Here is a 72,089-nt window from a genome sequence, read left to right on the forward strand (position 1 = left end):
ACACCAGACACTGATGCAGAGCGCAGGGGATTGCGTAACAACAGTCACTGATGCAGAGCGCAGGGGATTGCGTAACACAAGACACTGATGCAAAGCGCAGGGGATTGCGTAACACCAGACACTGATGCAGAGCGCAGGGGATTGCGTAACACCAGACACTGATGCAGAGCAGAGTGTGTGCAGTGCACTTTGCTTATCTGCTTATTGTGGTGACGGTGGTGGGTCAGAAATGGGGAGAATAATTGTTTTATACTCAAAAGGCAGAATTGCCGTCACACACAGATATATTTTATACTTTAATTAAAAGATTATCCAGACGTCACTCAGTTCAAGGTTTTTTTTTAAATTCCTAATCTAACATATGTGAGGACCTGTAGCTCTCAGTGCAGTCAGTAGCTGGCTGCGCTCAGGAGCAGGGTGGAAGATGTGTCGCATGCCCGCTTGCATACATATCAGCCAGTTGAGGTAGCCGCAACATAAGAGGTTTTCTCCCTAAGGTAAGTACTTACTAACCTAACCAACCCCCCTAACCCTCCTTAGGGGTGCCTAACCCTAACCTCCCCTCCAAGTGCCTAACCCTACCCTTCCCCGCTGCCTAAACCTAAGTCCCCAGGGTGCCTAACCCTAAATCCCCCCCGGGGGTGCCTAACCCTCCCTCCCCCTAGCCTAACCCTCCCGGCGCCGGGAAAATGACAGGCGTCTAGATTTTAGACGCCGATCTCACTCTGCAACAAAATTAACCTACGCTTCAGAGAACGTCAGGCTGAAAAGCACAGAACTGACCGGCAAAGGTCATTTACGCCTCCCTTGCCTACCCGTCCACCCCGTCCTCCTATAGATGAGGAGCCCATGCAGGTGAACCAAACCCATCTCTCCAAAAAGGAACGTCAGAGAAGGATGCTAAAAAACCTCTGTCTGTACTGCGGAGATTCGGGTCACCTGGTGGCCTCCTGCTCCCGCCAGTCGGGAAACGCCCGTTCCTAACTGACCTTGGGGACATCAAGTTAGGAGTTATCTGGCCATCCCCAAATACTAACGATTTCAAGATTTCCTTAGCTTTGGATCTCAAGCCCAATCCTGTCTTCGTCTCTGCTCTATTAGACTCTGGAGCAGCCGGAAACTTCATGACTTCCAGCCTAGTTGATAAACTACAGATTCCTTGTTCATCCCAAAATACGACCTGTAAGAAAGACAGCTTTGTTAAACTCTCCTGATATTCCCAAGGAGTACCAGATCTTCTCTGATGTTTTTTCTGAGCAACAGGTGAATGTCTTACCTCCCCACAGAGAATGGGACTCTCCTATCGAGCTGCTATCTGACAAGATGCCACCTCATGGTCGCACCTATCCTCTATCCATGCCTGAGACTCAAGCCATTTCAGAGTACATTCAGGACAACCTGGCAAAGGGGTTTATTCATCCTTCCACCTCTCCCACTGGAGCCGGTTTCTTTTTCGATGGCAAGAAAGACGGAGGCCTAAGACCTTGTATAGATTATCGGGGCCTTAATGATATAACGATTAAGAATCGATATCCTCTTCCCCTGATCACAGAATTGTTTGACAGAGTTAAAAGGTCCATCATATTCTCAAAGCTGGATCTGAGAGGGGCTTATAATCACATCCGCATTCGTGCTGGTGATGAATGGAAGACCGCCTTTAATACTAGAGATGGACAATTTGAATACCTTGTGATTCCCTTTGAGTTGTGCTATACCCCTGCCGTGTTTCAGGGCTTTGTTAATGAGATTTTCCGGGACCTGTTGTACGTCTCGGTTGTAGTTTACCTGGACGATGTATTGATTTTATCGTCTTCTGTAACAAAACATCATGAACATGTGAAGGAAGTATTGTCCCGCCTGAGAAAGAACCACCTTTACTGCAAACTGGAGAAATGTGTCTTTGGGGTTCCCAGTGTGCCATTCCTTGGTTACGCCACCTCTGGCTCCAGTTTAGAAATGGATCCCAAGAAGGTGCAGGCGATTTTGGATTGGTCCCGTCCTCAAACTTTGAAAGCCATCCAGAGATTGCTTGGGTTCGCGAACTACTATAGACATTTTTTTAAAGGATTTTCATCATTACTGGCTCCCATTACCACGTTGACTCGAAATGACGCTAACCCTGCCCTATGGCAACCTGCGGCAGAGACTGCCTTCCAACTATTAAAACAGGTGTTTATTTCAGCTCCAGTCTTACCACAACCAGATCTGGATAGGCCGTTTCTAGTGGAAGTGGATGCGTCATCAGAGGCCGTGGGTGCAGTTCTTTCCCAGCGTTATGATGATAATCGAGTTCATCCCTGTGGGTTCTTCTCCAAGAAGTTTTCTCCTGCCGAGAGAAATGATGCCATTGGTGAACAAGAACTTTTAGCAGTAAAGTTAGCATTAAAAGAATGGAGATACCTGCTGGAAGGGGCCAAGTTTCCCTTCACGGACCATAGAAATCTTCTCTTCCTCAAGAATCTTCAGTGCGAGTCCTCGTTTGGCCCGATGGGAGATATTTTTTGCTCGGTTCCAGTTAACCCTGATCTTCTGGTCTGGAGCCCTTAATCAAAAGGCAGATGCCCTGTCCAGATCTTTCCGCTGTGATGACAAATCAGAGAATCAACAAAATACCCCTGTTTTGGAGTCAAGAGTCTTTGCCACCTTACAGTTACAATCCCCTACAGGGAAGTCCTTTGTGGCCCCGGAGTTAAGGAAGCAGCTCCTCACCTGGGCTCATTCCTCTCACTTTGCAGGTCACTCAGGTACCCGGAAGACCTTGGAGTTTTTAAAGAGAGGCTATTGGTGGACATCCATGAAAGCAGATGTGTCGGAATTTATTTCTTCTTGTTCTTCGTGTGCCCAGCATAAATCTTCACGACAGGCACCGGCTGGCGAGTTGTTGCCACTACCTGTTCCATCACATCCATGGACGCATCTCTCCATGGACTTCGTCACAGATCTGCCGAATTCTCAAGGGTTCACTACCATCTGTGTCGTAGTAGACCGATTCTCTAAAATGGTCCATTACATACCACTAAAGAAATTGCCTTCTGCTCCTGACTTGGCTCACTTGTTCGTTCAACATATTTTCCGTCTCCATGCTGAGATAGTCTCTGACCGTGGTGTTCAGTTCACAGCGAAATTTTGGAGAGCCTTATGTTCTGTATTGCAAGTAAAGCTAAATTTTTCTACGACTTATCACCCACAAAGCAACGGTTCCACTGAGAGGGTTAATCAAGACCTTGAGACCTTCCTGAGGATTTTTATGACATCTTCCCAAGACAATTGGTCTGTATTGCTGCCATGGGCTGAATTTGCTCATAACGCCTCCTACCACTCTTCCACGAACCAAACACCATTCCAAGTGGTCTACGGCCTTCATCCTCGGGTCCCTGAATTTCAAAGCCTGCCCGTCTTTGATGTCCCAGCTGTAGAAGACACTGTACGGAAATTTGCTTCAATCTGGTCTCAAGTTTGTACTGACCTGGAGAAGGTGTCCTCCCGTTACAAATTTCAATCTGATAAGAAGCGTAGGAAAGTGCCACGTATGCAAGTTGGAGACCAGGTCTGGTTGTCCACCCGGAATCTACGACTTAGAGTACCATCTATGAAATTTGCTCCACGCTTCATCGAGCTCTTCTCCATCATAGAAGTCATTAACCCCGTGGCTTATCGCCTTCAGCTACTCCCCTATCTGAAAATTCCCAATTCCTTTCATGTCTACCTGTTGAAAACCCTGGTGCTAAACAAATTCCACAGAGTCCTGCCTGCTTCTCCCCGAGTCCAGACTGAAAGGGGTGTAGCGTTTGTGGTCTCCCAGGTCTTGGATTCCCGTGCTCCCACTGCCCCCCTCCACACTCTGTGTGTTCACTCTGCTCCCACTGCCCCCCCCTCTCCACTGTGTGTGTTCACCCTGCTCCCACTGCCTCCCCCTCTCCACTGTGTGTGTTCACTCTGCTCCCACTGCCCCCCCCTCTCCACTGTGTGTGTTCACCGTGCTCCCACTGCACCCCTCCCCACTGTGTGTGTTCACCCTGCTCCCACTAACCTCCCGCTCCCTACTGTGTGTGTTCACCCTGCTCCCACTGCCCCCCCCCCACTCTGTGTGTTCACCGTGCTCCCACTGCCTCCCCCTCTCCACTGGGTGTGTTCACTCTGCTCCCACTGCCCCCCCCAATCTGTTCACCCTGCTCCCACTGCCCCCCTCTCTATTGTGTGTGTTCACCCTGCTCCTACTGCCTCCCCCTCCCCACTGTGTGTTTTCACCCTGCTCCCACTGCCTCCCCCTCTCCATTGTGAGTGTTCACCCTGCTCCCACTGCCTCCCCCTCCCCACTGTGTGTTTTCACCCTGCTTCCACTGCCTCCCCCTCTCCATTGTGAGTGTTCACCCTGCTCCCACTGCCTCCCCCTCCCCACTGTGTGTGCTCACCCTGCTCCCACTGCCCCCCTCCCTACTGTGTGTTTTCACCGTGCTCCCACTGCCCCCCTCTCCATTGTGAGTGTTCACCCTGCTCCCACTGCCTCCCCCTCTCCATTGTGAGTGTTCACCCTGCTCCCACTGCCTCCCCCTCCCCACTGTGTGTGCTCACCCTGCTCCCACTGCCTCCCCCTCTCCACTGTGTGTGTTCACCCTGCTCCCACTGCCTCCCCCTCCCCACTGTGTGTTCACCCTGCTCCCACTGCCTCCCCCTCCCCACTGTGTGTTCACCCTGCTCCCACTGCCTCCCCCTCCCCACTGTGTGTTCACCCTGCACCCACTGCCTTTCCCCCCCCACTGTGTGTTCACCCTGCTCCCACTGCCTCGCTATACTGTGTGCTTTCACCCTGCTCACACTGCCCCCCTCCCCACCCCACTGTGTGTTCACCCTGCTCCCACTGCCCCCCCCCTCCCCACCCCACTGTGTGTTCACCCTGCTCCCAGATGGGCAGGAAGGGGCTTGGCTAGGGGTGTGGCATCTGCTACAGGAAGAGGGGTTGCTGGGAGTTTTGCACCCATGGTGGTGGTGGGGGGGTTAGGGTGTATAGGGGGGTGAGTTCCACCACCTCTCTAGGACCACTTTAAGCACTGCTTTTAACCATTATAGTTGGCCACACCCCCTCCAGTGACTGACCACGCATCGTTGTGGGCCTCTATTATTGCGTCCCCCTGCGGGCTCTTCATGCTCCAGTCCGCCACTCGCTGCATCATACCACACAGGCACTGGCTAACAAGGCCGTACCTCAGCACTCAGCATCAGAGCAGGAAGGAGACTTGTTAGGGAGTCACAGAGAGGCCAGCTATAGCTTTGCAGGAGCTACAGAGCTCAGTGGCTGAGATTAGGATGAAGGTGCACCAGTCACCCACATGAGGAGCCCTGCATACTACTGGCCTGTATGGGAGGGTAGCTAGAGAGAAGCCACCACTGAAAGAAAACCACATCAAAGCATGTCTGGAATTTGGGAGAAGTCACCAGTGACCCAGATAAAATGTGGGATAAGGTTTTATGGTCAAATGAGACAAAAATAAAATAGCTATTTGGCCCCTATTCAAAGCGCTATGTGTGGTGCAAACTTAACACTGACCATTCTTTGGCAAACTCCATCTCAACAGTGGAGTATGGGTGTGGTGGTGTTATATTGTGGGGATGCTTTTCCTCAGCAGGGACTGGGCATCTTGCTAAAATTGAAGGACCAATCAATGGTGCTAAATACAGGAAGATACTGTGAGACTTCCTGCTTCAGCTTGTTAGGAAGCTCAGGACCTGATACAGACCCGCTCGCAAGTTGTGGCCGCTCGCTGTCAAAAAGGGGCCGGATATTTAAATTAAGCGATTGCACTGCGTCTTGTAAGGATGCCCTCTATGTCTTAGCGAGCCCCGGCAATGAGCGCTCACAAATGGATAAAGACACCCCTTTGCCACTCGCAACACACGTCATCTCCGGTATTTGAAGGATTAATCGGTAATATCGAGAGCCATCGGAGCTGCTCGCAGCGCTTGAGGTTGCCTTTCCCCACCGCAAGCACTGCGAACAGTTCAGGGTAAAAAACAACCAAGTGACGTGTTCAATGACGCTACTTTGCTAATTATGCACTCCCATTAAACTCCGTTCTGATGGTCAGACACGCCTGGGGTCACACATCCACTCCCCCGTTCACATGTACCTTCCCCTGTTACCACCCACAAACGGCCTCTCCTGTCACTTATTCCACTGGGCAGTCTTTTCAGGGCGAGCGAACAAAATCCGATCGCTCGTACTGTGGACTACACGCATGCGCATATTAGCGAACATCGGCCCTGATTCAGAGCCAGATGCTCTGACAGAGCGCTCGCTCTGAATCAGGGCCGGCCTTCTGATTTTTTAGAGCGGCCTCCTGGCCGCTCGTATAGCTGTGGGTGACCACCCACAGCTATAGCGAGCGGTCAAGAAGATGGTCTCGTTGCCGCAAGCCCCAGAGTGCTTTCGGCTCTAACAGAGCCGAAAGCACTCCCACTGACATCACTTGTGATGTCAGTGGGGCCGGCCCCAGACGGTAGGCGTTCCCATGGGCCACGCCCACGGCCCACCCACCAAAGGGGGTGTGCTGTCACTCAACATCGACAGCACGCCCCCTTTGTTGCGAGACCCGGAGCAACAGTTTGCCCGTTGCTATCCGGGTCTCACGCATGCACACTGGGCCACCACACTGGGCATAGCGCTCGCGAGCGGGTCTGAATCAGGCCCATCATCTGTAACGAGCGGCCACTTGCTAGCGAGCGGGTCTGAATCAGGCCCTCAGTCTTTGGAGAAAGTTTCCCTTTCAGCAGGACAACGATCCCAGTCACAGGGTTGAAGCAACATCAGCGTGTTTGAACAACAAAAAGTTGAATGAGCTACAATGACCAAGTCAATGTCCAGATCTCAATCCAAATGAGAATCTGTGGCGATATTTGAAAATTGCTGTCCACAAGCGTCATCCATCCAACCCAGATTATATCTAAAGGGAAGATGGGCAAAAATCATTCCCAAACAGTGTAGAATCTTAGTAAAGACTTATCCCGGCAGATGTAAAGACGTTATTACATAATAAAGGTGGTGGTTTATTTATTTTATTTTCTTTAAACCGCAGACATGAAAATGTATGAGTTTGAAAATTTATGATAATGGTGCGTACACACTAGACGATATGCTCCCTGAGCGATATCGTGTAGTGTGTCCCCGGAAGGCTGTGCTCAATGTCGTTCAAGACACTGAGCACAGCCGCTGAACGATATCATTAACGATATCGTTCAGCGCCGGGATCTCTCCCCAATTCCCCAACATGCAGCAACCTGACGACGTCGTCAGATTAGCCTGCATGTTAACCCGATGAACGATAATGACGAATGACCCGCGGGAACGCGCGTCGTCGTTATCGTTCATCGTTTTGGTGTAAAAAATGGACGATAAAGTGGACGACTGAACAATAACGATATCATTCAGTCATCCACTTTAATCGCCCAGTGTGTACGCACCTTATGAGCCTCTTGGTTTACAATAGAAATACTGTCTGGAACAATCTGAAAGCCAGGTACACACCAGGCAGGTGGTTCCCAAACTAGGGAGCCGCAGCAGCCGATGGCCTGAAGTCCAGCCAGTGTAATTTTCAGTTTTTTAGTGTAAAATATATATATTTTTGGTAGGAGTGGGGGAGGGCTGGCAGCGCAGAGTAGAGCGTGGCGGAGCAGCAGATGGGGGGTTGCGATGAGTGGGGGAATAGCTATCACTGTAAAGCAACAGGCCGTGAATCCTGAGTCTGGCTGTTGCTGAATGTAGTCCGGTAATGTAGTGCATTGTGGGAGATCAGACCTGAAGCGTCTGAGGGATGCTGCAGAACAGCTCTGACTTTCGGGTTCCGGACTGTAGATAGACAGTAATTAGATAGACACCAGATGTTAGACAGTCAAAAGGTTGACAGGTACAAAAGGTCGTGATGTAAGAAGGTCGACAGGTACAAATGGTCGACATGGTCAAAATGTCGACAAAAATGGTCGACACGTGATTTTTATTTTTTTTGTTAGTATTAGGTTTAGGGTTAGGCACTAGAAGGGATGGTTAGGGTCAGACACCTACCCCGACGGTTAGGCTTAGGCACCAGGAGGGAGGGTTAGGGTGAAGATTAGGGCTAAAAAAAGAAATGTGTCGACTTTTTGATCATGTCAACCTTCTTATATGTCGACCTTTATGTGTGTCGACCTTTTGTCCCTGTTGACCTATTGTCTGTATAACATCTGGTGTCTACCTAGACATTGTCTATCTACTTACTGTCCATCACTTATACCACACCCCTGGCAATCACAACTAAAGGTAAGTAGGGGGGATATGGAAAGGGGCAAATGGAGTGACATGGAGGGGACACAAGGAGAGACATTGCAGGGGCATAGGAAGTGACATGGAGGGGACACAAGGAGAGGCATTGCAGGGGCATAGGAAGTAAAATGGATGGGACACAAGGAGAGGCATTGCAGGGGCATAGGAAGTGACATGGAGGGAACACAAGGAGAGGCATTGCAGGGGCATAGGAAGTGACATGGAGGGGACACAAGGAGAGGTATTGCAGGGGCAAATGGGGTGACATGGAGGGGACACAAGGAGAGGCATTGTAGGGGCATAGGAAGTGACATGGAGAGGACATAAGGAGAGGCATTGCAGGGGCATAGGAAGTGACATGGAGGGGACACAAGGAGAGGCATTGCAGGGGCATAGGAAGTGACATGGAGGGGACACAAGGAGAGGCATTGCAGGGGCATAGGAAGTGACATGGAGGGGACACAAGGAGAGGTATTGCAGGGGCATAGGAAGTGACATGGAGGGGACACAAGGAGAGGCATTGCAGGGGCATAGGAAGTGACATGGAGGGGACACAAGGAGAGGTATTGCAGGGGCAAATGGAGTGACATGGAGGGGACGCAAGGAGAGGCATTGCAGGGGCATAGGAAGTGACATGGAGGGGGGCAATTGACCCAACTACTTAAAAAAACAGGAGTGCTCGGTAATTATTTTGGTTTAGGGCTGCCTTGAAAAAATGATGAAGGCCCTAAGAGTGCATCAAACTGAGAAAGTTTGGGAACCACTGCACTATGTGCAACATGTTTTTTGCTGCTTGGCCTAATTACTGCACACAGCACTAAGGACCAATTATTGTATTAAAACCATTGAAGTCTGTTCAACTAATCTGCCCGGCTGCACATTTGTTGGACCCAATGAGTAATAGACAAATATTTATATGGATATACAGTAACTTGTATAAGTATTACACCTCCTAGAAAATAACAGATTTGTCTGTATTACAAAAACACTAGTGTAGTGCACACTATAAAACACAAATATTGTCACTCAAAGGGGTGTATTTACTAAAGTGGAGTTGTTGCCCATACAACCAGATTCTAGCTATTATCTTCTCGCAGGTGTTAGATAAATGATATGTAGAATCTGACTGGTTGCTATGGGCATCAACTTCACTTCTAAAAACCCGCACTTTAGTAAATATACCCCTAATTACCAGCTCCATGAAGGCAGAATATTAAGAATCTTAAATAGGACTTTTGCAGTATGAAAATGTTAGTTTCATCATGTGCGCTATAAATATATTATTATTTATTATTAACAGTTTCTTATATAGCGCAGCATATTCCGTTACGCTTTATAATTGTAAACATTAATAGAACAAAACTGGGTAATAACAGACAGATATATAGGTAGGAAGGCCCTGCTCGTAAGCTTACAATCTATAGGGAAATAGGCATTGATACACAAGGATAGGTGCTATATATATTGCATTTTGGTCCGGCCAGAATGCACAGTTTCTTGGTTGGCTGCATGATCCAGTCACACAGGAATGTCGACCAAATGCATGAGGATGTGAGAGAAAGACAATGTGTGAGATTGTGTGTGGACTGTAAAAAGGGGATGTAATTAGATATGGAAGCTATGAAGGTTATGTGGGAGGTTCTGGAATTTGATAAGTTTGCCTGAAGAGGTGAGTTTTCAGGGATCGCTTGAAGGATTGGAGACTAGATGAAAGTCTTATCGTGCGAGGTTGTTCATTCCATAGAGTGGGTGCAGCGCGAAGAAAGTCCTGTAACCGTGAATGGGAGCAAGTAATGAATGGGGATGAGACGCAGATCTTGTGCTGAGCGGAGAGGTCAGGTTGGGAGATATTTTGAGATGAGTGAAGAGATGTATGTTGGTGTGGTTTTGTTAATAGCCTTATGTGTAAGTGAAAGTATTTTGTATTGAATACGGTAGAAAACCGACAACCAATGGAGGGACTGACAGAGCGGGGCAGCAGAAGAAGAACGTTTTGCAAGGAAGATAAGTCTCGCAGCTGCATTCATAATGGATTGTAATGGTGATAGCCTGTTTTTGGGAAGACCAGTAAGGAGGCTATTGCAATAGTCAATGCGGGAAATAATATATATGTATTTGCTTTTATATGGCACCTACTGATAAAGATGTTCAGCACTGAAACAGCTGCCAGATTTGTCACCAGGCTTGTCCCCGCTTAGATGAGTGTATATATATATATTCAGTGCTGTGCAGTTAATTTCTATCAATTAACAAAATGCAAAGTGAATGAACAGAAGAGAAGGAACTCGGCAGGGAGGTTGTTCCAAACATCTTGGAGAACTAATCACAGATCTGTGGATGTAGCTGGCTCATATATCCTTCTGTCTCTTCATGTAATCCCAGACAGACTCCATGATGTTGAGATCAGGGCTCTGTGGGGGCCATATCATCACTTCCAGGACTCCTTGTTCTTCTGTAGTCGGTATGTAATGCCGCCAATCTATTTCCAGTGGTCCAAATACCGACACTGGAAGCCCGAACAGTGAAGATTCATACTAGAGCTGATAGGTACCCTAACCTTCCTCTGTTCCCCCTCCCCCAAGTTCTAGACAATAAATGCTGACTCACTTAAAAAAAGAAAAATTGTCATCAATAACAACAACCTTATTGTTGGTTGACAATAACTAAAGCTGGGTACACATTTAACGATGTGTACCCAGCCAAACTGTTGCGCGAAAGGGCCGGCCAGTGTTCCCGGCATCGGCAAGTGTATACATTTCTGCTACTAACATCTCATGCTTAAACTGCAGCTAGTGGGCCTGATTCAGCAACGAACGCAATGGAGAGAACGCACGCACTTGGCCGATGTTTGCGCACTGCGCATGTGCGAACTAGCCAGTGCGAACGGGATAGGGCACGCAGACTACACGCAGTGTGTATGCAGGCCCCCTCCGATATTGGATGACAGGAAGCGCCGTTTGTGGGTGGTGACAGGGGGGTGGCAGGCGAATGCAGGCATGCCTGTGCGTTGGGACGCCGTTATAGGGGCATGCATAAATAAGGCAGCACGGCGGCATACGCAGCCATACCGTAAGCTGTACACAGGAAGCGGCCAAAATTCTGAGGCAGGTCAGGTCAACCTCTATTGTGCGTATGGGTCTGATGGTTCCGATGTTTACGCTATCTTGCGTACTGATCAGGTTGTTTCAGTAAATGGAGATGGGCGGCTTAATATGGAGCTGACCATCTGCATCTTATGCTGTGGTCTCCGTGCGTATGCATTGATTAACATAATCTCGCAGTGGCCGGGTGCGTGCGACTGCTAGCGTGCGTTCCTTGCTGAATCAAGCACAGTGTCCAGTGACTAATATGCTGAGATTCATTGTATGCTTCACTTGGAATTACTTCTACAGTGTGAGGCCCTAACATTTAATACATTTTACAGTGGATACATTTTGCAATACAATTAATAATGTTAGGTAGATCCTGGATAAATTTACATAATGTGTTAGTACTAGGGATGTTAGGGACCCATCTTCTGCGGCAGGGCCGGATTATAGGGAGGGCGACAGGGGCGGTCATCCCGGGGCCACCTATGTGGTCAACATAAGTTGCCCCCTGCACTGTCCCAGGCCCCATCCCAAGATGAACTGTTTTTGTTTTTTATCAGAGCTGCCTGCCGTGGCCCACGATTAAGCCCTGCCCATTCTGGCATTTGGCTCCGCCCCTTCTACTGCTGCTGGCTTGCTGCATCTGAAGTAAGCAGCAGTGGCATAACTAGGGCAGGGCGAGCGGGGCACGTGCCCTGGGCGCCGTGGGACCGGCGGCGCGGGAGGAGCACTGCCAGCCATGGTACCGGCCCATCCTAGTTACCCAGTGTAGCGCCGACCGCAGTGAGTGTGGTCAGCGCTACACATATACACAGGACCGGCACTAGGCTTCCAGCGCCAATCCTGTGCTGCACAGCTGAGCCCCTTCCCTCCCCCTGAGCGCTTGCCCAATAGCACCAGGAGGAGGGTGGCAGGCGGGCTCAGGCTGTGCTAACAAACACATCACCGCCGCATGGCGGCGATGTGTGTGTTAAACAGCAGCCAATGAGAGTCAGATAGACTCTCTTTGGCTGCTGCAGCGCCCACTGGAAGACCGGCTCCTGCAGTGGGTAATGGGAGAGACGTCATGACGTAATGACGTCTCTCCCATAATGCAGAGCGTGCCAGCCCGGGAGGGTTGATGTGCAGATGTCGCGGCGGCGGGAGCCGGGCAAGGAGCGTGGGTGCAGGCAAGTTTTATTTTTATTTTATTTTTTTGCTATGTTTTTTTTGGGGGGGGCACCTCTACTGGGGGCTGTAATCGGGGGGACTACTACTGGGGGCAGTAATCAGGGGGACTACTACTGGGGGCAGTAATCAGAGGAACTACTACTGGGGGCAGTAATTGGGGGCACCACTGGGGGGAACCTCTAGGGGCAATAACTGGGGGGACTACCACTGGAGGCACCACTGGAGGGACCTCTACTGGGGGCACTAATCAGGGGGACTACTACTGGGAAAAGTAATTGGGGGCACCACTTGGGGGAACCTCTACTGGGTGCACTAAATGGGGGGACTACTAGTGTGGCACTCCATCAGGGACCACTACTGGGGAGACTACTACTGGTGGCACCATATAAAGGGCACTGCATAGGGGGGAGACTACTACTGGAGGCACCACTGGGGGGACCTCTACTGGGGGCACTAATCTGGGGGACTACTGGGGCACTATATAAAGGGCACTGCATAGGGGGGAGACTACTACTGGAGGCACCACTGGGGGGACCTCTACTGGGGGCACTAATCTGGGGGACTACTGGGGCACTATATAAAGGGCACTGCATAGGGGGGGACTACTACTGGGGGCACTATATAAAGGGCACTGCATAGGGGGAATACTACTGGGGGCACTATATAAAGGGCACTGCATAGGGGGGGACTACTACTGGGGGCACTATATAAAGGGCACTGCATAGGGGGGGAATACTACTGGGGGCACTATATAAAGGGTACTGCATAGGGGGGGACTACTACTGGGGGCACTATATAGAGGGCACTGTATAGGGGGGGACTACTACTGGGGGCACTATATAAAGGGCACTGCATGGGGGGGACTACTACTGGGGGCACTATATAAAGGGCACTGCAAAGGGGGGGGACTACTACTGGGGGCACTATATAAAGGGCACTGCATAGGGGGGCCTATTACTGGGGGCACTATATAAAGAGCACTGCATAGGGGGACCACAACTGGGGGCACTGCATGGGGGGGACTGCTAGCTGAGGCACTATATAAGGGGCTTACTACTGGAGGCACAAGGGACACTGCACTGGGGGCACTTGATAGTGGGGACCACTACTGGGGGGCTGCATAAAGGGGATTACTACTGGGGGCACTGTATAAGGGGCACAACTGGGGGCCTGCATAAGGGGGACCACTACTGGGGGCACTGTATAAGGGGAACTAATGGGGAGCTGAACAAGGGGGACCACTACTGGGGTTGCTGTACAAGGGGCAGTACTGGGGAACTGCATAAGAGCCACCACTACTGGGGACATTGTATACTCGGGGTACTGTACAAGGGGCACTACTGTGGGCCTGCATTATAGGGACCACTACTGGGGGCACTGCATAGGGCGGACTGTATAAGGAGCACTACAGGGATTAAGGTGCATATGGAAAGGAATGTTAAGAGTGACGAGAGAGGGGTATATGTGTCCTGTTGACACACCCCATTGTTAAGTGACCCCGCCCCTTGTGACCACGCTCATTTTTTGCCATGCGTGCATATGGGGGGGGGGCTCTATTTTTAAATTTGCCCTGGGCTCCAAATACCCTAGTTACACCACTGGTAAGCAGTAATGTATATATGCAGGGGTGGATTGGCCGTTAACTTCAGCGGGATAAATCCTGATGGGCCGATTGGTCTGTGGGGCCGCTTGTTATGTGTGGCCCCGCCCCCTGAATCACGTCACAGGCTGTCCCTGTTTTGTCTATGTATGACAGGCAGCCCATCGGCTGCCTGTCACAACTAGCGGCCCGCTAGCGGCCCGCCTCTCTTTTCTTTCCTTTTAAGCCTGGGTGCTGCTTCATTCATACGCAATGCACCACGGAGGGGCAGTCCGCGGACGGTGGCGGCAGGTAAGTCATGGAGGTAGGAGGGAGGTCCACCATGCCTGCCAGCCAGCCCCGATTGTGCCCTTCCACTCTGTCCCCTCCCCTGGCTGTGAAGTTTAACAGTTAAGGTGCCCACACACATAGCGATCTGCTTACGATCCGATATCGTGTACAATTTCCCGTTAACTCTCCATGTGAACTCCCTTGCCATCGTGATTACGATTTTGGAAAAAAGACACCCAATCTGTTTTACGATCTCACAATATATCGGATTGTACGCATCGTGAAATTGGGCATAACAAATCGTGAGTATGTAAAAAAAAAAAAACAGGCTCTTGACTATTGGTGGGAAATTTAAATAGTCATAACAATGGGAGGGGCTATCTAGGGAGTATAAAAAGCAGGCACCCTAAACTCTGTGCACATTCTGCTCTGCTACTAGATGAGGCTAGGTGTATTCCTGCTGAATCCTGTACATTGCTACTGTGCTCTTTGTATTTGGCTTGCCTTATACAAAGTTTATTCTACCTGCAAGTGTGTGCTACCTACCTGCATTCTATCCTGTTCCCGAATTCTGTACTGATGCGTCCCTATCATTATAGAGTGTTGGTCACTGAAGCTGGGGTCCGGGAGATTAGGAAGAGGGCCCAGCAAAGAAGGACGAGAGCATGCTGGACCAAGGAGTGGCTTCTACAAAGGGATACCCGCCCTCACATGTCCCTGCTGATGGAGATCAAGGAGAACAACCCGGAGGACTATCGGAACTACCTGCGCATAGATGACGCCACCTTCCAAGAATTGCTGACTATGGTGATCCCCCACATCCGGAGACAGGACACATGGTGGCAGAGGGCAATCCCTGCTGAAGAGAGACTGGTGGCTACCCTGAGGTACCTGGCTACAGGAAGGTCACTGGAAGACCTGAAGTTTGGGACCCTTATCTCCCCTCAGTCCTTGGGCGTCATCATTCTGGAGACCTGCAAGGCTATCGTTAAAGTGCTGCAGTACCAGTATTGCAAGGTAAGAAGAAAAACACACCACACATTGGTTTCTTGTTTAAAGAAAACATTTTTTTTCACAACAAATAGCAAAAAATAGCCGGCATTAAGTACAATGTGCACTGACCTGCAAGCAACTGAAAGTGTGCACTAAACTGTGTGCAATATATATATTGCAATAACAATTTTATAACATTATCATCCTACATGATAATAGAAATTCAGAGGTATTGGTTTACATACATTTGCAAATATATGAATAAGCGCTGGGCCAATGTCAAGGCTCCTCTATAGGTATAGGTAGCAACAATTATTTTGGGGTGAGCACTTTTTGTTTGCAGTTTTGTGAGGCATGAAAGGAGCCAGCATTGGGAGGATGTGTTGGTCTGAATAGTGCCATTAGGAGGTTTCTGGGGTACCTTCTAGGTGAGTCTGCTCTCAGCTTATACATTTACTGTTATTATGCAGTACATTAATTTGTAATTATATGACCCAGAGTGGGTGCTACTATTAGGTAGCAACAATTATTTTGGGGTGAACGTTTGGGCGTGGGGCCCCCGAAGTTGCTCTGGCTGGGCCTTTTTTCAGGGCATCACCACTTAATTCACATAGATATTTTTTTATCACCTTTCTATTTGTTTGTCTATTATTTATGTAATTTTAACCCCTTACCATTAACACTTATTGATTTATCTTTACACAACTATACTTTACACTTCACTTTCACCTTTTTTCCATTTTTCGTGTGATGCCCTGGGGATAGTCCTTGGCTGGATTCTTTTGGGGTTCCCTGCGTCTCGGACGTGAATCCCATAATGTTAGGGACGCTGGTAAAGAGGAGCCTTGACGTTGGCCCAGTGCTTATTCATATATTTGCAAATGTATGTAAACCAATACCTCTGAATTTCTATTATCATGTAGGATTCAAGTATTTTTGTTGATTTTGCTGCAGTGTGCTGGAGGGAAAATCCCTTTTTTTTCTGTAGCTCAGTGTAATCCCCACCCTTTACAAGCACCTGTGCAATGTCATTAAGTTGATGTGAGTGACCACCATACTTTTTGTTTGAAGTCATCTATGGCATCAGGATGTTTTTGCAGCAGCCGTTCTGCATTTTGTAAAAATTTGTTTTCACGTTCCGTAAGGTTCTCCTTTCTCCCCTGTTTTTTTTCTTTTTTTTGTGGTTGTTGGGAAGAAGATGAGGGTCCAGGTGGAAGATGAGTTTCCACTAGTGTGGTATTCTCCACCTCACTGTCACTACCGAGCAGATTGAGGTCATGTGTTGATCCTAAATCAGGGTTTTGGGTGGGGGTCTATATAGGAAAAAAAGAAAAAAATTATAGTCATGTTTTAACCCCTGTTTTATTATTTTTACAGTTTCCTAACATCGTGGAGGAGTGGACCAGCATCGCTGAAGATTTTGAACAACATTGGAATTTCCCTAACTGTGGAAGAGCCATCGATGGGAAACACATCCGCATCAACCCACCTGCCAACACCGGATCATATTACTACAACTACAAAGGATTCTTCAGCATCGTTCTAATGGCAGTGGTGAATGCCAACTACAAATTTCTGTTTGTGGATGTTGACAAGAATGGCCGTGCTTCAGATGGTGGGTCCTTCAAACAGACAACTTGCGTGCCCCCAGGTAAAAGTACATTGCTGATGCAGACCTGAAAACTGTCCGGCACAAGATTCAAAACCTCAGGACAGTGTACATAAAAGAAAAAAAGAAGGTGGATGACTCCAAAAGATCAGGAGCGGGCACAGATGATATATATGAGCCCACGCACTGGTACTACCGTATGATGTCATTCATCAGTGATCAGGAGCCTCAAAGGGAATCTATCATCTTGATGGCTGAGCGCGAGGGAGAAGAGGAGGTTGCAGAAGTGCCTGGACCGTCTGCAGAAGTCTTGGTAAGAAGTGACACAGTTTAAACCAAAATTCTTGTTTTTGTTGTTAAATCCCAAATGTCCAATTTAGTCAGTAGTTCACAGACAGTCCTCCTGCATAACGGTGGGTTTCGTTCTGATCGAAATGAATAGTTACACATGTGACCAAAATGAGTGAGTACAAATAAACACACTTTATTTACAAGTAACAAACAAATAACAAACAATTAACATACAAAGTATACTGTATACTCAACTTTTGTCTATGTATTCAGATGACACCGGTAATTCATCTTCTTCAGCATAAGATGTTCTTCATCTTATCTTTCGGGGAGCCCTCGTTTCAATAACACCCAGGTAGTTCAATTTACATTGCAGGCACCTTTCTGCAGACTTAGATTCATGCACGAGCCGAGAGCCTTTGTCTACCTCTGATTTATATACCCTAGTCTATGGGGTTGTGGCTGTCCGGATATTAAGCCCATATTAGTTATATACAGTACTAGGTATCAAGCACTCATTGGTCCAGCATAGCATGAACCATGCTTATCTCCTGCACATGCTCTGTAAGCACTAACATATATTCAGACAAAGACATACAGTAATGACGTATCCTAATGTCTGGAGATGAACTCTATTTCAAAACTCCTTTGTGCAGAGTCTCAGATTACCCATAGTACTTAGCCACTCTGCACAGCTTACAATGGCATTGTGACTGTCTACTGATAAAACCATGTAAGCTATGAATGGCTCATTATACTTCTACTAATGGTAATGGCAGGTACAAACTAGGCCTCTCAATTTATCTTATTTGACCTCAAAAGGTTATATCTAACCATTCTATGGAAAGACTGCAACTATATGAATACAATCTCTTTGCAAACCTCATTGAGGCCTAGCATAGGGTATATGTGTTACATCTTATATGCCTATGTAGAAATTGACTATTCAACACACTGGTTACACATGGTACAGTACCTGGTCCATTGAAATAGGCCATGTACTCCTCCCTCACTTCTTTGGCACGTGCGGTGGATGTTGTTGTAATTGGTGGTGCACACACAGATGTAAAATGTCCAATGTCCTCCAGGGGTCCTACATCTTCTGGTCTAGCTGGGACTGGTCCTCGTTGGGTAGATTTTCTTCGCAGAAATTTGTGCAGCACACAGCATGCTATCATGACCCAGTCTATCTTCTCCACACGTAGGTTGATGGTGGTGTGGAAAATGCGGAACCGGTAGCTGAGTATTCCAAATGCATTTTCCACAATGCGCCGTGCCCAGGATAGACGGTAGTTATAGATCCTCTTCTCTCTGGTCAGGTCCCTCTGTGCAAATGGCTTCATCACATGTTCATGTAATGCAAAAGCCTCGTCTGCGACGAAAACGTATTTTAGGCCTTGCTTTGTTTGGTCCAGTGAGGGCAAGTTAAGGGTTTTGTTTGTGAGACTCTGGTAGAAAGTCGTCTGTTTGAAGGACCCACCATCCGAAGCACGGCCATTTTTGCCGACATTGACAAACAGAAATTCGTAGTTGGCATTCACCACTGCCATGAGAACGATGCTGAAGAATCCTTTGTAGTTGTAGTAATATGATCTGGTGTTGGCAGGTGGGTTGATGCGGATGTGTTTCCCATCGATGGCTCCTCCACAGTTAGGGAAATTCCAATATTGTTCAAAATCTTCAGCGATGCTGGTCCACTCCTCCACGGTGTTAGGAAACTGTAAAAATAGTAAAAAAAGGGGTTAAAACATGACTATCATTTTTTTTTTTTTTTTTCCTATATAGACTCCCACCGAAGACCCTGATTTAGGATCCACACCGGACCTCAGTCTGCTTGGTGGTGACAGTGAGGTGGAGAATACCACACTAGTGGAAACTCCACTTCAACCTGGACCCTCATTTTCTTGCCAACAACCCCAAAAAAATAAAAAAAAACAGGGGAGAAAGGAGAATCTTACGGAACGTGAGGACAAATTTTTACAAAATGCAGAACGGCTGCTGCAAAAACCTCCTGATGCCATAGATGACTTCACAGCTCATGTGAACAGCACTTTGAGAAATATGTATACAGATACCCCAAAAAATTTCCTCAGGTTAAACTACGACCTATTGAGTCGCTGTATGAGCAAAAATACCCACAATTCAACATATATAGCAGACCCAATGCTATTTTCCCCTGCCCCAAACAGGTATGTCCACCCCCCCCCCAGCCCAGTTAGATATTACTCCCCCACGAGCACCCCAAGCACCACCAGCACAACCTTGTTTAATGCTCTGCTGGATGCAGCGGATGAATCGCCCCATTATACAGAGATGTAATTTTTTTCTTGCTTTTAATATCACCAAAGTTTATGACTCCCAATAGGTGCTTGCTGCATGGGATAGGGTGGTGATGACGCTGTTTGGACAAGGTCACTACACACATGGCACAAGTACACATTGCTGGAAGCCAGAGCCACAATGTATACTTGTGCCATGTGTGTATTGGCCTGTTCAAACTGGCGTCTGACCCACCCTATCACATACAGCCGGCTACCTATTGGGATTCATAAAATTTGGTAATAATGTTGTATTGTAAAATTGTTATTGCAATATATATATCACACAGTTTAGTGCACACTTTCGGTTGCCTACAGGTCAGTGCACATTGTACTTAATACAGGCTATTGTTTGCTATTTGTTGTGAAAAAAAAAAAAATTTCTTTAAACAAGAAACAAATGTGTGGTGTTTTTTTTTTTACTTACCTTGCAATACTGGTACTGCAGCACTTTAACGATAACGATAGCCTTGCAGGTCTCTGGAATGATGATGCCCAAGGACTGAGGGGAGATGAGGGTCCCAAACTTCAGGTCTTCCAGTGACCTTCCTGTAGCCAGGTATAAACTTTGTAAAAGGCAAGCCAAATACAAAGAGCACAGTAGCAATGTACAGGATTCAGCAGGAATACACCTAGCCTCATCTAGTAGCAGAGCAGAATGTGCACAGAGTTTAAAGGGCGCCTGCTGTTTATACTCCCTAGATAGCCCCTCCCATTGATATGGCTATTTAAATTTCCCACCAATAGTCAAGAGCCTGTTTTTTTTTTATACTCACGATTTGTTATGCCCAATCTCACGATGCATACTATCCAATAAATCGTGAGATCGTAAAACAGATTGGGTGTCTTTTTTCCAAAATCGTGATCACGACGGCAAGGGAGTTCACGTGGAGAGTTCACGGGGAAATCATACACGATATCGGATCGTAAGCATATCGCTATGTGTGTGGGCACCTTACCTGTTTAACTTCACAGCCAGGGTGTGAGGTTCTGGTTTTGTTGTGGACCCAGGGTGGTAATAGGAGCAGACACTGAAGCAGGTTTAAAAGAAGATGTGGAACTTTTAATAAGTGGTTTAGTAGACATGAATATGGTAAAATAAAAGTCCAGGTAGTACTTAGGTGCTCTTGGTAACTGTAGTGTGGTAATGGGAAAAAGTCCAGAAAGTGACAGGCAGGGGCAGTCCAGTATTGCAGGTTGTGCAGGCTTGAAGAAGTAATCTGGAGGAGTGCAAGTGGAGGAAAGGTGCAGGGCAACAGGAGACTCAGGTGCTCAGGCACGTACCTGAGCCCAATTTGACGCAAACCTCCATACAGTATCATCCACGGCTGGAACATCAAAGACAGGAAGGCTCTGGAACTCAGGAACTCGGGGATGGAGACCATATACAATCTGGAACGGGGTTTGATTTGTGGAAGAATGATAGGAGGCATTATGTGCAAATTCAGCCCAGGGCAATAATAGGAGGCAGTGGGAATCCAGCAGGGTAAGGAGCAGGTTAGGTGAAGCAGGTTTAGGCAGAGATCCAACAGGCAGATGGACAAGCTCAGGAACTCTCTCTCAGCTTGCGCTGAGAAACATGTTGCACTGGCAATGCAAGGGAGCTCTTAAATCCCTAGTGCTCAGCCGTGACTGGTCAGAGAGTGAGCATGTGACACACCAGGATTGGGCGACTAGGTCACATGGCCAAAAGCAAGATGGCGGTGCCCATGCCGGAGCAGAACGGAAGCACCGCCAGGCCTAACCAGCACAGAGTGACAATACGCCTATACAGGACCATGCACAGCCAATGCTCCCCGCCAGGCACCAGCACCACCACCAGACACCCCCCGTCACAGCATCCTCACAGGTATCACCCGCTGACCACCATGCCGAGAAACCCTGGTTGTGACAGTACCCCTCCCCCACTAATGGGTGGCCTCAGGACACTCATCAGGCTTTTCAGGATGAGCAGCATGAAACTTCCTGATGAGTGCGGGAGCATGGATGTCCCAGGCATCGGTCCAGCAGCATTCTTCTGGGCCATTACCCCTCCAATCCAGGAGTTACTGTAAATGACCCTTGCGGACACGGGAATCCAGGACCTGGGAGACCTCAAACTCCACGCCTTTCTGTCTGGACACGAGGAGAATCTTGCGGAATTTGTTCAGGACCAGAGGTTTGAGTAGGGAAATGTGAAAGGAATTTGGGACTTTCAAATATGAAGGCAGCTGAAGGCGATAAGCCACAGGATTGATTATTCCAGTGATGTAGAAGGGTCCGATGAAACGTGGAGCAAACTTCATTGAGGGTACTCTGAGCCATAGGTTCTGGGTAGACAACCAAACCTGATCTCCAACTCCGTCATGCGCATGCGCATTTGGGTGACATCGACCTGCTTGTGAGCGTACAGCACTCGCGAGCGGGTCTGAATGAGACCCCTAGTCCCTATGCTTAGTACTATACGGAGATCGTGACCATTATTACTAGATCTAAAATCTACATTTACTATAATTGAGGTACTGTTGAAATGAGGAATAGATGTCCCTGTGGTTATCTAAGTATATAACAAATGAGCTACCTAAGAATTGTAGAGAATATAATACTCTTTGACAGTTAAAATACAACACGTGGATAGGCTATCGATTAGTTGAGTCTTATTCACATCAATTAATTCTGGACTCGATTAGGGCATCCTGAATTGGTTTGGATATAGTAGTCAGCCGAAGGGTGGTGGGCGGGGCCGCCATGACGCCTCCTAGCGCTAATGGTCACTCTAAACGAGGACATCTCCGGATTGGTTGAGGACAATACATCCGGGTATATTAGGATACCCCGATGTGAGATTCGGCTTGCCTTGACAAAGCCAGTGTAGCGAAACGCCGCGACGGTAGCGGCGCCTGTGACCTGACCTCATGTCTTATTAACAATATATATGATTAATACGTGGTGTTTGTGCACGTGAATCCCGATTCTGGGGCAGAGATTACTGTGCCTGAACTGCAAAGATTAATATAGAACAACATTAGTGCTCATACAGAGGCCCTCATTCAGAGCCTCTCGCAATTAGCGCTCGCTCGTTCAGAAAAAGGGGGTGGCTATTCAAATGAACCGTATGCTCCTTGCGGTCTGTTGCCGCCTCCATGTCTGAACGAGCGAACAAAACATGCACTCGTTTATTTGATAAAAACGCCCCCTGGCCGCTCGCATCATACGTCATGTCCGCTATTTATTAGATTAATCGAGTACATCGAACAGCGTATGAACTGCTCGCTATTCTTGTGGTTGGTTTTTCCTACCACTATATTGCGAGCAGGTCTGGCTATAAAACAACCAAGTGACGTGGTCAATGACGCTGCTGTATTAATTATGCACACCCATAAAACGCCCGCTATGACCTTTAAGCACGCCTGCGTTCTGATCTCCACTCCCCGTTTTCAAGCACCTTCCCCTGTTACCACCCACATACGCCTCATTCTGTCACTCAAAATAGCAGGCACTCGCTATATAGCGAACAAACAATTTTCGGCCGCACTGACTGGTTCGCGCATGCGTACTAAAAACCGTACGCATGCGCAGATGTGCGAACATCGCTCGGAACGAGCGTACTGCCGCTAACGAGCGGCTCTGAATGAGGGCCAGAGAGTGATTCATTTCCAAATTTCCCAGCAATACCTAGCAGGATAGGAAAACTGTTTCCAGAAGCTGTGGGAGGATGTGTTAATGTACTATTATTACTGTGAATAATACTGTGAATAATTGTTTCGAGATACTTCCATTAATGAATAAAGGAATAATATGTGACACTGAAATAGTTTTCCCGCAGTTAAATTTAATTCACCTTAACCATCCCAGCACATTATGAGAACTACTTCCTGAGGATTTGTAATTACTGGATGTAAAAGAATAGGATACATTCTGATAAATTGTATTAATACACTTTCCAGTATTACCAATTCCAAGCTAACCCATGGTCTGCCGGATACGCAGAAACCAAGGGAATATATAAGCTCCTCAGTATTTGATACTGCTAAAATAAGCAGAGCTCTCTGGGTTCTTATGTAATCCTTATGCAGTTATACAGGCACACACACTATCTGGCTGTATTCTGATAGTATTAACGATGTGAATTGAAAGATAATATTCAGCCATCTTCTGTGACATGATAGAGGCAGATACATGCACCGCAATCAGTTTTTAATCACATTTTCTTTATCTTTGTGATACACTTATGTATTTTTTAACCAATTTTCGCTGTTCTTTCTTTGATATTCGATATTAATCTTATAATAATAAATGTTAAGTTTTATTAATTAGTGCACCACTTATGACATTTCATCTTTCCTCTTTTGTTTCCAATATAATATAGATGTCTGTGGTAGCACCCCTCAATCTCGATATTTGATTCTTATAATATAGAATATGAGGGTCCTCGCCTTCTTTCTTTTGAGTAGAAATATATTTTCTATTGTGCGACTGTAATTGCTTTAAAGGTTAGGGTACCTATCAGCTCTAGTATGAATCTTCACTGTTCGGGCATCCGGTGTCGGTATTTGGACCACCGGAAATAGATTGGCGGCATTACATACCGACTCCAGAAGAACAAGGAGTCCTGGAAGTGATGATATGGCCCCCACAGAGCCCTGATCTCAACATCATGGAGTCTGTCTGGGATTACATGAAGAGACAGAAGGATATATGAGCCAGCTACATCCACAGATCTGGGGTTAGTTCTCCAAGATGTTTGGAACAACCTACCTGCCAAGTTCCTTCTCTTCTGTTCATTCACTTTGCATTTTGTTAATTGATAGAAATTAACTGCACAGCACTGAATATATATATATATTATTATTATTATTATTATCCTTTATTTATATGGCGCCACAAGTGTTCCGCAGCGCCTTACATAGTACATAAAACGAATAAGTTCAACATACATACCTTAAATACTCCACAACCCGTGTACCAACACCATGCAGCTCCGTCCCGACGGGAGTCCCGATGGGAGTCCAATGACGTCACATGTGGCGCCTCAGCGCCGGCGTCATCGTCATCCTTAAGGGGCGTGTCTAACCACCGAGTGCAACCATCACCATGACAACCTGAATATACAAGAACAGATAATGGGGCCTATTCATTAAACGTAAAAATTCAATGGAGATAATTAGCTTTAGAACTCTCATGGAGTTCTAGCTAATTATAAGTGGAATTCATCATTCCACCTCTCCATAAGTATCTATTCCGAAAAGCTGTCATTTTTGCGATGACAGCTTTTCGGGAAATAGATACTTTTCCCTCTCTACACTACCTTATCGCATCTGGAAACAGTGCTGCGCATGCGCTGTTACATCTGTAAAAGTGGGCATGGATAAAGGTTATTCACACAAGCCAGATATATCCAATCTCACTGAAACGTTGACTCTCAGCACAGTTGCCTTCTTGTGGTTCATTTATGGAGTCTCACTGAGTGCCGTCCGTTCTTCTACCTTCTACATTTCCCCTGTTTGGAAGGGCACCGGAGCATTGCCTATACAGATTGAGTGCCGGGTACTCTGTGGTTGCTATATATATATATATATATATATACATATATATATACACACTCATCTAAGCAGGGACAAGCCTGGTGACAAATCTGGCAGCTGTTTCAGTGCTGAACATCTTTATCAGTAGGTGCCATATAAAAGAAAATGCATATATTTATAGCGCACATGATGAAACTAACATTTTCATACTGCAAAAGTCCTAATTAAAATTCTTAATATTCTGCCTTCATGGAGCTGGTAATTAGGGGTATATTTACTAAAGTGCGGGTTTTTAGAAGTGAAATTGATGCCCATAGCAACCAGTCAGATTCTACATATCATTTATCTAACACCTGCGAGAAGATAATAGCTAGAATCTGGTTGTATGGGCAACAACTCCACTTTAGTAAATACACCCCTTTGAGTGACAATATTTGTGTTTTATAGTGTGCACTACACTAGTGTTTTTGTAATACAGACAAATCTGTTATTTTCTAGGAGGTGTAATACTTATATAAGCTACTGTATATATCCATATAAATATTTGTCTATTACTCATTGGGTCCAACAAATGTGCAGCCGGGCAGATTAGTTGAACAGACTTCAATGGTTTTAATACAATAATTGGTCCTTAGCGCTGTGTGCAGTAATTAGGCCAAGCAGCAAAAAACATGTTGCACATAGTGCAGTGGTTCCTAAACTTTCTCAGTTTGAGGCACTCTTAGGGGCCCATTTATTAATGATCGCATTTTGCAACGCAATCAGGCCATGCAGTACCGCCCATGATCGCATTGCAAAATGCAATCATAGCGGCCGGATGCCCGAACCTGCGATGTGGCCGGACTGCAGTGCATGCGCAGTCCCGCGGACTGGACATGAGCGGTGCCCATTGACGGCGGAGGGATCTGGGAGATCCCTACGCCAGGTAAGTTGCCATAGACTACAGCAGCTAACGCTATCTTCAGATGGCGTTAGCTGCTGGGGCCAATAACGGGAATGCGAAGCATTCCCAATATTGATAAATTTTTCAGCATCGTATCCCCCATAGAAACCTATGGGGGAGGCAGCTGCCAGTGGCAATGGAGGGATCGCAGCAGGTATCGGAGAAAGCTGCTGCGGTCCCTCCTTCATACATCCGGGGGATACTTAGTATTTGAGGTAAACCACCGAAAATGTGTGTTTTCGGGGATTTTACCTCAAATATTGAATGATAAATGGGCCCCTTAGGGCCTTCATCATTTTTACAAGGCAGCCCTAAACCAAAATAATTACCGAGTGCTCCCGTTTTTTTAAGTAGTTGAGTCAATTGCCCCCCTCCATGTCACTTCCTATGCCCCTGCAATGCCTCTCCTTGTGTCCCCTCCATGTCACTTCCTATGCCCCTGCAATGCCTCTCCCTTTGTCCCCTCCATGTCACTCCATTTGCCCCTTTCCATATCCCCCCTACTTACCTTTAGTTGTGATCGCCAGGGGTGTGGTATAAGTGATAGACAATGTCTAGGTAGACACCAGATGTTATACAGACAATAGGTCGACAGGGAAAAAAGGTCGACACACTTAGAAGTCGACATGTAAGAAGGTTGACATGATCAAAAGGTCGACACATGATTTCTTTCTAGCCCTAACCCTCCCTCCTGGTGCCTAAGCCTAACCGTGAGGGTAGGTGTCTGACCCTAACCATCCCTTCTAATGCCTAACCCTAAACCTAATACTAACAAAAAAAATAATAATCACGTGTTGACCATTTTTTGTCGACCTTTTGACCATGTCGACCATTTGTACCTGTCAACCTTCTTAAATCACGACCTTTTGTCCCTGTCAACCTTTTGACTGTATGACATCTGGTGTCTATCTAATTACTGTCTATCTGCAGTCCGGAACCCGAAAGTCAGAGCTGTTCTGCAGCATCCCTCAGACGCTTCGGGCCAAATGTAATAGGTAGTCTGTTTTGGTAAATGGCGAGTTTGGTGCTAAACTCGCAATTTTTCACAACTGTCCAATGTAATCGGTGTCTGTTCACTAAAACTTGCATTTTTCAGAGTTACTAAAACTCTCCATTCTCAAACTCGCATCCAGATGTTTTCACATTGAAAACAATCAACTCGCCCAATGTAATAGAGTGTCTGTTTCAGACTCGCAAAAAAAAGATTACCAAAAGTCCCCAAATAATAGACCTGCTTCAGGCTAGCGAGTACATCCTGAGCAGGTCAGATTAACACTGAAACATGCACATATCCATGAGATATGTACATGTTTCTGTGTGTACTTATGTAAAATGTGTTTAAATAAAAAAAAAATGACGTGCACCCCCTCCCCAAAAGCATAACCAGCCCCGGGCTTTATAAAGCCTGTTCTGGTTATAAAAATACAGGGGCCAAAATGCGTAGGGAGCCCCTGTATATTAAGAACCAGCACAGGGCTTTGTTGAGCTGGTCCTGGTTCTGGAAAATCAGGGGACAAAACGAGTAGGGGTCCCCTGAAAATTCCTGAACCAGCACCGAACTCTTTCTAGCGGGGGGATAATGCCACAGCCAGGGAAAACCTTTCACCGGTTTCCCCGGCCAAAGCATTATCCCTGACCGCTAGTCAGTCCAGGCCGGGGATCCCTGGGGAGTTGGGTACCCCCCCAATAAAGGGGTACCCCTCTCCAGGGCACCCCAGGCCTAGACTGATAGCCCGGGGCTATCCCCGGCACCCTAGGGCGGTGGGTGCCGGGTTGATAGTGTAAAGTGAAAGTGTAAAATTAAATTTTCCATATTGTCTTTATTTGTAGAACCACAAGTACCAGCAAGCCTCCCCTGCATGCTGGTATTTGGAGAACCACAAATACCAGCATGCGGGGCATTACGGGCCCGCTGGCACTTGTAGTTCCACAACTAAAGAAATACGTAAAAAAATGTCGCGACATTGTATCATTGATGTAAACCACAAGATTAACATCAATTAATCTTGCGGTTACTATGTAGCGGCTCTCACCATAGACGGGCTATGGGGATTTCTCACCATAGACGTCTAAGGGAGACAGAGGCTGGCCGCATTCAGCTAATCAGGGAGCTGCTCCGACGGAGATGCTCCCTGATTGGCTGGCGGCCCCTGCACTGATGGGGCACACGTGTGCTCCGGTCATTTACGCGGAGTAAAGGTATGTGTACACACATACCTTTGCTCAGTCCGGCATGGATCGGGTTTTTTTTCGTTTTTTTTTTTTTAACCCCTGGATTGCCTACTTGGAGAAGAGGACGTGATCTACGCATAGGAGAGGTGAGTATGGATTTTTTTTTCAGGTACACCCCTATGGATTACTTCGGATAATAGGTGAGTATGTGTGAGTGTGAGTGTGAGTGTGCATGTATGTTTTATTAAAATTATACTTTCACGGTGTAAGTGTTTTTTTACGTATTTCTTTAGTTGTGGAACTACAAGTGCCAGCGGGCCCGTAATGCCCCGCATGCTGGTATTTGTGGTTCTCCAAATACCAGCATGCAGGGGAGGCTTGCTGGTACTTGTGGTTCTACAAATAAAGACAATATGGAAAATTTAATTTTACACTTTCACTTTACACTATCAACCCGGCACCCACCGCCCTAGGGTGCCGGGGATAGCCCCAGGCTATCAGTCTAGGCCTGGGGTGCCCTGGAGAGGGGTACCCCTTTATTGGGGGGGTACCCAACTCCCCAGGGATCCCCGGCCTGGACTGACTAGCGGTCAGGGATAATGCTTTGGCCGGGGAAACCGGTGAAAGGTTTTCCCTGGCTGTGGCATTATCCTCCCGCTAGAAAGAGTTTGGTGCTGGTTCAGGAATTTTCAGGGGACCCCTACTCGTTTTGTCCCCTGATTTTCCAGAACCAGGACCAGCTCAACAAAGCCCTGTGCTGGTTCTTAATATACAGGGGCCCCCTACGCATTTTGGCCCCTGTATTTTTAGAACCAGAACAGGCTTTATAAAGCCTGGGGCTGGTTATGCATTTGGGGAGGGGGTGCACGTTTTTTTTTTTTTTAACACACACAGAAGCCATCACGGATCTCACGGATCTGTGATGGCTTCTCTAAAACTCGCACCTTTTAATGCTACTCGCATTAAAAGGTGTCAGTTTACATAGTCCTAAACTCGCCTGCACTCGCAAATGCAATAGCCTCGAGCTGAAAAGTTCGCAGGCTATTGAATTTGCGAGTTTCAGTACAAACTCGCACTTTTTAAAAGTGCGAGAAAGTGCGAGTTTGTACTGTTACTAAAACTGACTACCTATTACATTTGGCCCTTCAGGTCTGATCTCCCACAATGCACTACATTGCCAGACTCCATTCAGCAACAGCCAGACTCAGGATTCATGGCCTGTTGCTTTACAGTGATAGCTATTCCCCCACTCATCGCAACCCCCCATCTGCTGCTCCGCCACGCTCTACTCTGCGCTGCCAGCCCTCCCCCACACCTACCAAAAATATATATATTTTACACTAAAAAACTGAAAAGTACACTGGCTGGACCTTAGGCCATCGGCTGCTGCGGCTCCCTAGTTTGGGAACCACCTGCCTAGTGTGTACCTGGCTTTCAGATTGTTCCAGACAGTATTTCTATTGTAAACCAGGAGGCTCTTATAGTAAATTTTCGAACTCATAAATTTTCAAGGCTGCGGTTTAAAAAAAATAAAATAAATAAACCACCGCCTTTATTATGTAATAACATATTTACATCTGCCGGGATAAGTCTTTACTAAGATTGTACACTGTTTGGGAATGATTTTTGCCCATCTTCCCTTTAGATTTAATCTGGGTTGGATGGATGACGCTTGTGAACAGCAATTTTCAAATATCGCCACAGATTCTCATTTGGATTGAGATCTGGACATTGACTTGGTCATTGTAGCTCATTCACCTTTTTGTTTTTCAAACACGCTGATGTTGCTTCAACCCTGTGACTGGGATCGTTGTCCTGCTGAAAGGGAAACTTTCTCCAAAGACTGAGGGCCTGATTCAGACCTGCTCGCTAACAAGCGGCCGCTCGTTACAGATGATGTTTGCTAATGTGCGCATGTGTGTAGTCCACAGTACGAGCGATCGGATTTTGTTCGCTCGCCCTGAAAAGACTGCCCAGTGGAATAAGTGACAGGAGAGGCCGTTTGTGGGTGGTAACAGGGGAAGGTGCATGTGAACGGGGGAGTGGATGTGTGACCCCAGGCGTGTCTGACCATCAGAACAGAGTTTAATGGGAGTGCATAATTAGCAAAGTAGCGTCATTGAACACGTCACTTGGTTGTTTTTTACCCTGAACTGCTCGCAGTGCTTGCGGTGGGGAAAGGCAACCTCAAGCGCTGCGAGCAGCTCTGATGGCTCTCGATATTACCGATTAATGACGTGTGTTGCGAGTGGCAAGGTGGCATCTTTATAGACCTGTGAGCAATGATTGCCGGGGTTCGCTAAGACGTAGAGGGCGTCCTTTACGAGACGCAGTGCGAGCGCTTAATTTAAATATCCGGCCCCTTTTTGACAGCGAGCAGCCACAACTTGCGAGCGGGTCTGAATCAGGTCCTGAGCTTCCTAACAAGCTGAAGCAGGAAGTCTCACAGTATCTCCATGTATTTAGCACCATTGATTGGTCCTTCAATTTTAGCAAGATGCCCAGTCCCTGCTGAGGAAAAGCATCCCCACAATATAACACCGCCAGACCCATACTTCACTGTTGAGATGGAGATTGCCAAAGACTGGTCAGTGTTAACTTTGCACCACACATAGCGCTTTGAATAGGGGCCAAATAGCTATTTTATTTTTGTCTCATTTGACCATAAAACCTTATCCCACATTTTATCTGGGTCACTGGTGACTTCTGCCAAATTCCAGACATGCTTTGATGTGGTTTTCTTTCAGTGGTGGCTTCTCTCTAGCTACCCTCCCATACAGGCCAGTTGTATGAAGGGCTCCTCATGTGGGTGACTGGTGCACCTTCATCCCAGTCTCAGCCACTGAGCTCTGTAGCTCCTGCAAAGTTATAACTGGCCTATCTGTGACTCCCGAACAAGTCTCCTTCCTGCTCTGATGCTGAGTGCTGAGGTACGGCCTTGTTAGCCAGTGCCTGTGTGGTACGATGCAGCGAGTGGCGGACTGAAGCATTAAGAGCCCACAGGGGAACGCAATAATAGAGGCCCACAAAGAGGCGTGGTCAGTCACTGGAGGGGGTGTGGCCAACTATAGTGGGTAAAAGCAGTGCTTACAATGGTCCTAGAAAGGTGGTGGAACTCACCCCCCAATACACCATAACCCCCCCACCACCACCATGGGTGCCAAACTCCCAGCAACCCCTCTTCCTGTAGCATATGCCACACCACTACCCAAACCCCTTCCTGCCCATCTGGGATCAGGGTGAATATACAGTGGGGAGGGGAGGGGGGGGGGGGTCATTGGGAGCAGGGTGAATTCACAGTGGGGAGGGTGAGGCAATGGGAGCAGGGTGAACACACAATGGAGAGGGGGAGGCAGTGGCAGCAGGGTGAACACACAGTGGAGAGGGGGAGGCAGTGGGAGCAGGGTGAACACACAGTGGAGAGGGGGAGGCAGTGGGAGCAGGGTGAACACACACAGTGGAGAAGGGCAGACAGTGGGAACACGGTGAACACACACAGTGGAGCGGGGGAGGCAGTGGGAGCAGGGTGAACACACACAGTGGAGAAGGGCAGACAGTGGGAACACGGTGAACACACACAGTGGAGCGGGGGAGGCAGTGGGAGCAGGGTGAACACACACAGTGGAGAAGGGCAGACAGTGGGAACACGGTGAACACACACAGTGGAGAGGGGGAGGCAGTGGGAGCATGGTGAACACACACAGTGGAGAGGTGGAGGCAGTGGGAGCATGGTGAAAACACACAGTGGAGAGGGGGAGGCAGTGGGAGCACAGTCAACACACACAAAAGAGAGGGGGAGGCAGTGGAAGCATGGTGAACACACACAGTGGAGAGGTGGAGGCAGTGGGAGCACGGTGAACACACACAGTGGAGAGGGAGAGGCAGAGGGAGCAGGGTGAACACTCACAATGGAGAGGGGAAGGCAGTGGGAGCACGGTCAACACACACAAGAGAGAGGGGGAGGCAGTGGGAGTAGCGTGAACACACACAATGAAGAGAGGGAGGCAGTGGGAGCAGGGTGAACACACACAGTGGAGAGGGGGAGGCAGTGGGAGCAGGGTGAACACACACAGTGGAGAAGGGGAGGTAGTGGGAGCATGGTGAACACACACAGTGGAGAGGGGGAGGCAGTGGGAGCAGGGTGAACACACACAGTGGAGAGGGGGGGCAGTGGGAGTAGGGTGAAAACACACAGTGGAGAGGGGGAGGCAGTGGGAGCAGAGTGAAAACACACAATGGAGAGGGGGAGGAAGTGGGAGCACGGTGAACACACACAGTGGAGAGGGGGAGGCAGTGGGAGCAGGGTGAACACACACAGTGGAGAGGGGGAGGCAGTGGGAGCAGGGTGAACACACACAATGGAGAGGTGTAGGCAGTGGGAGCAGGGTGAACACACACAGTGGAGAGGGCGAGGCAGTGGGAGCAAGGTGAACCCACAGTGAAGAGGGGGAGGCAGTGGGAGCAGGGATAATACACACAATGGAGTGGGGGAAGCAGTGGGAACACGGTGAACACACACACACAATGTAGAGGGGGAGGCAGTGGGAGCAGCGTGAATACACACATTGGAGAGGGGGAGGCAGTGGGAACACGGTGAACACACACACAGTGGAGAGGGGAGGCAGTGGGAGCATGGTGAACACACACAGAGGAGATAGGGAGGCAGTGGGAGCAAGGTGAACACACACAGTGGAGAGGGGGAGGCAGTGGGAGTAGGGTGAACACACACACAATGGAGAGGGGGAGGCAGTGGGAGCAGGGTGAACACACCCAGTGGAGAGGGGGAGGCAGTGGGAGCACGATGAACACACACAATGGAGAAGGGGAGGCAGTGGGAGCAGGGTGAACACACACAGTGGGGAGGGGGAGGCAGTGGGAGCATGGTGAACACACACAGTGAAGAGGGGAAGGCAGTGGGAGATTGGTGAAAACACACAGTAGAGAGGGGGGGCAGTGGGAGCAAGGTGAACACACAGTGGAGAGGGGGAGGCAGTGGGAGCAGGGTGAACACACACAATGGAGAGGGGGAAGCAGTGGGAACACGGTGAACACACACACACTCGAGAGAGAGAGGCAGTGGGAGCAAGGTGAACACACACAGTGGAGAGTGGGAGGCAGTGGGAGCACAGTGAACACACACAGTATAGAGGGGCAGTGGGAGCAGGGTGAACACACACAATGGAGAGGGGGAGGCAGAGGGAGCAGGGTGAACACACATAGTGGAGAGGGGGAGGCAGTGGGAGCAAGGTGAAAACACAGTGAAGAGGGGGAGGCAGTGGGAGCAGGGTGAATACACACAATGGAGTGGGGGAAGCAGTGGGAACACAGTGAACACACACAGTGGAGAGTGGGAGGCAGTGGGAGCAAGGTGAACACACACAGTGAAGAGGGGGAGGCAGTGGGAGCACATTGAACACACAGAGTATAGAGGGGCAGTGGGAGCGGGGTGAACACACACAATGGAGAGTGGGAGGCAGTGGGAGCAGGGTGAACACACACAATGGAGAGCGGGAGGCAGTGGGAGCACGGTGAACACAGAGTGGGGAGGGGGAAGCAGTGGGAGCATGGTGAACACACACAGTGGAGAGGGGGGGACAGTGGGAGCAGGGCGAACACATACAATGGAGAGGGGGAGGCAGTGGGAGGAGGGTGAACACACATAATGGAGAGGCGGAGGCAGTTGGAGTACGGTGAACACACACAGTGGGGAGGGGGAGGCAGTGGGAGCAGGGTGAACACACACAGTGGAGAGGGGGAGGCAGTGGGAGCAGCGTGAGCACACAATGGAGAGGGGGAGGCAGTGGGAGCAGGGTGAACACACACAGTGGAGAGGGGGAGGCAGTGGGAGCAGGGTGAAAACACAAAGGAGAGGGTTGAGGCAGTTGGAGCAAGGTGAACACACACAGAGGAGAGGGGGAGGCAGTGGGAGCAGGGTGAACACACACAGTGAAGAGGGGGGGCAGTGGGAGCAGGGAGAACACACACAGTAGAGAGGGTGGGGCAGTGGGAGCAGCGTGAACATACACAGTGAAGAGGGGGAGGCATTGGGAGTAGCGTGAACACACACAATGGAGAGAGGGAGGCAGTGGGAGCAGGGTAAACACACACAGTGGAGAGGGGGAGGCAGTGGGAGCAGGGTGAAAACACACAATGGAGAGGGTTGAGGCAGTTGGAGCAAGGTGAACACACACAGTGGAGAGGGGGAGGAAGTGGGAGCAGGATGAACACACACAGTGGAGAAGGGGAGGTAGTGGGAGCAGGGTGAACACACACAGTGGAGAGGGGGAGGCAGTGGGAGCAGGGTGAACACACACAATGGAGAGGGTTGAGGAAGTAGGAGCAAGGTGAACACACACAGTGGAGAGGGGGAGGCAGTGGGAGCAGGGTGAACACACACAGTGGAGAAGGGGAGGTAGTGGGAGCAGGGTGAACACACACAGTGGAGAGGGGGAAGCAGTGGGACAACGGTGAACACACAATGGAGAGTGGGAGCAGGGTGAACACACACAGTGGAGAGGGGAGGCAGTGGGAGCACGGTGAACACACACAGTGGAGAGGGGGGGCAGTGGGAGCTCGGTGAACACACACAGTGGAGAGGGGGGGCAGTGGGAGTAGGGTGAAAACACACAGTGGAGACGGGGAGGCAGTGGGAGCAGAGTGAAAACACACAATGGAGAGGGGGAGGAAGTGGGAGCACGGTGAACACACACAGTGAAGAGGGGGAGGCAGTGGGAGCAGGGTGAACACACACAGTGGAGAGGGGGAGGCAGTGGGAGCAGGGTGAACACACACAATGGAGAGGGGGAGGCAGTGGGAGCAGGGTGAACACACACAGTGGAGAGGGGGAGGCAGTGGGAGCAAGGTGAACACACAGAGAAGAGGGGGAGGCAGTGGGAGCAGGGTGAATACACACAATGGAGTGGGGGAAGCAGTGGGAACACGGTGAACACACACACACACAATGGAGAGGGGGAGGCAGTGGGAGCAGGGTGAACACACCCAGTGGAGAGGGGGAGGCAGTGGGAGCACGATGAACACATACAATGGAGAAGGGGAGGCAGTGGGAGCAGGGTGAACACACACAGTGGAGAGGGGGAGGCAGTGGGAGCAGGGTGAACACACACAGTGGAGAGGGGGAGGCAGTGGGAGCAGGGTGAACACACACAATGGAGAGGGGGAGGCAGTGGGAGCAGGGTGAACACACACAGTGGGGAGGGGGAGGCAGTGGGAGCATGGTGAACACACACAGTGAAGAGGGGGAGGTAGTGGGAGCTTGGTGAAAACACACAGTAGAGAGGGAGGGCAGTGGGAGCAAGGTGAACACACAGTGGAGAGGGGGAGGCAGTGGGAGCAGGGTGAATACACACAATGGAGAGGGGGAAGCAGTGGGAACACGGTGAACACACACACACTCAAGAGAGGGAGGCAGTGGGAGCAAGGTGAACACACACAGTGGAGAGGGGGAGGCAGTGGGAGCACATTGAACACACAGAGTATAGAGGGGCAGTGGGAGCAGGGTGAACACACACAATGGAGAGGGGGAGGCAGTGGGAGCAGGGTGAACACACACAATGGAAAGCAGGAGGCAGTGGGAGCACGGTGAACACACAGTGGGGAGGGGGAAGCAGTGGGAGCATGGTGAACACACACAGTGGAGAGGGGGGGACAGTGGGAGCAGGGCGAACACATACAATGGAGAGGGGGAGGCAGTGGGAGGAGGGTGAACACACATAATGGAGAGGGGGAGGCAGTTGGAGTACGGTGAACACACACAGTGGGGAGGGGGAGGCAGTGGGAGCAGGGTGAACACACACAGTGGAGAGGGGGAGGCAGTGGGAGCAGCGTGAGCACACAATGGAGAGGGGGAGGCAGTGGGAGCAGGGTGAACACACACAGTGGAGAGGGGGAGGCAGTGGGAGCAGGGTGAAAACACAATGGAGAGGGTTGAGGCAGTTGGAGCAAGGTGAACACACACAGTGGAGAGGGGGAGGCAGTGGGAGCAGGGTGAACACACACAGTGAAGAGGGGGGGCAGTGGGAGCAGGGTGAACACACACAGTGGAGAGGGGGAGGCAGTGGGAGCAGCGTGAACACACACAATGGAGAGAGGGAGGCAGTGGGAGCAGGGTGAACACACACAGTGGAGAGGGGGGGCAGTGGGAGCAGGGTTAAAACACACAATGGAGAGGGTTGAGGCAGTTCGAGCAAGGTGAACACACACAGTGGAGAGGGGGAGGCAGTGGGAGCAGGGTGAACACACACAGTGGAGAAGGGGAGGTAGTGGGAGCAGGGTGAACACACACAGTGGAGAGGGGGAGGCAGTGGGAGCAGGGTGAACACACACAATGGAGAGGGTTGAGGCAGTTGGAGCAAGGTGAACACACACAGTGGAGAGGGGGAGGCAGTGGGAGCAGGGTGAACACACACAGTGGAGAAGGGGAGGTAGTGGGAGCAGGGTGAACACACACAGTGGAGAGGGGGAAGCAGTGGGAAAACGGTGAACACACAATGGAGAGTGGGAGCAGGGTGAACACACACAGTGGAGAGGGGAGGCAGTGGGAGCACGGTGAACACACACAGTGGAGAGGGGGGGCAGTGGGAGCTCGGTGAACACACACAGTGGAGAGGGGGGGCAGTGGGAGTAGGGTGAAAACACACAGTGGAGACGGGGAGGCAGTGGGAGCAGAGTGAAAACACACAATGGAGAGGGGGAGGAAGTGGGAGCACGGTGAACACACACAGTGGAGAGGGGGAGGCAGTGGGAGCAGGGTGAACACACACAGTGGAGAGGGGGGAGGCAGTGGGAGCAGGTTGAACACACACAATGGAGAGGGGGAGGCAGTGGGAGCAGGGTGAACACACACAGTGGAGAGGGGGAGGCAGTGGGAGCAAGGTGAACACACAGTGAAGAGGGGGAGGCAGTGGGAGCAGGGTGAATACACACAATGGAGTGGGGGAAACAGTGGGAACACCGTGAACACACACACACACAATGGAGAGGGGGAGGCAGTGGGAGCAGCGTGAATACACACAATGGAGAGGGGGAGGGCAGTGGGAACACGGTGAACACACACACAGTGGAGAGGGGAGGCAGTGGGAGCATGGTGAACACACACAGTGGAGATGGGGAGGCAGCGGGAGCAGGGTTAAAACACACAGTGGAGAGGGGGAGGCAGTGGGAGCACGGTGAACACACACAATAGAGAGGGGGAGGCAGTGGGAGCAGTGTGAACACATACAATGGAGAGGGGCAAGCAGTGGGAACACGGTGAACACACACAGAGGAGAGGGGGGGCAGTGGGAGTAGGGTGAAAAGACACAGTGGAGAGGGGGGGGCAGTGGGAGCAGGGGTGAAAACACAATGGAGAGGGTTGAGGCAGTTGGAGCAAGGTGAACACACACAGTGGAGAGGGGGAGGCAGTGGGAACAGGGTGAACACACACAATGGAGAAGGGGAGGCAGTGGGAGCAGGGTGAACACACACAGTGGAGAGGGGGAGGCAGTGGGAGCAGGGTGAACACACACAATGGAGAGGGTTGAGGCAGTAGGAGCAAGCTGAACACACACAGTGGAGAGGGGGAGGCAGTGGGAGCAGGGTGAACACACGCAGTGGAGAGGGTGAGGTAGTGGGAGCAAGGTGAACACACACAGTGGAGAGGGGGAAGCAGTGGGAAAACGGTGAACACACAATGGAGAGTGGGAGCAGGGTGAACACACACAGTGGAGAGGGGAGGCAGTGGGAGCACGGTGAACACACACAGTGGAGAGGGGGGGCAGTGGGAGCTCGGTGAACACACACAGTGGAGAGGGGGGGCAGTGGGAGTAGGGTGAAAACACACAGTGGAGACGGGGAGGCAGTGGGAGCAGAGTGAAAACACACAATAGAGAGGGGGAGGAAGTGGGAGCACGGTGAACACACACAGTGGAGAGGGGGAGGCAGTGGGAGCAGGGTGAACACACACAGTGGAGAGGGGGGAGGCAGTGGGAGCAGGGTGAAACACACACAATGGAGAGGGGGAGGCAGTGGAGCAGGGTGAACACACACAGTGGAGAGGGGGAGGCAGTGGGAGCAAGGTGAACACACAGTAAAGAGGGGGAGGCAGTGGGAGCAGGGTGAATACACACAATGGAGTGGGGGAAGCAGTGGGAACACGGTGAACACACACACACACAATGGAGAGGGGGAGGCAGTGGGAGCAGCGTGAATACACACAATGGAGAGGGGGAGGCAGTGGGAACACGGTGAACACACACACAGTGGAGAGGGGAGGCAGTGGGAGCACGGTGAACACACACAGTGGAGAAGGGGAGGCAGCTGGAGCAGGGTGAAAACACAAAGTGGAGAGGGGGAGGCAGTGGGAGCACGGTGAACACACACAATAGAGAGGGGGAGGCAGTGGGAGCAGCGTGAACACATACAATGGAGAGGGGCAAGCAGTGGGAACACGGTGAACACACACAGTGGAGAGGGGGAGGCAGTGGGAGCAGGGTGAACACACACAGTGGAGAGGGGAGGCAGTGGGAGCAAGGTGAACACACACAATAAAGAGGAGGAGGCAGTGGGAGCAAGGTGAACACACACAGTGGAGAGGGGGAGGCAGTGTGAGCAGGGTGAACACACACACAATGGAGAGGGGGAGGCAGTGGGAGCACGATGAACACACACAATGGAGAAGGGGAGGCAGTGGGAGCAGAGTGAAAACACACAATGGAGAGGGGGAGGAAGTGGGAGCACGGTTGAACACACACAGTGGAGAGGGGGAGGCAGTGGGGAGCAGGGTGAACACACAAAGTGGAGAGGGGAGGCAGTGGCAGCAAGGGTGAACACACACAATGGAGAGGGGGAGGCAGTGGGAGCAGGGTGAAACACACACAGTGGAGAGGGGGAGGCAGTGGGAGCAGGGTGAACACACACAGTGGGGAGGGGGGAGGCAGTGGGAGCAGGGTGAACACACACAGTGTAGAGGGGTGGCAGTTGGAGCAAGGTTAACACACACAGTGGAGAGGGGGAGGCAGTGGGCAAGCAGGGTGAACACACACAGTGGAGAAGGGGGAGGCAGTGGGAACACGGTGAACACACAATGGAGAGTGGGAGCAGGTTGAACACACACAGTGGAGAGGGTGGAGCAGTGGGAGCACGGTGAACACACACAGTGAAGAGGGGGAGGCAGTTGGAGCTTCGTGAAAACACACAGTAGAGAGGGGGGGCAGTGGGAGCAAGGTGAACACACAGTGTAGAGGGTGGGGCAGAGGGAGCATGGTGAACACACACAGTGAAGAGGGGGAGGCAGTGGGAGCTTAGTGAAAACACACAGTAGAGAGGGGGGGCAGAGGGGAGCAAGGTGAACACACGGTGGAGAGGGGGAGGCAGTGGGAGCAGGATGAATACACACAATGGAGAGGGGGGAAGCAGTGGGAACACGGTGAACACACACACACTCGAGAGAGAGAGGGAGGCAGTGGGAGCAAGGTGAAAACACACAGTGGAGAGGGGGAGGCAGTGGGAGCACTGTGAACACACACAGTATAGAGGGGCAGTGGGAGCAGGGTGAACACACACAATGGAGAGGGGGAGGCAGTGGGAGCAGGGTGAACACACACAGTGGAGAGGGGGAGGCAGTGGGAGCAAGGTGAAAACACAGTGAAGAGGGGGAAGCAGTGGGAGCAGGGTGAATACACACAATGAGTGGGGGAAGCAGTGGGAACACAGTGAACACACACACACAGTGGAGAGAAGGAGGCAGTGGGAAGCAAGGTGAACACACACAGTGAAGAGGGGGAGGCAGTGGTAGCACATTGAACACACACAGTATAGAGGGGGCAGTGGGAGCAGGGGTGAACACACACAATGGAGAGGGGGAGGCAGTGGGAGCAGGGTGAACACACACAATGGAGAGCGGGAGGCAGTGGGAGCACGGTGAACACACAGTGGGGAGGGGGAAAGCAGTGGGAGCATGGTGAACACACACAGTGGAGAGGGGGGGACAGTGGGAGCAGGGTGAACGCATACAATGGAGAGGGGAAGGCAGTGGGAGGAGGGTGAACACACACAATGGAGAGGGGGAGGCAGTTGGAGTACGGTGAACATACACAGTGGGGAGGGGGGAGGCAGTGGGAGCAGGGTGAACACACACAGTGGAGAGGGGGAGGCAGTGGGAGCAGCGTGAGCACACAATGGAGAGGGGGAGGCAGTGGGAGCAGGGTGAACACACACAGTGGAGAGGGGGAGGCAGTGGGAGCAGGGTGAAAACACAATGGAGAGGGTTGAGGCAGTTGGAGCAAGGTGAACACACACAGTGGAGAGGGGGAGGCAGTGGGAGCAGGGTGAACACACACAGTGAAGAGGGGGGGCAGTGGGAGCAGGGTGAACACACACAGTTGAGAGGGGGAGGCAGTGGGAGCAGCGTGAACATACACAGTGGAGAGGGGGAGGCAGTGGGAGCAGGGTGAACACACACAATGGAGAGCGGGAGGCAGTGGGAGCACGGTGAACACACAGTGGGGAGGGGGAAGCAGTGGGAGCATGGTGAACACACACAGTGGAGAGGGGGGGGACAGTGGGAGCAGGGTGAACGCATACAATGGAGAGGGGAAGGCAGTGGGAGGAGGGTGAACACACACAATGGAGAGGGGGAGGCAGTTGGAGTACGGTGAACATACACAGTGGGGAGGGGGAGGCAGTGGGAGCAGGGTGAACACACACAGTGGAGAGGGGGAGGCAGTGGGAGCAGCGTGAGCACACAATGGAGAGGGGGAGGCAGTGGGAGCAGGGTGAACACACACAGTGGAGAGGGGGAGGCAGTGGGAGCAGGATGAAAACACAATGGAGAGGGTTCAGGCAGTTGGAGCAAGGTGAACACACACAGTGGAGAGGGGGAGGCAGTGGGAGCAGGGTGAACACACACAGTGAAGAGGGGGGGCAGTGGGAGCAGGGTGAACACACACAGTTGAGAGGGGGAGGCAGTGGGAGCAGCGTGAACATACACAGTGGAGAGGGGGAGGCAGTGGGAGTAGCGTGAACACACACAATGGAGAGAGGGAGGCAGAGGGAGCAGGGTGAACACACACAGTGGAGAGGGGGAGGCAGTGGCAGCAGGGTGAAAACACACAATGGAGAGGGTTGAGGCAGTTGGAGCAAGGTGAACACACACAGTGGAGAGGGGGAGGCAGTGGGAGCAGGGTGAACACACACAGTGGAGAAGGGGAGGTAGTGGGAGCAGGGTGAACACACACAGTGGAGAGGAGGAGGCAGTGGGAGCAGGGTGAACACACACAATGGAGAGGGTTGAGGCAGTAGGAGCAAGGTGAGCACACACAGTGGAGAGGGGAAGGCAGTGGGAGCAGGGTGAACACACACAGTGGAGAAGGGGAGGTAGTGGGAGCAGGGTGAACACACACAGTGGAGAGGGGGAAGCAGTGGGAAAATGGTGAACACACAATGGAGAGTGGGAGCACGGTGAACACACACAGTGGAGAGTGGGGGCAGTGGGAGCTCGGTGAACACACACAGTGGAGAGGGGGGGCAATGGGAGTAGGGTGAAAATACACAGTGGACACGGGGAGGCAGTGGGAGCAGAGTGAAAACACACAATGGAGAGGGGGAGGAAGTGGGAGCACGGTGAACACACACAGTGGAGAGGGGGAGGCAGTGGGAGCAGGGTGAACACACACAGTGGAGAGGGGGAGGCAGTGGGAGAAGGGTGAACACACACAATGGAGAGGGGGAGCCAGTGGGAGCAGGGTGAACACACACAGTGGAGAGGGGGAGGCAGTGGGAGCAGGATGAAAACACAATGGAGAGGGTTCAGGCAGTTGGAGCAAGGTGAACACACACAGTGGAGAGGGGGAGGCAGTGGGAGCAGGGTGAACACACACAGTGAAGAGGGGGGGCAGTGGGAGCAGCGTGAATACACACAATGGAGAGGGGGAGGCAGTGGGAACATGGTGAACACACACACAGTGGAGAGGGGAGGCAGTGGGAGCACGGTGAACACACACAGTGGAGATGGGGAGGCAGCGGGAGCAGGGTGAAAACACACAGTGGAGAGGGGGAGGCAGTGGGAGCACGGTGAACACACACAATAGAGAGGGGGAGGCAGTGGGAGCAGCGTGAACACATACAATGGAGAGGGGCAAGCAGTGGGAACATGGTGAACACACACAGTGGAAAGGGGGAGGCAGTGGGAGCAAGGTGAACACACACAATAAAGAGGAGGAGGCAGTGGGAGCAAGGTGAACACACACAGTGGAGAGGGGGAGGCAGTGGGAGCAGGGTGAACACACACACAATGGAGAGGGGGAGGCAGTGGGAGCAGGGTGAACACACCCAGTGGAGAGGGGGAGGCAGTGGGAGCACGATGAACACACACAATGGAGAAGGGGAGGCAGTGGGAGCAGGGTGAACACACACAGTGGAGAGGGGGAGGCAGTGGGAGCAGGGTGAACACACACAGTGGAGAGGGGGAGGCAGTGGGAGCAGGGTGAACACACACAATGGAGAGGGGGAGGCAGTGGGAGCAGGGTGAACACACACAGTGGGGAGGGGGAGGCAGTGGGAGCAGGGTGAACACACACAGTGGAGAGGGGGGGCAGTTGGAGCAAGGTTAACACACACAGTGGAGAGGGGGAGGCAGTGGCAGCAGGGTGAACACACACAGTGGAGAAGGGGAGGCAGTGGGAACACGGTGAACACACAATGGAGAGTGGGAGCAGGTTGAACACACACAGTGGAGAGGGTGGGGCAGTGGGAGCACGGTGAACACACACAATGGAGAGGGGGAGGCAGTGGGAGCAAGGTGAAAACACAGTGAAGAGGGGGATGCAGTGGGAGCAGGGTGAATACACACAATGGAGTGGGGGAAGCAGTGGGAACACAGTGAACACACACACACAGTGGAGAGAGGGAGGCAGTGGGAGCAAGGTGAACACACACAGTGAAGAGGGGGAGGCAGTGGGAGCACATTGAACACACACAGTATAGAGGGGCAGTGGGAGCAGGGTGAACACACACAATGGAGAGGGGGAGGCAGTGGGAGCAGGGTGAACACACACAATGGAGAGCGGGAGGGAGTGGGAGCATGGTGAACACACAGTAGGGAGGGGGAAGCAGTGGGAGCATGGTGAACACACACAGTATAGAGGGGCAGTGTGAGCAGGGTGAACACACACAATGGAGAGGGGGAGGCAGTGGGAGCAGGGTGAACACACACAGTGGAGAGGGGGAGGCAGTGGGAGCAAGGTGAAAACACAGTGAAGAGGGGGAGGCAGTGGGAGCAGGGTGAATACACACAATGGAGTGGGGGAAGCAATGGGAACACAGTGAACACACACACACAGTGGAGAGAGGGAGGCAGTGGGAGCAAGGTGAACACACACAGTGAAGAGGGGGAGGCAGTGGGAGCACATTGAACACACACAGTATAGAGGGGCAGTGGGAGCAGGGTGAACACACACAATGGAGAGGGGGAGGCAGTGGGAGCAGGGTGAACACACACAATGGAGAGCGGGAGGGAGTGGGAGCATGGTGAACACACAGTGGGGAGGGGGAAGCAGTGGGAGCATGGTGAACACACACAGTGGAGAGGGGGGGACAGTGGGAGCAGGGTAAACACATACAATGGAGAGGGGGAGGCAGTGGGAGGAGGGTGAACACACACAATGGAGAGGGGGAGGCAGTTGGAGTACGGTGAACACACACAGTGGGGAGGGGGAGGCAGTGGGAGCAGGGTGAACACACACAGTGGAGAGGGGGAGGCAGTGGGAGCAGCGTGAGCACACAATGGAGAGGGGGAGGCAGTGGGAGCAGGGTGAACACACACAGTGGAGAGGGGGAGGCAGTGGGAGCAGGGTGAAAACACAATGGAGAGGGTTGAGGCAGTTGGAGCAAGGTGAACACACACAGTGGAGAGGGGGAGGCAGTGGGAGCAGGGTGAACACACACAGTGAAGAGGGGGGGCAGTGGGAGCAGGGTGAACACACACAGTGGAGAGGGGGAGGCAGTGGGAGCAGCGTGAACATACACAGTGGAGAGGGGGAGGCAGTGGCAGTAGCGTGAACACACACAATGGAGAGAGGGAGGCAGTGGGAGCAGGGTGAACACACACAGTGGAGAGGGGGAGGCAGTGGGAGCAGGGTGAAAACACACAATGGAGAGGGTTGAGGCAGTTGGAGCAAGGTGAACACACACAGTGGAGAGGGGGAGGCAGTGGGAGCAGGGTGAACACACACAGTGGAGAAGGGGAGGTAGTGGGAGCAGGGTGAACACAAACAGTGGAGAGGGGGAGGCAGTGGGAGCAGGGTGAACACACACAATGGAGAGGGTTGAGGCAGTAGGAGCAAGGTGAACACACACAGTGGAGAGGGGGAGGCAGTGGGAGCAGGGTGAACACACACAGTGGAGAAGGGGAGGTAGTGGGAGCAGGGTGAACACACACAGTGGAGAGGGGGAAGCAGTGGGAAAACGGTGAACACACAATGGAGAGTGGGAGCAGGGTGAACACACACAGTGGAGAGGGGAGGCAGTGGGAGCACGGTGAACACACACAGTGGAGAGGGGGGGCAGTGGGAGCTCGGTGAACACACACAGTGGAGAGGGGGGGCAGTGGGAGTAGGGTGAAAACACACAGTGGAGACGGGGAGGCAGTGGGAGCAGAGTGAAAACACACAATGGAGAGGGGGAGGAAGTGGGAGCACGGTGAACACACACAGTGGAGAGGGGGAGGCAGTGGGAGCAGGGTGAAAACACACAGTGGAGAGGGGGAGGCAGTGGGAGCAGGGTGAACACACACAATGGAGAGGGGGAGGCAGTGGGAGCAGGGTGAACACACACAGTGGAGAGGGGGAGGCAGTGGGAGCAAGGTGAACACACAGTGAAGAGGGGGAGGCAGTGGGAGCAGGGTGAATACACACAATGGAGTGGGGGAAGCAGTGGGAACACGGTGAACACACACACACAATGGAGAGGGGGAGGCAGTGGGAGCAGCGTGAATACACACAATGGAGAGGAGGAGGCAGTGGGAACACGGTGAACACACACACAGTGGAGAGGGGAGGCAGTGGGAGCACGGTGAACACACACAGTGGAGATGGGGAGGCAGCGGGAGCAGGGTGAAAACACAGTGGAGAGGGGGAGGCAGTGGGAGCACGGTGAACACACACAATAGAGAGGGGGAGGCAGTGGGAGCAGCGTGAACACACACAATGGAGAGGGGCAAGCAGTGGGAACATGGTGAACACACACAGTGGAAAGGGGGAGGCAGTGGGAGCAGGGTGAACACACACAGTGGAGAGGGGGAGGCAGTGGGAGCAAGGTGAACACACACAATAAAGAGGAGGAGGCAGTGGGAGCAAGGTGAACACACACAGTGGAGAGGGGGAGGCAGTGGGAGCAGGGTGAACACACACACAATGGAGAGGGGAAGGCAGTGGGAGCAGGGTGAACACACAGTAGGGAGGGGGAAGCAGTGGGAGCATGGTGAACACACACAGTATAGAGGGGCAGTGTGAGCAGGGTGAACACACACAATGGAGAGGGGGAGGCAGTGGGAGCAGGGTGAACACACACAGTGGAGAGGGGGAGGCAGTGGGAGCAAGGTGAAAACACAGTGAAGAGGGGGAGGCAGTGGGAGCAGGGTGAATACACACAATGGAGTGGGGGAAGCAATGGGAACACAGTGAACACACACACACAGTGGAGAGAGGGAGGCAGTGGGAGCAAGGTGAACACACACAGTGAAGAGGGGGAGGCAGTGGGAGCACATTGAACACACACAGTATAGAGGGGCAGTGGGAGCAGGGTGAACACACACAATGGAGAGGGGGAGGCAGTGGGAGCAGGGTGAACACACACAATGGAGAGCGGGAGGGAGTGGGAGCATGGTGAACACACAGTGGGGAGGGGGAAGCAGTGGGAGCATGGTGAACACACACAGTGGAGAGGGGGGGACAGTGGGAGCAGGGTAAACACATACAATGGAGAGGGGGAGGCAGTGGGAGGAGGGTGAACACACACAATGGAGAGGGGGAGGCAGTTGGAGTACGGTGAACACACACAGTGGGGAGGGGGAGGCAGTGGGAGCAGGGTGAACACACACAGTGGAGAGGGGGAGGCAGTGGGAGCAGCGTGAGCACACAATGGAGAGGGGGAGGCAGTGGGAGCAGGGTGAACACACACAGTGGAGAGGGGGAGGCAGTGGGAGCAGGGTGAAAACACAATGGAGAGGGTTGAGGCAGTTGGAGCAAGGTGAACACACACAGTGGAGAGGGGGAGGCAGTGGGAGCAGGGTGAACACACACAGTGAAGAGGGGGGGCAGTGGGAGCAGGGTGAACACACACAGTGGAGAGGGGGAGGCAGTGGGAGCAGCGTGAACATACACAGTGGAGAGGGGGAGGCAGTGGCAGTAGCGTGAACACACACAATGGAGAGAGGGAGGCAGTGGGAGCAGGGTGAACACACACAGTGGAGAGGGGGAGGCAGTGGGAGCAGGGTGAAAACACACAATGGAGAGGGTTGAGGCAGTTGGAGCAAGGTGAACACACACAGTGGAGAGGGGGAGGCAGTGGGAGCAGGGTGAACACACACAGTGGAGAAGGGGAGGTAGTGGGAGCAGGGTGAACACAAACAGTGGAGAGGGGGAGGCAGTGGGAGCAGGGTGAACACACACAATGGAGAGGGTTGAGGCAGTAGGAGCAAGGTGAACACACACAGTGGAGAGGGGGAGGCAGTGGGAGCAGGGTGAACACACACAGTGGAGAAGGGGAGGTAGTGGGAGCAGGGTGAACACACACAGTGGAGAGGGGGAAGCAGTGGGAAAACGGTGAACACACAATGGAGAGTGGGAGCAGGGTGAACACACACAGTGGAGAGGGGAGGCAGTGGGAGCACGGTGAACACACACAGTGGAGAGGGGGGGCAGTGGGAGCTCGGTGAACACACACAGTGGAGAGGGGGGGCAGTGGGAGTAGGGTGAAAACACACAGTGGAGACGGGGAGGCAGTGGGAGCAGAGTGAAAACACACAATGGAGAGGGGGAGGAAGTGGGAGCACGGTGAACACACACAGTGGAGAGGGGGAGGCAGTGGGAGCAGGGTGAAAACACACAGTGGAGAGGGGGAGGCAGTGGGAGCAGGGTGAACACACACAATGGAGAGGGGGAGGCAGTGGGAGCAGGGTGAACACACACAGTGGAGAGGGGGAGGCAGTGGGAGCAAGGTGAACACACAGTGAAGAGGGGGAGGCAGTGGGAGCAGGGTGAATACACACAATGGAGTGGGGGAAGCAGTGGGAACACGGTGAACACACACACACAATGGAGAGGGGGAGGCAGTGGGAGCAGCGTGAATACACACAATGGAGAGGAGGAGGCAGTGGGAACACGGTGAACACACACACAGTGGAGAGGGGAGGCAGTGGGAGCACGGTGAACACACACAGTGGAGATGGGGAGGCAGCGGGAGCAGGGTGAAAACACACAGTGGAGAGGGGGAGGCAGTGGGAGCACGGTGAACACACACAATAGAGAGGGGGAGGCAGTGGGAGCAGCGTGAACACATACAATGGAGAGGGGCAAGCAGTGGGAACATGGTGAACACACACAGTGGAAAGGGGGAGGCAGTGGGAGCAGGGTGAACACACACAGTGGAGAGGGGGAGGCAGTGGGAGCAAGGTGAACACACACAATAAAGAGGAGGAGGCAGTGGGAGCAAGGTGAACACACACAGTGGAGAGGGGGAGGCAGTGGGAGCAGGGTGAACACACACACAATGGAGAGGGGGAGGCAGTGGGAGCAGGGTGAACACACCCAGTGGAGAGGGGGAGGCAGTGGGAGCACGATGAACACACACAATGGAGAGGGGGAGGCAGTGGGAGCAGGGTGAACACATACAGTGGAGAGGGGGAGGCAGTGGGAGCAGGGTGAACACACACAGTGGAGAGGGGGAAGCAGTGGGAGCAGGGTGAACACACACAATGGAGAGGGGGAGGCAGTGGGAGCAGGGTGAACACACACAGAGGGGAGGGGGAGGCAGTGGGAGCAGGGTGAACACACACAGTGGAGAGGGGGGGCAGTTGGAGCAGGGTGAACACACACAGTGGAGAAGGGGAGGCAGTGGGAACACGGTGAACACACAATGGAGAGTGGGAGCAGGTTGAACACACACAGTGGAGAGGGTGGGGCAGTGGGAGCACGGTGAACACACACAATGGAGAGGGGGTGGCAGTGGGAGCAAGGTGAAAACACAGTGAAGAGGGGGAGGCAGTGGGAGCAGGGTGAATACACAGAATGGAGTGGGGGAAGCAGTGGGAACACAGTGAACACACACACACAGTGGAGAGAGGGAGGCAGTGGGAGCAAGGTGAACACACACAGTGAAGAGGTGGAGGCAGTGGGAGCACATTGAACACACACAGTATAGAGGGGCAGTGGGAGCAGGGTGAACACACACAATTGAGAGTGGGAGGCAGTGGGAGCAGGGTGAACACACACAATGGAGAGCGGGAGGGAGTGGGAGCATGGTGAACACACAGTGGGGAGGGGGAAGCAGTGGGAGCATGGTGAACACACACAGTATAGAGGGGCAGTGTGAGCAGGGTGAACACACACAATGGAGAGGGGGAGGCAGTGGGAGCAGGGTGAACACACACAGTGGAGAGGGGGAGGCAGTGGGAGCAAGGTGAAAACACAGTGAAGAGGGGGAGGCAGTGGGAGCAGGGTGAATACACACAATGGAGTGGGGGAAGCAGTGGGAACACAGTGAACACACACACACAGTGGAGAGAGGGAGGCAGTGGGAGCAAGGTGAACACACACAGTGAAGAGGGGGAGGCAGTGGGAGCACATTGAACACACACAGTATAGAGGGGCAGTGGGAGCAGGGTGAACACACACAATGGAGAGGGGGAGGCAGTGGGAGCAGGGTGAACACACACAATGGAGAGCGGGAGGGAGTGGGAGCATGGTGAACACACAGTGGGGAGGGGGAAGCAGTGGGAGCATGGTGAACACACACAGTGGAGAGGGGGGGACAGTGGGAGCAGGGTAAACACATACAATGGAGAGGGGGAGGCAGTGGGAGGAGGGTGAACACACACAATGGAGAGGGGGAGGCAGTTGGAGTACGGTGAACACACACAGTGGGGAGGGGGAGGCAGTGGGAGCAGGGTGAACACACACAGTGGAGAGGGGGAGGCAGTGGGAGCAGCGTGAGCACACAATGGAGAGGGGGAGGCAGTGGGAGCAGGGTGAACACACACAGTGGAGAGGGGGAGGCAGTGGGAGCAGGGTGAAAACACAATGGAGAGGGATGAGGCAGTTGGAGCAAGGAGAACACACACAGTGGAGAGGGGGAGGCAGTGGGAGCAGGGTGAACACACACAGTGAAGAGGGGGGGCAGTGGGAGCAGGGTGAACACACACAGTGGAGAGGGGGAGGCAGTGGGAGCAGCGTGAACATACACAGTGGAGAGGGGGAGGCAGTGGCAGTAGCGTGAACACACACAATGGAGAGAGGGAGGCAGTGGGAGCAGGGTGAACACACACAGTGGAGAGGGGGAGGCAGTGGGAGCAGGGTGAAAACACACAATGGAGAGGGTTGAGGCAGTTGGAGCAAGGTGAACACACACAGTGGAGAGGGGGAGGCAGTTGGAGCAGGGTGAACACACACAGTGGAGAAGGGGAGGTAGTGGGAGCAGGGTGAACACACACAGTGGAGAGGGGGAGGCAGTGGGAGCAGGGTGAACACACACAATGGAGAGGGTTGAGGCAGTAGGAGCAAGGTGAACACACACAGTGGAGAGGGGGAGGCAGTGGGAGCAGGGTGAACACACACAGTGGAGAAGGGGAGGTAGTGGGAGCAGGGTGAACACACACAGTGGAGAGGGGGAAGCATTGGGAAAACGGTGAACACACAATGGAGAGTGGGAGCAGGGTGAACACACACAGTGGAGAGGGGAGGCAGTGGGAGCACGGTGAACACACACAGTGGAGAGGGGGGGCAGTGGGAGCTCGGTGAACACACACAGTGGAGAGGGGGGGCAGTGGGAGTAGGGTGAAAACACACAGTGGAGATGGGGAGGCAGTGGGAGCAGAGTGAAAACACACAATGGAGAGGGGGAGGAAGTGGGAGTACGGTGAACACACACAGTGGAGAGGGGGAGGCAGTGGGAGCAGGGTGAACACACACAGTGGAGAGGGGGAGGCAGTGGGAGCAGGGTGAACACACACAATGGAGAGGGGGAGGCAGTGGGAGCAGGGTGAACACACACAGTGGAGAGGGGGAGGCAGTGGGAGCAAGGTGAACACACAGTGAAGAGGGGGAGGCAGTGGGAGCAGGGTGAATACACACAATGGAGTGGGGGAAGCAGTGGGAACACGGTGAACACACACACACAATGGAGAGGGGGAGGCAGTGGGAGCAGCGTGAATACACACAATGGAGAGGGGGAGGCAGTGGGAACACGGTGAACACACACACAGTGGAGAGGGGAGGCAGTGGGAGCATGGTGAACACACACAGTGGAGATGGGTAGGCAGCGGGAGCAGGGTGAAAACACACAGTGGAGAGGGGGAGGCAGTGGGAGCACGGTGAACACACACAATAGAGAGGGGGAGGCAGTGGGAGCAGCGTGAACACATACAATGGAGAGGGGCAAGCGGTGGGAACACGGTGAACACACACAGTGGAGAGGGGGAGGCAGTGGGAGCAGGGTGAACACACACAGTGGAGAGGGGGAGGCAGTGGGAGCAAGGTGAACACACACAATGGAGAGGAGGAGGCAATGGGAGCAAGGTGAACACACACAGTGGAGAGGGGGAGGCAGTGGGAGCAGGGTGAACACACACAGTGGCGAGGGGGAGGCAGTGGGAGCAGGGTGAACACACACAGTGGAGAGGGGGAGGCAGTGGGAGCAGGGTGAACACACACTGTGGAGAGGGGGAGGCAGTGGGAGCACGGTGAACACACACAGTGGGGAGGGGGGGCAGTGGGAGCAAGGTGAACATACACAGTAGAGAGGGGGAGGCAGTGGCAGCAGGGTGAACACACACAGTGGAGAAGGGGAGGCAGTGGGAACACGGTGAACACACAATGGAGAGTGGGAGCAGGTTGAACACACACAGTGGAGAGGGTGGGGCAGTGGGAGCACGGTGAACACACACAGTGAAGAGGGGGAGGCAGTGGGAGCTTCGTGAAAACACACAGTAGAGAGGGGGGGCAGTGGGAGCAAGGTGAACACACAGTGGAGAGGGGGAGGCAGTGGGAGCAGGGTGAATACACACAATGGAGAGTGGGAAGCAGTGGGAACACGGTGAACACACACACACTCGAGAGAGGGAGGCAGTGGAAGCAAGGTGAACACACACAGTGGAGAGGGGGAGGCAGTGGGAGCACAGTGAACACACACAGTATAGAGGGGCAGTGGGAGCAGGGTGAACACACACAATGGAGAGGGGGAGGCAGTGGGAGCAGGGTGAACACACACAGTGGAGAGGGGGAGGCAGTGGGAGCAAGGTGAAAACACAGTGAAGAGGGGGAGGCAGTGGGAGCAGGGTGAATACACACAATGGAGTGGGGGAAGCAGTGGGAACACAGTGAACACACACACACAGTGGAGAGAGGGAGGCAGTGGGAGCAAGGTGAACACACACAGTGAAGAGGGGGAGGCAGTGGGAGCACATTGAACACACACAGTATAGAGGGGCAGTGGGAGCAGGGTGAACACACACAATGGAGAGGGGGAGGCAGTGGGAGCAAGGTGAACACACACAATGGAGAGCGGGAGGCAGTGGGAGCACGGTGAACACACAGTGGGGAGGGGGAGGCAGTGGTAGCATGGTGAACACACACAGTGGAGAGGGGGGGACAGTGGGAGCAGGGTGAACACATACAATGGAGAGGGGGAGGCAGTGGGAGGAGGGTGAACACACACAATGGAGAGGGGGAGGCAGTTGGAGTACGGTGAACACACACAGTGGGGAGGGGGAGGCAGTGGGAGCAGGGTGAACACACACAGTGGAGAGGGGGAGGCAGTGGGAGCAGCGTGAACACACACAATGGAGAGGGGGAGGCAGTGAGAGCACGGTGAACACACAGTGGAGAGGGGGAGGCAGTGGGAGCAAGGTGAACACACAATGCAGAGGGGGAGGCAGTGGGAGCAGGGTGAACACACACAGTGGAGAGTTGGAGGCAGTGAGAGCAGGGTGAACACGCACAGTGGAGAGGGGGAGGCAGTGGGAGCAGGGTGAACACACACAATAGAGAGGGGGAGGCAGTGGGAGCAGCGTGAACACATACAATGGAGAGGGGCAAGCAGTGGGAACACGGTGAACACACACAGTGGAGAGGGGGAGGCAGTGGGAGCAGGGTGAACACACACAGTGGAGAGGGGGAGGCAGTGGGAGCAAGGTGAACACACACAATGGAGAGGAGGAGGCAATGGGAGCAAGGTGAACACACACAGTGGAGAGGGGGAGGCAGTGGGAGCAGGGTGAACACACACAGTGGAGAGGGGGAGGCAGTGGGAGCAGGGTGAACACACACAGTGGAGAGGGGGAGGCAGTGGGAGCAGGGTGAACACACATAGTGGAGAGGGGGAGGCAGTGGGAGCAGGGTGAACACACACTGTGGAGAGGGGGAGGCAGTGGGAGCAGGGGGAACACACACAGTGGGGAGGGGGGGCAGTGGGAGCAAGGTGAACACACACAGTGGAGAGGGGGAGGCAGTGGCAGCACGGTGAACACACACAGTGGAGAAGGGGAGGCAGTGGGAACACGGTGAACACACAATGGAGAGTGGGAGCAGGTTGAACACACACAGTGGAGAGGGTGGGGCAGTGGGAGCATGGTGAACACACACAGTGAAGAGGGGGAGGCAGTGGGAGCTTGGTGAAAACACACAGTAGAGAGGGGGGGCAGTGGGAGCAAGGTGAACACACAGTGGAGAGGGGGAGGCAGTGGGAGCAGGGTGAATACACACAATGGAGAGTGGGAAGCAGTGGGAACACCGTGAACACAGACACACGAGAGAGAGGGAGGCAGTGGGAGCAAGGTGAACACACACAGTGGAGAGGGGGAGGCAGTGGGAGCACAGTGAACACACACAGTATAGAGGGGCAGTGGGAGCAGGGTGAACACACACAATGGAGAGGGGGAGGCAGTGGGAGCAGGGTGAACACACACAGTGGAGAGGGGGAGGCAGTGGGTGCAAGGTGAAAACACAGTGAAAAGCGGAGGCAGTGGGAGCAGGGTGAATACACACAATGGAGTGGGGGAAGCAGTGGGAACACAGTGAACACACACAAACAGTGGAGAGAGGGAGGCAGTGGGAGCAAGGTGAACACACACAGTGAAGAGGGGGAGGCAGTGGGAGCACATTGAACACACACAGTATAGAGGGGCAGTGGGAGCAGGGTGAACACACACAATGGAGAGTGGGAGGCAGTGGGAGCAGGGTGAACACACACAATGGAGAGCGGGAGGCAGTGGGAGCACGGTGAACACACAGTCGGGAGGGGGAAGCAGTGGTAGCATTGTGAAGACACACAGTGGAGAGGGGGGGACAGTGGGAGCAGGGTGAACACATACAATGGAGAGGGGGAGGCAGTGGGAGGAGGGTGAACACACACAATGGAGAGGGGGAGGCAGTGGGAGGAGGGTGAACACACACAATGGGGAGGGGGAGGCAGTGGGAGCAGGGTGAACACACACAGTGGAGAGGGGGAGGCAGTGGGAGCAGCGTGAGCACACAATGGAGAGGGGGAGGCAGTGGGAGCAGGGTGAACACACAGTGGAGAGGGGGAGGCAGTGGGAGCAGCGTGAACACACACAATGGAGAGGGGGAGGCAGTGAGAGCACGGTGAACACACAATGGAGAGGGGGAGGCAGTGGGAGCAAGGTGAACACACAATGCAGAGGGGGAAGCAGTGGGAGCAGGGTGAACACACACAGTGGAGAGGTGGAGGCAGTGGGAGCAGGGTGAACACACACAGTGGAGAGGGGGAGGCAGTGGGAGCACGGTGAACACACACAGTGGAGAGGGGGAGGCAGTGGGAGCAGGGTGAACATACACAGTGGAGATGGGGAGGCAGTGGGAGCAGGGTGAACATACACAATGGAGAGGGGGAGGCAGTGGGAGCAGGGTGAACACACACAGTGGAGAGGGGAAGGCAATGGGAGCAGGGTGAACACACACAGTGGAGAGGGGGAGGCAGTGGGTGCACGGTGAACACACAATGGAGAGGGGGAGGCAGTGGTAGCACGGTGAACACACACAATGGAGAGGGGGAAGCAGTGGGAGCAGGGTGAACACACACAGTGGAGAGGGGGAGGCAGTGGGCGCACGGTGAACACACACAGTGGAGATGGGGAGGCAGTGGGCGCACTGTGAACACACACAATGGAGAGGGGGAGACAGTGGGAGAACGGTGAACACACACAATGGAGAGGGGGAGGCAGTGGGAGCACGGTCAACACACACAATGGAGAGGGGGAAGCAGTGGGAGCAGCGTGAACACACACAATGGAGAGGGGGAGGCAGTGAGAGCACGGTGAACACACAGTGGAGAGGGGGAGGCAGCGGGAGCAAGGTGAACACACAATGCAGAGGGGAAGGCAGTGGGAGCAAGGTGAACACACACAGTGGAGAAGGGGAGGCAGTGGGAGCAGGGTGAACACACACAGTGGAGGGGGGAGGCAGTGGGAGCAGGGTGAACACACACAGTGGAGGGGGGGAGGCAGTGGGAGCAGGGTGAACACACACACAATGGAGAGGGGGATGCAGTGGGAGCAGGGTGAACACACACAGTGGAGAGGGGGAGGCAGTGGGCACACGGTGAACATACAAAATGGAGAGTGGGAGGCAGTGGGAGCACGGTGAACACCCACAATGGAGAGGGCGAAGCAGTGGGAGCAGGGTGAACACACACAGTGGAGAGGCGGAGGCAGTGGGCGCACGGTGAACACACACAGTGGAGAGGGGGAGGCAGTGGGCGCACGGTGAACACACACAATGGAGAGGGGGAGACAGTGGGAGCACGGTGAACACACACAATGGAGAGGGGGAGGCAGTGGGAGCACAGTGAACACACACAATGGAGAGGGGGGAGCAGGGTGAACACACACAGTGGAGAAGGGGAGGCAATGGGAGCAGGGTGAACACACAATGGAGAGGGGGAGGCAGTGGGAGCAGGGTGAACACACAATGGAGAATGGGAGGCAGTGGGAGCAGGGTGAACACACACAGTGGAGAGGGGGAGGCAGTGGATCGGGTTTTTGTTTTGTTTTTTTACCAAGTCCAGGGATGCCTACTTTGGAACGAAGAGGACAGAACCTCGTTTAGGAGATGGTGAGTATGGACTGATGCTACAGGGTTACATAGGTGAGTATGTATGTGTACATGTGTGTGTATGTATGTTTAATAAACTTATACTGTCACGGTGTGTGTCTCCTCTGTTTTTTTTAAACATTTTTTTACAGGTGAACTACAGGTACTAGTGGGCCCTTAATGCCCTGCATGCTGGTACTTGTGGTTCTCCAAGTACCAGCATGCGGGGCAGGCTTGCTGAGACCTGCAGTTCTACTTGTAAAGACAATGTTTGATATTCTTTATTTACATCACACCACACTATCAACCCGCCACCCACCTCCACCAGGGGTGGCGGCGATAGCCCCGGGCTATCAGCCTGGGGTGCCCTGGAGAAGTTGACTCCTTTATTGGGGGGGGTCCCCAGCTCTCCAGGGATCCCCATCCTGGGCTGACTAGCGGTCAGGGCTGATGCTGCGGCTGGGGGGCCCGGTGAAAGGGCTCCGCTGGCTGTGGCATCAGCCCCCCACTAGAAAAAGTCCAGTGCTGGCTCTGGAAGATACAGGGGAACCCTACTCATTTTTTTCCCCTGTATTTCCAGAACCAGGACCGGATCAGAGCCCAGAGCTGGTTGCGCAGAATATGGGGGACCCCTACGTCGTTTGTCCCCCGTATTTTGGCAACCAGTGCTGGTTCTGACTAGCCCAGTGCTGGTTATTATTATTATTATCCTTTATTTATATGGCGCCACAAGTGTTCTGCAGCACCTTACATAGTACATAGAACTAATAGGTGAACAAGAAACAAGTAACTTACAGTACATTACAGTGCAGGACAAGGACACAACTTATATACATTGCTGAAAGAGTGATTAAAGCACTCACAATAAGCTGCCGGGAGTTAGCAGTCACGTGTTAGGTGCCCTATGGGGAGTAGAGAGTAGAAGAAAATGTAAAGAGAAGCACATGAGGGAAGAGGTCCCTGCTCATGAGAGCTTACATTCTAAGGGGAGGGGCAGACAGACAGGCATGACACAGAAGGGGAAGATAGGAAGGAAAGAGCATGAGGTGGGTTAGGATGAGTGCTGGAAGGCCTTGATGAAGTAGTGGGTCTTGAGAGCCCGTTTGAAGATTAGTAGAGAGGTGGAGAGTCTGATGGGGAGAGGGAGAGCATTCCAAAGGTAGGGAGCAGCATGGGCAAAATCTCGGATGCGGGAGTGGGAGGAAGTAATCAGTTGGCAAGAGAGGCGGCATGCATTAGTTGAGCGAAGTGGGCGGGCGGGAGTGTGAAGGGAGAGAAGGTCAGAAATGTATGCGGGAGAGGATTTGGTGAGGGCTTTGTAGGCGAATGTAAGAACCTTGAATTGGCATCTGAAGGGGAAGGGGAGCCAGTGTAGGGCTTGAAGGAGAGGGGAAGCAGATATAGAACGTCTGGAGAGGAAGATGAGCCGAGCAGCAGCATTAAGAACAGATTGTAGTGGAGAGAGATGAGAGACTGGGAGGCCAGCTAGGAGAAGGTTACAGTAGTCCAATCTGGATATGACCAGTGAGTGGATGAGGGTTTTAGTGGCATCCTGGGTGAGGAAGGATCTAATCCTGGAGATATTTTTTAGGTGAAAACGGCAGGACTGCGAGAGGTGCTGAATGTGCGGTTTAAAGGAGAGGGAGGAGTCTAAGATAACTCCAAGACAGCGCACTTTGGGGCTAGACGAGATAGTTGTGCCATCAATAGATAATGAAATTGTGGAAAGTGATGTAGTGGAAGAGGGTGGGAAGATGATCAGCTCAGTCTTAGACATGTTAAGCTTAAGAAAGCACTGGGACATCCATGAAGAGACAGCCGAGAGACAGTTGGAGATACGGGTAAGGAGCTCAGGGGTGAGCTCAGGGGTGGAAAGGTAAATTTGAGTATCATCTGCATAGAGATGATATTGGAGGTCAAAGGAGTTAATGAGTTCACCTAAAGAGGATGTATATAGGGAGAAAAGGAGAGGTCCAAGAACAGAACCTTGGGGAACTCCTACCTTTAGTGGAAGTGGAGGGGAAGAGGAGTCATGAGAGGACACAGCGAAGGAACCATCAGAGAGGTAGGAGGAAAGCCAGGAGAGGGCAGTGTCACATAGACCGAGAGAGTAAAGGATTTGCAGGAGGAGAGGGTGGTCTACAGTGTCAAATGCAGCAGAGAGGTCAAGGAGAATGAGCAGAGAGTAGTGGCCCTTGGATTTGGCAGCAAGGAGGTCATTGCTGACTTTCGTGAGGGCAGTTTCAGTAGAGTGGAGAGATCGGAAGCCAGATTTAAATTAGTCAAGCAGGGAGTGGGAGGAAAGAAAGGTGGTAAGGCGGTTGTAGACAATACGCTCAAGGAGTTTGGAAGCAAAAGGGAGAAGAGAGATGGGTCGATAGTTGGAAAGTATGTTAGGATCAAGAGTAGGATTTTTAAGAATGGGGGAGACAAGAGCATGTTTGAATGCAGAAGGGACAGTACCAGATGATAGGGAGAGAATAAGGAGATGAGCCAGATGGGAACAGGCAGAAGGAGACAGGTGGGAGAGGAGACGGGAAGGGATAGGGTCAAGAGGGGAGGTGGAAGGAGGGGAGGACCGGATGAGGGCCATGACTTCCTCTCCAGAAGCAGGTGAGAAGGATGTCAGAGTTGGTGAGACAGAAGGGGAGGGGTGGTAAGGGCGAGGACGGGGAGGAGTGCCGAGGGTCTGGGATATGATGTCCTCACGTATGGAGTCAATTTTAGATGTAAAGTAGGTGGCAAAATCAAGGGCAGAGAGCGAGGAGGGAAGGCAAGGAGGGGAAGGGCAGAGTAGGGAGTTGAAAGTGGCAAAGAAACGCCGGGGGTTTGAGGACTGGGAAGAGATGAGGTTCTTGAAATATGTTTGTTTGGAGAGAGACAGGGCAGCACTGTAGGAAGAGAGAATAAATTTGAAATGGAGGAAGTCAGCCTTAGAGCGTGACTTTCTCCACTGACGCTCTGCAATTCTTGAACACTTTTGTAGGTATCTGGTGCATTTGGAATGCCAGGGTTGTGGTGTGGATCTGCGAGGGTGAGTGGTTATTGCTGGAGCAACAGAATCAAGAGCAGAAGCAAGGGAGGAATTGTACAGGGAAGTAGCTTGTTCAGGACAGGAGAGAGAAATGATAGGGGAGAGAAGAGAGTCCAGCAGGGAGGAAAAAGCAACAGTGTCAATAGCCTCAATATTACGCTTAGTAATTGTAGCCTTAGGAGTTAGAGGAGGGGAAGGAGAGAGGGATAGGTTAAAAGAGAGAAGGTGATGGTCAGAGAGGGGGAATGGGCAATTGGAGTAATCAGAAATATCACAATGGTGAGTAAAGACCAGGTCAAGTGAGTGCCCACTCACATGGGAGGGTGAGGAGGTCCATTGGGCGAGACCAAATGAAGAGGTGAGGGTAAGGAGTTTACCTGCAGAGGATTCTGTGGGAATGTCAATAGGAATGTTAAAATCACCTAGGATAATGGAGGGAAGATCTGAGGAGAGAAAGTGAGGGAGCCAGGAAGCGAAGTTGTCAAGGAATTTGGAGGGAGAGCCAGGGGGACGGTAAATGACAGCTACTCTAAGGTTTACTGGTTGGAAGAGGCGTATAGCATGAACCTCAAATGTGGGGAATGTAAGGGATGGTTCAGAGGGTATTAGCTGGTAGGAGTAACTGGTGGATAGAAGGACCCCAACACCACCACCATGGCGAACCCCAGGCCGGGGGGTGTGGGAGAAGGTGAGGCCCCCAGAGGATATAGCAGCAGGAGAAGTGGTGTCAGAGGGTGAGATCCAAGTTTCAGTGATGGCTAGAAGATTCAGAGAGTTGGAGATAAAAAGGTCATGGGTGGGGACCAGTTTATTACAGACTGACCTGGTATTCCAGAGGGCACAGGATAGAGAGATAGCATTTGTGGGGGAGATGTGAATAAGATTATCCGGGTTGCTGTAACGTGGAGGTAAGCTTAATTTGGGGGACCGATATGAAGCGAGTTTAGTGATGGTGCGGGCACCTGAGCTAGCAAGGAAACCTATAGGAGGTGGGCAGGGAGGGAGATGTGGATGGCAGTGGGGTGAAGTGACAGGGAGAGGAGTGTAGGAGGAGGGTTTGGTGGTGGGGTAGTAGGACAGAGGGGGGGTAGAACAGGAAGAAAGTGGAGTAATGGGAGAGGAGGGAAGAGTAGGCAGACAGAAGAGAGGGGAGAAGGGGAGGAGGAGGTGGAAGAGATAAGGGGGAAAGGATAAAGGTGGAAGCAGGGGGCAGAATAGAGGATTAGGTAGAGACTGAGTGAAGGAGGGAGTTGATGAAAACCTTGTCATGGTGTTTATAAGTAAACAAGAGGAATGAAATTTGGAATTGTAAATGAGATATGAGTGCAAGAGATTTGTATGAATGCAAGTGAAAAAAACAGTGTATCAATATGTGCGCAGATTAACAAGACTGTTATAGGGAGTATTAAAAGTGGGGTTCTAATGTGTGCAGAATTTGAAAAATAATGCAGATTGTAAGCAGATAGAGGATGTGAGGCTAGGAAAGAGAGCTGGGATAAAGGACAGTGTTTCAAAGTAGATAGATGTAAACTGACATGGGAAAAAGTACGATAAGCATTGAATTGTAAGCGAGAATCAGAAGGCCAGTATTATTAATAGCAATAGAAGTGTTCTTGCCGTGAATGTACAGGGAGTCCAGTTATGGTCTGAGTCTTTAGATTGTTGAGGTTTGTTGCTTGATGGACCTTTATCTCCTTCTGTTTCTCCTCGATTTAACGCAGGTCTAATGCTAGTTATGCACTTAAAAACACTGCACTTAGAAAAGCTGCACCCAGCCAAGGCGATACCAGCCAAACTACTGACACTTAAACAGGGATGCAAGCAAGTGTGGACACTAATTAATGAAAACCCCCAATTGGCCAGCCAGAGAAAGCTAGCAATAAAGATGGCTTAAGTCAACAATGACCACATACCATACATCTAAGGCTACAAATAAATCAAGCATTCAATTTAGTCAATAGACCGAGAGAATCCTTAATACAATTTAACTATTTCAAATCATAAGGCATTAAAAACTATAGCATAAGGATTCAGTAAAGAATAAGCTAGTTACCTATGATTATAATTAATAAAGGAGGCACAGGAGGTGAAATACTTTGCAGTCACAGTCAACTTCAGTTACCTATGATTATAATAAAGGAGGCACAGGAGGTGAAATACTTTGCAGTCACAGTCAACTTCAGTTACCTATGATTATAATTAATAAAAGAGGCACAGGAGGTGAAATACTTTGCAGTCACAGTCAACTTCAGTTACCTATGATTATAATTAATAAAGGAGGCACAGCAGGTGAAATACTTTGCAGTCACAGTCAACTTCAGTTACCTATGATTATAATTAATAAAAGAGGCACAGGAGGTGAAATACTTTGCAGTCACAGTCAACTTCAGTTACCTATGATTATAGTTAATAAAGGAGGCACAGGAAGTGAAATACTTTGCAGTCGCAGTCAACTTCAGTTACCTATGATTATAATTAATAAAGGAGGCACAGGAGGTGAAATACTTTGCAGTCACAGTCAACTTCAGTTACCTATGATTATAATTAATAAAAGAGGCACAGGAGGTGAAATACTTTGCAGTCACAGTCAACTTCAGTTACCTATGATTATAGTTAATAAAGGAGGCACAGGAAGTGAAATACTTTGCAGTCACAGTCAACTTCAGTTACCTATGATTATAATTAATAAAAGAGGCACAGGAGGTGAAATACTTTGCAGTCACAGTCAACTTCAGTTACCTATGATTATAGTTAATAAAGGAGGCACAGGAAGTGAAATACTTTGCAGTCACAGTCAACTTCAGTTACCTATGATTATAATTAATAAAGGAGGCACAGCAGGTGAAATACTTTGCAGTCACAGTCAACTTCAGTTACCTATGATTATAATTAATAAAGGAGGCACAGGAGGTGAGATACTTTGCAGTCACAGTCAACTTCAGTTACCTGTAGATAGGGAGAGAGGCGGTGTCAATTCATTCAAGATCAGCAGAAGAATTAACTAATAAAAATAGCGCAGATCTAACGCTAGTTATGCACTTAAAAACACTGCACTTAGAAAAGCTGCACCCAGCCAAGGCTATACCAGCCAAACTACAGTGCTTAAGTACAGGGGACCCTTATGTCATTTGTCCCCTGTATTTAAGCACACCCAGCACTGGGTCACTAATGCCTGGGGCTGGTTGCTCTTTTTTGGGGGGGGGCACACCATTTTTTTCCTTTTACACAGGTTTTTTTTTTTTTTTTTACCACAGCAGCACAGACGGGTCTCGCGGACCCGTCAGTGCTCTGTGTCAATGACAGATGCAAGTAGCACGGATCTCCTGGTCCGTGCGTGCATCTGTGTCATTGAAATACACAGCAGCACAGATGGGGCTCACTGGCCCATCTGTGTTCTGTGTCACTGTCAATCACACAGATGCATGTAGCACGGATCTCCCGAGTCCGTGCTACATGCAAATGGGCACCATAATGCAGATTGGCTGAGAGCCATGACAGATAGCTCTGTCAGCCAATCAGCACTTTGCCCATTAAAGGCAAAGGCATTTTTTTAAAATGGCCGCTCGAGGCAAAACCTCGAGATCCGACAGCAGATCTCGAGGTTTTGCCTCGGGAGAGGGATCCGGGGCAGACAGGGAGATCCGAGCTTGGGCTCGGATCGCATAGGATCCCCGAAGTGCGGGTGGGTTTGGTTCTCAGGGAACCGAACCCGCTCATCCTTACTTATAACACACAGAAAACTAACCTCTTACATCACCAGCAGAGACATCACTCCCCATCTCTGCTGTTAAAACGTTTTTAGCTGACCCTCTGTGTGTGTCTGTGAGTGACAGTAGCTGTAGGGCCAGGGCTGTACACTGATTGGCTCTCTTAGACAGTGAGAGCCAATCAGAGCTAGCAGAGAGGGGTGGGCAGGCCAGGTCTGAGGCAGTGAGAGACAGCCTCCAATGATCCCAGCAACAAGAGCCAGAAACGTTATCAGAGGCAGAGACACAGCAAACAGCAGTCAGGGGAGGCAGAGCTTTTAGTTTTTAAAGAACACCATTGAATGATTACCATTCAGTGGCAACAAACATCGGAATGCTGCCATCGAATGGTGAAAACACTAATATCGGAAAAAAAACATCTATGGTCGGCAAACATCGACCATCGATGTCCATCCCTAGTGTTTGGTAAGTAGGGATCAGGAGGTAGTGCAGATAGGTAGTGGTGAGTATGGAGGAGTCAGGGAGGTAGTGCAGAGAGATAGTGTTTGGTAAGGAGAGGTCAGGGGATAGTGCAGATAGGTAGTGGTGAGTATGGAGGGGTCAGGGAGGTAGTGGTGAGTATGGAGGGGTCAGGGAGGTAGTGGTGAGTATGGAGGGGTCAGGGAGGTAGTTCAGTGAGATAGCGTTTGGTAAGGAGACGTCAGGGAGGTAGTGCAGATAGGTAGTGGTGAGTATGGAGGGGTCAGGGGGTAGTGCAGATAGGAAGTGAGTATGGAGGGGTCAGGGAGGTAGTGCAGATAGGTAGTGGTGAGTATGGAGGGGTCAGGGGGTAGTGCAGACAGGTAGAGGTGAGTATGGAGGGATCAGGGAGGTAGTGCAGTGAGATAGTGTTTGGTAAGGAGGGGTCAGGGAGGTAGTGCAGATAGGTAGTGGTGAGTATGGAGGGGTCAGGGGGTAGTGCAGACAGGTAGAGGTGAGTATGGAGGGGTCAGGGAGGTAGTGCAGAGAGGATAGTGTTTGGTAAGCAGGGGTCAGGAGAGTAGTGCAGATAGGTAGTGGTGAGTATGGAGGAGTCAGGGAGGTAGTGCAGAGAGATAGTGTTTGGTAAGGAGGGGTCAGGAGAGTAGTGCAGATAGGTAGTGGAGAGTATGGAGAAGTCAGGGAGGTAGTGCAGTTAGGTAGTGGTGAGTATGGAGGAGTCAGGGAGGTAGTGCAGATAGGTAGTGGTGAGTATGGAGGAGTCAGGGAGGTAGTACAGTGAGATAATGTTTGGTAAGGAGAGGTCAGGGGGTAGTGCAGATAGCTAGTGGTGAGTATGGCGGGATCAGGGAGTAGTACAGATAGGTAGTGGTGAGTATGGAGGGGTCAGGGGGTAGTGCAGATAGGTAGTGGTGAGTATGGAGGAGTCAGGGAGGTAGTGCAGTGAGATAGTGTTTGGTAAGGAGGGGTCAGGAGGGTAGTGCAGATAGGTAGTGGTGAGTATGGAGGGGTTAGGGAGGTAGAGCAGTGAGATAGTGTTTTTTAAGGAGAGGTCAGGGGGTAGTGCAGACAGGTAGTGGTGAGTATGGAGGGGTCGGGGTAGTGCAGATAGGTAGTGGTGAGTATGGAGGGGTCGGGGTAGTGCAGATAGGTAGTGGTGAGTATGGAGGGGTCTGGGGGTAGTGTAGATAGGTAGTGGTGAGTATGGAGGGATCAGGGAGGTAGTGCCTTAAGATAGTGTTTGGTAAGGAGGGGTCAGGGGGTAGTGCAGATAGGTATTGGTGAATATGGAGGGGTCAGGGAGGTAGTACAGAGAGATAGTGGTGAATATGGAGGGGTCAGGGGGTAGTGCAGATAGGTAGTGGTGAGTATGGAGGGGTCATGGAGGTGGTGCAGTGAGATAGTGTTTGGTAAGGAGGGGTCAGGAGAGTAGTGCAGATAGGTAGTGGTGAGTATGGAGGGGTCAGGGGGTAGTGCAGATAGGTAGTGGTGAATATGGAAGGGTCAAGAGGTAGTGCAGAGAGGTAGTGGTGAGTATGGAGGGGTCAGGGGGTAGTGCAGAGAGGTAGTGGTGAGTATGGAGGAGTCAGGGGGTAGTGCAGATAGGTAGTGGTGAGTATGGAGGGGTCAGGGTGGTAGTGCAGTGAGATAGTGTTTGGTAAGGAGGAGTCAGGGAGGTAGTGCAGATAGGTAGTGGTGAGTATGGAGGGGTCAGGGGGTAGTGCAGATAGGTAGTGGTGAGTATGGAGGGGTCAGGGGGTAGTACAGATAGGTAGTGGTGAGTATGGAGGGGTCAGGGAGGTAGTGCAGATAGGTAGTGGTGAGTATGGAGGAGTCAGGGAGGTAGTGCAGATAGGTAGTGGTGAGTATGGAGGAGTCAGGGAGGTAGTGCAGATAGGTAGTGGTGAGTATGGAGGTGACAGGGAGGTAGAGCAGTGAGATAGTGTTTGGTAAGGATGGGTCAGGAGGGTAGTGCAGATAGGTAGTGGTGAGTATGGAGGGGTCAGGGGGTAGTGCAGATAGGTAGTGGTGAGTATGGAGGGGTCAGGGAGCTAGAGCGGTGAGATAGTGTTTGGTAAGGAGGGGTCAGGAGGGTAGTGCAGATAGGTAGTGGTGAGTATGGAGGGGTCAGGGGGTAGTGCAGATAGGTAGTGGTGAGTATGGAGGGGTCAGGGGGTAGTACAGATAGGTAGTGGTGAGTATGGAGGGGTCAGGGAGGTAGTGCAGATAGGTAGTGGTGAGTATGGAGGAGTCAGGGAGGTAGTGCAGATAGGTAGTGGTGAGTATGGAGGAGTCAGGGAGGTAGTGCAGATAGGTAGTGGTGAGTATGGAGGTGACAGGGAGGTAGTGCAGTGAGATAGTGTTTGGTAAGGAGGGGTCAGGAGGGTAGTGCAGATAGGTAGTCGTGAGTATGGAGGGGTCAGGGAGGTAGTGCAGATAGGTAGTGGTGAGTATGGAGGAGTCAGGGAGGTAGAGCAGATAGGTAGTGGTGAGTATGGAGGAGTCAGGGAGGTAGTGCAGTGAGATAATGTTTGGTAAGGAGAGGTCAGGAGGGTAGTGCAGATAGGTAGTGGTGAGTATGGAGGGATCAGGGGGTAGTACAGATAGGTAGTGGTGAGTATGGAGGGGTCAGGGGGTAGTGCAGATAGGTAGTGGTGAGTATGGAGGAGTCAGGAAGGTAGTGCAGTGAGATAGTGTTTGGTAAGGAGGGGTCAGGAGGGTAGTGCAGATAGGTAGTGGTGAGTATGGAGGCGTCAGGGGGTAGTGCAGATAGGTAGCGGTGAGTATGGAGGAGTCAGGGAGGTAGTGCAGTGAGATAGTGTTTGGAAAGGAGGGGTCAGGAGGTAGTGCAGATAGTTAGTGGTGAGTATGGAGGGGTCAGGGAGGTAGTACAGATAGGTAGTGGTGAGTATGGAGGGGTCAGGGGGTAGTGCAGATAGGTAGTGGTGAGTATGGAGGGGTCAGGGAGGTAGTGCAGATTGATAGTGGTGAGTATGGAGGGGTCAGGGAGGTAGAGCAGTGAGATAGTGTTTTTTAAGGTCAGGGGGTAGTGCAGATAGGTAGTGGTGAGTATGGAGGGGTCGGGGTAGTGCAGGTAGGTAGTGGTGAGTATGGAGGGGTCAGTGGGTAGTGTAGATAGGTAGTGGTGAGTATGGAGGGGTCAGGAGGTAGTGCAGATAGATAGTGGTGAGTATGGAGGAGTCAGGGAGGTAGTGCAGTGAGATAGTGTTTGGTAAGGAGGAGTCAGGAGGTAGTGCAGATAGGTAGTGGTGAGTATGGAGGGATCAGGGAGGTAGTGCCTTAAGATAGTGTTTGGTAAGGAGGGGTCAGGGGGTAGTACAGAGAGATAGTGGTGAATATGGAGGGGTCAGGGGGTAGTGCAGATAGGTATTGGTGAGTATGGAGGGGTCAGGGGGTAGTACAGAGAGATAGTGGTGAATATGGAGGGGTCAGGGGGTAGTGCAGATAGGCAGTGGTGAGTATGGAGGGGTCATGGAGGTGGTGCAGTGAGATAGTGTTTGGTAAGGAGGGGTCAGGAGAGTAGTGCAGATAGGTAGTGGTGAGTATGGAGGGGTCAGGGGGTAGTGCAGATAGGTAGTGGTGAATATGGAAGGGTCAAGAGGTAGTGCAGATAGGTAGTGGTGAGTATGGAGGGGTCAGGGGGTGGTGCAGATAGGTAGTGGTGAGTATGGAGGAGTCAGGGGGTAGTGCAGATAGGTAGTGGTGAGTATGGAGGGGTCAGGGTGGTAGTGCAGTGAGATAGTGTTTGGTAAGGAGGAGTCAGGGAGGTAGTGTAGATAGGTAGTGGTGAGTATGGAGGGGTCAGGTAGGTAGAGCAGTGAGATAGTGTTTGGTAAGGATGGGTCAGGAGGGTAGTGCAGATAGGTAGTGGTGAGTATGGAGGGGTCAGGGGGTAGTGTAGATAGGTAGTGGTGAGTATGGAGGGGTCAGGGAGGTAGAGCGGTGAGATAGTGTTTGGTAAGGAGGGGTCAGGAGGGTAGTGCAGATAGGTAGTGGTGAGTATGGAGGGGTCAGGGAGGTAGTGCAGATAGGTAGTGGTGAGTATGGAGGGGTCAGGGGGTAGTACAGATAGGTAGTGGTGAGTATGGAGGGGTCAGGGAGGTAGTGCAGATAGGTAGTGGTGAGTATGGAGGGGTCAAGGGGTAGTGCAGATAGGTAGTGGTGAGTATGGAGGTGACAGGGAGCTATTGCAGTGAGATAGTGTTTGGTAAGGAGGGGTCAGGAGGGTAGTGCAGTTAGGTAGTCGTGAGTATGGAGGGGTCAGGGAGGTAGTGCAGATAGGTAGTGGTGAGTATGGAGGAGTCAGGGAGGTAGTGCAGATAGGTAGTGGTGAGTATGGAGGAGTCAGGGAGGTAATGCAGTGAGATAATGTTTGGTAAGGAGAGGTCAGGAGGGTAGTGCAGATAGGTAGTGGTGAGTATGGAGGGATCAGGGGGTAGTACAGATAGGTAGTGGTGAGTATGGAGGAGTCAGGAAGGTAGTGCAGTGAGATAGTGTTTGGTAAGGAGGGGTCAGGAGGGTAGTGGAGATAGGTAGTGGTGAGTATGGAGGCATCAGGGGGTAGTGCAGATAGGTAGCGGTGAGTATGGAGGAGTCAGGGAGGTAGTGCAGTGAGATAGTGTTTGGAAAGGAGGGGTCAGGAGGTAGTGCAGATAGGTAGTGGTGAGTATGGAGGGGTCAGGGAGGTAGTGCCTTAAGATAGTGTTTGGTAAGGAGGGGTCAGGGAGTAGTGCAGATAGGTAGTGGTGAATATATAGGGGTCAGGGAGGTAGTGCAGAGAGATATTGGTGAATATGGAGGGGTCAGGGGGTAGTGCAGATAGGTAGTGGTGAGTATGGAGGGGTCATGGAGGTGGTGCAGAGAGATAGTGTTTGGTAAGGAGGGGTCAGGAGAGTAGTGCAGATAGGTAGTGGTGAGTATGGAGGGGTCAGGGGTTAGTGCAGATAGGTATTTGTGAGTATGGAGGAGTCAGGGGGTAGTGCAGATAGGTAGAGTTGAATATGGAGGGGTCAGGGTGGTAGTGCAGTGAGATAGTGTTTGGTAAGGAGGAGTCAGGGAGGTAGTGTAGATAGGTAGTGGTGAGTATGGAGGGGTCAGGGAGGTAGAGCAGTGAGATAGTGTTTGGTAAGGAGGGGTCAGGAGGTAGTGCAGATAGGTAGTGGTTAGTAAGGAGGGGTCAGGGAGGTAGTACAGATAGGTAGTGGTGAGTATGGAGGAGTCAGGTGGTAGTGCAGATAGGTAGTGGTCAGTATGGAGGGGTCAGGGAGGTAGAGCAGTGAGATAGTGTTTGGTAAGGAGGGATCAGGAGGGTAGTGCAGATAGGTAGTGGTGAGTATGGAGGGGTCAGGGGGTAGTGCAGATAGGTAGTGGTGAGTATGGAGGGGTCAGGGGGTAGTACAGATAGGTAGTGGTGAGTATGGAGGGGTCAGGGAGGTAGTGCAGATAGGTAGTGGTGAGTATGGAAGAGTCAGGGAGGTAGTGCAGATAGGTAGTGGTGAGTATGGAGGGGTCAGGGAGGTAGTGCAGTGAGATAGTGTTTGGAAGGAGGAGTCAGGGAGGTAGTGTAGATAGGTAGTGGTGAGTATGGAGGGGTCAGGTAGGTAGAGCAGTGAGATAGTGTTTGGTAAGGATGGGTCAGGAGGGTAGTGCAGATAGGTAGTGGTGAGTATGGAGGGGTCAGGGGGTAGTGCAGATAGGTAGTGGTGAGTATGGAGGGGTCAGGGAGCTAGAGCGGTGAGATAGTGTTTGGTAAGGAGGGGTCAGGAGGGTAGTGCAGATAGGTAGTGGTGAGTATGGAGGGGTCAGGGGGTAGTGCAGATAGGTAGTGGTGAGTATGGAGGGGTCAGGGGGTAGTACAGATAGGTAGTGGTGAGTATGGAGGGGTCAGGGAGGTAGTGCAGATAGGTAGTGGTGAGTATGGAGGAGTCAGGGAGGTAGTGCAGATAGGTAGTGGTGAGTATGGAGGAGTCAGGGAGGTAGTGCAGATAGGTAGTGGTGAGTATGGAGGTGACAGGGAGGTAGTGCAGTGAGATAGTGTTTGGTAAGGAGGGGTCAGGAGGGTAGTGCAGATAGGTAGTCGTGAGTATGGAGGGGTCAGGGAGGTAGTGCAGATAGGTAGTGGTGAGTATGGAGGAGTCAGGGAGGTAGTGCAGATAGGTAGTGGTGAGTATGGAGGAGTCAGGGAGGTAGTGCAGTGAGATAATGTTTGGTAAGGAGAGGTCAGGAGGGTAGTGCAGATAGGTAGTGGTGAGTATGGAGGGATCAGGGGGTAGTACAGATAGGTAGTGGTGAGTATGGAGGGGTCAAGGGGTAGTGCAGATAGGTAGTGGTGAGTATGGAGGAGTCAGGAAGGTAGTGCAGTGAGATAGTGTTTGGTAAGGAGGGGTCAGGAGGGTAGTGCAGATAGGTAGTGGTGAGTATGGAGGCGTCAGGGGGTAGTGCAGATAGGTAGCGGTGAGTATGGAGGAGTCAGGGAGGTAGTGCAGTGAGATAGTGTTTGGAAAGGAGGGGTCAGGAGGTAGTGCAGATAGTTAGTGGTGAGTATGGAGGGGTCAGGGAGGTAGTACAGATAGGTAGTGGTGAGTATGGAGGGGTCAGGGGGTAGTGCAGATAGGTAGTGGTGAGTATGGAGGGGTCAGGGAGGTAGTGCAGATTGATAGTGGTGAGTATGGAGGGGTCAGGGAGGTAGAGCAGTGAGATAGTGTTTTTTAAGGTCAGGGGGTAGTGCAGATAGGTAGTGGTGAGTATGGAGGGGTCGGGGTAGTGCAGATAGGTAGTGGTGAGTATGGAGGGGTCAGTGGGTAGTGTAGATAGGTAGTGGTGAGTATGGAGGGGTCAGGAGGTAGTGCAGATAGATAGTGGTGAGTATGGAGGAGTCAGGGAGGTAGTGCAGTGAGATAGTGTTTGGTAAGGAGGAGTCAGGAGGTAGTGCAGATAGGTAGTGGTGAGTATGGAGGGATCAGGGAGGTAGTGCCTTAAGATAGTGTTTGGTAAGGAGGGGTCAGGGGGTAGTACAGAGAGATAGTGGTGAATATGGAGGGGTCAGGGGGTAGTGCAGATAGGTATTGGTGAGTATGGAGGGGTCAGGGGGTAGTACAGAGAGATAGTGGTGAATATGGAGGGGTCAGGGGGTAGTGCAGATAGGCAGTGGTGAGTATGGAGGGGTCATGGAGGTGGTGCAGTGAGATAGTGTTTGGTAAGGAGGGGTCAGGAGAGTAGTGCAGATAGGTAGTGGTGAGTATGGAGGGGTCAGGGGGTAGTGCAGATAGGTAGTGGTGAATATGGAAGGGTCAAGAGGTAGTGCAGATAGGTAGTGGTGAGTATGGAGGGGTCAGGGGGTGGTGCAGATAGATAGTGGTGAGTATGGAGGAGTCAGGGGGTAGTGCAGATAGGTAGTGGTGAGTATGGAGGGGTCAGGGTGGTAGTGCAGTGAGATAGTGTTTAGTAAGGAGGAGTCAGGGAGGTAGTGTAGATAGGTAGTGGTGAGTATGGAGGGGTCAGGTAGGTAGAGCAGTGAGATAGTGTTTGATAAGGATGGGTCAGGAGGGTAGTGCAGATAGGTAGTGGTGATTATGGAGGGGTCAGGGGGTAGTGCAGATAGGTAGTGGTGAGTATGGAGGGGTCAGGGAGGTAGAGCGGTGAGATAGTGTTTGGTAAGGAGGGGTCAGGAGGGTAGGGCAGATAGGTAGTGGTGAGTATGGAGGGGTCAGGGAGGTAGTGCAGATAGGTAGTGGTGAGTATGGAGGGGTCAGGGGGTAGTACAGATAGGTAGTGGTGAGTATGGAGGGGTTAGGGAGGTAGTGCAGATAGGTAGTGGTGAGTATGGAGGAGTCAGGGAGGTAGTGCAGATAGGTAGTGGTGAGTATGGAGGAGTCAGGGAGGTAGTGCAGATAGGTAGTGGTGAGTATGGAGGTGACAGGGAGCTATTGCAGTGAGATAGTGTTTGGTAAGGAGGGGTCAGGAGGGTAGTGCAGATAGGTAGTCGTGAGTATGGAGGGGTCAGGGAGGTAGTGCAGATAGGTAGTGGTGAGTATGGAGGAGTCAGGGAGGTAGTGCAGATAGGTAGTGGTGAGTATGGAGGAGTCAGGGAGGTAGTGCAGTGAGATAATGTTTGGTAAGGAGAGGTCAGGAGGGTAGTGCAGATAGGTAGTGGTGAGTATGGAGGGATCAGGGGGTAGTACATATAGGTAGTGGTGAGTATGGAGGAGTCAGGAAGGTAGTGCAGTGAGATAGTGTTTGGTAAGGAGGGGTCAGGAGGGTAGTGGAGATAGGTAGTGGTGAGTATGGAGGCGTCAGGGGGTAGTGCAGATAGGTAGCGGTGAGTATGGAGGAGTCAGGGAGGTAGTGCAGTGAGATAGTGTTTGGAAAGGAGGGGTCAGGAGGTAGTGCAGATAGGTAGTGGTGAGTATGGAGGGGTCAGGGAGGTAGTGCCTTAAGATAGTGTTTGGTAAGGAGGGGTCAGGGAGTAGTGCAGATAGGTAGTGGTGAATATGGAGGGGTCAGGGAGGTAGTGCAGAGAGATATTGGTGAATATGGAGGGGTCAGGGGGTAGTGCAGATAGGTAGTGGTGAGTATGGAGGGGTCATGGAGGTGGTGCAGAGAGATAGTGTTTGGTAAGGAGGGGTCAGGAGAGTAGTGCAGATAGGTAGTGGTGAGTATGGAGGGGTCAGGGGTTAGTGCAGATAGGTATTTGTGAGTATGGAGGAGTCAGGGGGTAGTGCAGATAGGTAGAGTTGAATATGGAGGGATCAGGGTGGTAGTGCAGTGAGATAGTGTTTGGTAAGGAGGAGTCAGGGAGGTAGTGTAGATAGGTAGTGGTGAGTATGGAGGGGTCAGGGAGGTAGAGCAGTGAGATAGTGTTTGGTAAGGAGGGGTCAGGAGGTAGTACAGATAGGTAGTGGTGAGTATGGAGGAGTCAGGTGGTAGTGCAGATAGGTAGTGGTCAGTATGGAGGGGTCAGGGAGGTAGAGCAGTGAGATAGTGTTTGGTAAGGAGGGATCAGGAGGGTAGTGCAGATAGGTAGTGGTGAGTATGGAGGGGTCAGGGGGTAGTGCAGATAGGTAGTGGTGAGTATGGAGGGGTCAGGGGGTAGTACAGATAGGTAGTGGTGAGTATGGAGGGGTCAGGGAGGTAGTGCAGATAGGTAGTGGTGAGTATGGAAGAGTCAGGGAGGTAGTGCAGATAGGTAGTGGTGAGTATGGAGGGGTCAGGGAGGTAGTGCAGTGAGATAGTGTTTGGAAGGAGGAGTCAGGGAGGTAGTGTAGATAGGTAGTGGTGAGTATGGA

The sequence above is a fragment of the Taudactylus pleione genome, unplaced genomic scaffold, assembly GCF_031769625.1.
Source record: "Taudactylus pleione unplaced genomic scaffold, aTauple2 ptg000483l, whole genome shotgun sequence".
Classification (NCBI taxonomy): domain Eukaryota; kingdom Metazoa; phylum Chordata; class Amphibia; order Anura; family Myobatrachidae; genus Taudactylus; species Taudactylus pleione.